We start from the raw sequence: 72,089 nt of genomic DNA on the forward strand, positions 1-72,089 counted from the left end.
AAGAAACTACTACACAGATTCTATACTGAACTCACACTAGTCCCCATCAGTGCTGACTAAACCGGACAGAGGGGCGAGAACGCAGGTGTGTGTGTGTGTGTGTGTGTGTGTGTGTGATGGTGTGTGTGTGTGTGATGGTGTGGGGGGGGGCAGAGGAATCTCCTGCCTGGGGACACAGCGCTCTGGTCGGACCCTCGCTCTCCGGGATTAAGTGGGATCAAACGCTGTCCAAATGTTGTCCCGAGCGGCAAGGCCAAACCAACAGCCGACCTCTGGGCCCGGGTGGAGGACAATGGCCCCCTGCTGCATGTTGCTTTAACGGGACTGAAGGGGCTGTTCTGGGGGCCACTCTGATGCCCAGGGGGCCGAGTCAGAACTCATAAGCAGGGTGAGGAGGCCTGAGGCAGGGTAGGGGGGGAGCCATGACTGGGTGGTGGCAGGGATGGAGGAATGCATGGATGTTACAGTTGACCAAGGTGGAGCAAGGTTCTTGAGGGTCATGTAAGGCCAAATGCATATCTGTATCTGTGTGTGTGTGTGTGTGTGTGTGTGTGTGTGTGTGTGTGTGTGTGTGTGTGTGTGTGTGTGTGTGTGTGTGTGTGAGTGAGTGAGTGTGTGTGTGTGTGTGTGTGTATGTGTGTGTGTGTGTGTGTGTGTGTGTGTGTGTGTGTGTGTGAGTGAGTGAGTGTGTGTGTGTGTGTGTGTGTGTGTGTATATGCGTGTATGGGAGGCACAATGGAATGCGAGGGAGGAGAGTGGACCAAGAGTTATAGCTATCCCATCAAAGCCTGGGTAATCTCCACCAAACACACACACGCACTCACACATACGCACGTACGCACATACACACGCACACACACGCTGAGTGCGGTGGAACAACTCTTCTGCATCACTGAAGCACGGTACGCTTTTACCTAAGACAGACTAGCCCCCCTATAGAGCAGGAAACAACTCTAATTTCAGCACCTGCTCTCTCCAATCTCTCTCATCATTCAGATCCATATCATTAGTCGTTGGTGCGCAGTGACCTCCAGTCTATTAAAGGGCTTCATGAATGCCACCCGAAAGCACTGGCCTTGACATGGGAGAGGAATGTTTTTTTGCTTCTATGTACAGTATGAAGCTCGGCTATGCATGGGAAAGCATGTGCCTTTATTGTAGACACACACATACACACAAACACACACACACACACGCACAAACATACACACCCAGGCTGTTGCCACCTCTAGCCCAGCAGTGGCTTATTAAGATGGGTAGATTTACAGTTGATGTTCAGCTATAATTGGTGGTTATGCTGGGTGTGATCATGTAACAGTGTCAGCCACACATTTCTGTGGTCTGTAATTAAAGTCTCCAGGGTGTGTGTGTGTATGTGTGTGTGTGTGCGTGTGTGCGTGTGTGTGTGTGTGCGTGAGCGAGAATGTACTGTGTGTCACATGTGGGGGATCCGTGAAGTGTATCTGTATCTGACACGTTCACTTGTGCAATGTATGTGTGTGTGCGTGTGTGTGTAGAGTATGTGTTGGATCACTATACTGTATCTACATCTCCGAGTGTGCGTGTGAGTGTAATGACACAGTCTCTGTAATGTCCCCCAGAATGTTTGCACTAGCTCCAGTGCCCCGAGGCCCAGAATGGGAGCAACCCCCCCCCACACTGCCCATGCCCCCAGGCATTGGAAGGAGTGATGTCACCCTCCCCTCACCCCCTAGACTGCTCAGATCAGACACTGGCACGTGTACAGCGGGGGGTAGGAAAAGAGAGCTAGGTAGCTTAGCGGCTACTGCTCAAAACACACCGTGCTTCCTTCACTTTTCTCTAAAGCCCCTGGAGCCGAGCTAGGCCTAGTGAGTGTGGGGCTCTCCTGTCTGAATAGACCATTCATGTCGGGGCTACCGAGAGACATAAAACACTATTAATAAAGCAGCATGTGGCACTGACTGACACCTGACAGGCTGTGCCAATACACACCGTAACCGCCTCCAGCCAACACGTGTTAGAATGGTCACGTTAGAGCACACGCGAGGCGCTATAAATAATCGCACCCCCCCCCCCCAAAAAAAAGAGCGATGAAAAAGAAAACAGAAATAATTGGTGAGCTGTTGGAGGCGGGGGAGTTGGATGTGGTGAGCATGAACAGAACAGAATGGCAGGGCAACAAAGACAACAGCGTTGGCTGCCAGCGCACGCTAGCTAGCCACTGGCTAACTAGAGAGCACGGGGTTGACGGACCGAACGGTGAGTCAAACCAGTGGTCCTGCAGAGCGCGGCGGCGCTCCGGTAGAGCGCCTGTGGAGTAACGGCGTTGAGTATCAGCGCTCTGGCTGGCAGTGGCTGGGGGCAGCCGATGGAAAAAGCAGCTCTTTTGGATCAAGCCCGCTGAGGGACAGAGGAGGTGAAGAGAGGACAGGAAAGAGAGAGAGGAGAGCTGGAGATAGAGAGTGAGAGAGAGAGAATAGAGAGAATAGTGAGAAGTAAAGCATTGTACAAGTAAAAGGGTGAGTGAGTGGGAGGGGGGAATGGGAGGGGCCGAGGGGGTGTGCAGCACCTGTAAGTCCACTTGCCTGTGAGCAGGGCATCTCTCCTAGGGCCCCTGGCCCCTGTGTTTTCCCAGGCTACCCTGTGAAAGGGGAGTCTGTTCTCTGCAGCGCTGGGCCTGGCCTGGCCCTACCTCTGCCAGGATCTCCTGGCTTATCTCTTTGAACTGGGCGGCCATGTCAGCAGCTCCCAGTCCCAGCCCCCAGCACCAGCCCCCCCCCCCCCTCCTCCACCTCTGCCCCATACCTTGATGTGCCCGTGGGGAGCGATAGGCTGGGCGCCGAGAGATCGGACCACCACTACCCTTGTAATAGTCGGCCCAGAAGGAGCATGTATGCCCTACAGCCCCCCCCCCCCCCAAACAGTGACAGACACACACACACACACACAAAGACACACACACACACATAATTTTCTTTCTGTGTTCGTACTGTAGCTCCTCAGCCTCTATGAGTGATTAAATCTGGGTTGGCCAACGCTCCTTGTTGCTGTTTCACATTGATCACCACAGCACAATGAAGGCATTATGATAAATCTAGACCACATTAACTCGCTTTAGGGGTCCAGCGCACCTGCACAAGTCATAATGTTCCTGAAGCTCATCATAGTAACAAAGCAACAAATACAAAATTGCACACAAACACAAGTTGTACTATCCAGAGGGGAGTGTGTGTGTATATCTCAGTCAGATGTGGGAGAAGCAGATGTTCCAACTCAGCTGTGTGTGTGTGTATGTATGTGCGTGCGTGCGCGCATGTGTGTGTGTGAGGAGGAGAGAGAGAGCGAGAGAGAGAGAGAGAGAGAGTGAGAGAGAGAGAGAGAGAGAAACAGATAAACAGATAAACAGACAAACTGTTCTTGGTATCCACAAGTTCAACTCTGTCTGATTAGCGCAGGTCCATCTTGGCAGAAACCTAGCACACACACAAACAAGCGCACACACAACCACACACACACGCACACACTCTGGCTCTGGGGATCCTGGACCTCCATCAGGACTCAGGAGACACACACACACACACATCCTCAGCCAGAGGCTGTGCGCGAACATAAATCAGGCCCAGCGCAGCCCTCCCAATGATCACACATTATTCCCGTCATGTATCTGCATGGGCATGGCACGGCAGGGAGGATGTGGTCTCTCCCTCCCCAGGCCCGGCTCCCAGCTCCCAGACAGGACGGGGGAGAAGGAGGAGGAGGAGGAGGAGGAGGGACACAAACTAGCTCTGCCTGATAAAATGGACACAGCATTCCGAAACTATCCACTATTGATAAGCCTGGAAATACAGCCCCTGAAAGCCTAGTGTGAGTCAGTGTAAGACCACACAACAAAGCAGGGGTAGTGGCAAAGCAGTTGAGGGTTATGGTGGGGTGGGGCGTGAAGATTTCTGCAGTTGTAAAATAGAAGTATTGACACATAATATATGGGCACACGTGCACATACAGTATACACAGGCGTGCGTGCACACACACACCAACCCGGTAGCACAGCTAAATGTGTAATAGACGAGTAGAGGCACTTGTTGAAAAGGCTCAGTTTCACATTTTAGCCATGCTTAAACGTAGAATAGCCTACGCACGTTTTTCAAAATGTGAAATAGCAGTCGAAATCAGAGTTTTTGGTTGGTTGTTCACCTTGGAACACGTGATACAATCAGAGTTTTGTGGTTGGTTGTTCACCTTGGAACACGTGATAGATAAATTTGCGAGTGCTTCTGAGGGTGTTACGGGGGTCAGGAGGTGAACCCAAGAGCAGACACGACGGCAGGATAAGGGGGAGAAGCCAAGATGGCGCGTTTAATAGGTTCAAGGTACAGTCCAGGGTTGGGCAGAGAATAGTCAATAATCCAGGCAGGGTACGGTACACGGGCAGGGTAGTCAGGCAGGCTGGGTTTGTTACACAGGCAGGGTAGTCGGACAGGCTGGGTTTGGTAGACGGGCAGGGTAGTCAGGCAGGCTGGGTTCAGGCAATGGCGGGAGTCCTGGAAGGGTAAACCAAAAACGAGACAGGTAAATAAAAAGCTCAGGGGACAAAAACGGTGGTTCCAGTAGCAAGGTCAAAAACAGGCAAGGTCAAAAACAGGCAAGGTAAAGGGAGCTAGAGCCGTGAGGTTACCACATCGGAATTCAACGATCTGGCGCCGCATGCTGTGTGGAGTGGCTTCTTAACCTCCTGGGCTGATGGGCTGCAGGTGGTGGCTGGCCAGGATGGGGTGCAATCACCGGAATGACCGGCAGCTGCTCACGCCGACGAGCCCGCAGTTCCCTCTGCGCCCTCTGGGAGGTGCCAGGGGTCTCGTTCTCGGAGATAGGGTTAGGGGCAGGCAGAGAGGCAGGGTTAGAGGCATGGGTTGTGACAGAGGGTTGGTGGTGAGACTTTGGTGAGACCACACCGAAGCAACTAGCAAACAACACTACTAACTATCGAACTAGCTCACATTCTTACTGTTAAATTTAGCGTTAGCTACTGTTCTTATAGCTACTGTTCGCATTATTCTAAAGCTTGCTGATGCTAGGATGCTAGCTAGCTAGCCAATCACAGTGTACTGAAGGACCATCCACATCAACACAGGGGATAGACATGGACACAGGCTAATTTACGAAACTGCACCCAGGAGTTGAGCTACTCAGACACTTAGTGGGCGCGCTCCGCATATCGCTAAAATGTGAAACCGAGTCGCTTCAACAAGTGCCTCTACTTGTCTATTACATGTTTAGCTGTGATACCGGGCTACACACACACACACACACACACACACACACACACACACACACACACACACATCACACTTCTCTTTTTGAGATCTGCAAGGCTGTAGACCTCTGAAGTGCCATAAATTCTGCAAATCCAGAGTAATTGCAGGCAAGAGAGAGAGAGAGAGAGAATGTGTGAGAGGGTTGTGTGTGTGTGTGATGGTGTGTGATGATGGCTGACAGAGAGAAGAGCCGTTGGAGGGAGGAGGGATGTTTAATTAGGTTAGAAGAGACCCTGGGGTAAATGTTAGCCAATGGGCCTTCTACGCTGTAGAGACCCTCCCTCCATCTCCTGAGCGCACTTGGCTCTTTTACTTAAGCAGTGTTCAGTACAAGCGAGTCCCTCAGAGTGTTCTGGAAGATTCCGCTGCCTTCCTGTCACTCCAGCTGAGCACACCCAAAGAATCCTCCCTATCTGCTGACTGAGGAGCCCCTCCGCAGGGCTAGTCACAATGAAGTGTGTGAAACCTTTACACGGCGAAGAAGCTGATTTTGAGTACACAGCACCACATAACCGTCCCTGGAAAAGGCAAACACTCAAGAAAAGTTGCAAAGCATCCTCGTTTGGGACAAAAAAACATCATGTTACGACTTCCCCGCAACCCACACAACCCTCCCTGTTCTCAAAACAGCACTGGTGAGAAAAAAAACAACAACCATCTTTTTTTTCTTTTTTTTATTCTTTTTTTTTTTTTTACAACACCCACCTCTGACCTCCAGTCTGCTGTTCTCCTGCCAAGAGAGATGACATCACATCTCTTTGGCACCCTGACAAGCACTCCATCACCAACAGGCCCATGGGGGGAGAGCTGTGGAAAAAAAATCACAATAATGATAATAATTATACCTTCACACATAATGAGCACCGCCCAAGGGCCACTATACATAACAGCTAAACCCCTGCGAGCTGTCACTGGTCCCAGACTAGCTAGCTTGAACTCAGTGCTAACCAAAGACACATGGGAATTATAGCTCACGACACATAGCTCTGTCGTTAGTCACACGGAGGGAGGAGATCTTAAGATCTTGGCAACCAGTTGCGAGAGGCCTTTCAAAACATTGAAACGCTGCATTAAGCCAGACTTGCGAGACGACTTCTTGACAATTAAGGGAATGGCTTGTAAACGTAAAAAGGCTAATTTCGTTAATTGGTATTAAGGCTATTTCCGTTTGACTGCAAAGAAGTGATAATTACATTATTTCTGAGAGGGAAGTTTCCCCACAACCATTTTAAAAACATTTGCTGTTCTTGGAGGACAAAACAAACAAATGTTGAATCCAATTTGAGTTCATACCACATCTATAATCTAATGGTTACCTCAAAAATCAAATGGATCATCACAGCTATAACATCAACCACCATTTGAAGCTAAATGTGGGGTTAACACTGATAAGATTAGTTGCTTATGATCCACATCTCTGAATACATGAACTGATCGTACTATCTCTTTAACACTTACAACATATGATACACCACCCAATGTATAGTGATACAGGACTACACCTGCATCTCAGTGCTGTAGCATTGTAGAGTGCTGTAAGAGTTAAAGGTGGCTGGGTGAGCTCTAAGAGAGGGAGTGATTGATTTCCCCCTGAATGATAGCTAGTTCACTCCTAGGCAGATAGAGAAACAGATAAGAGAACAGGCCTTACCACCACGGTCCCTCCCTTCCTCCCTCCCTCCTTTCTCAACCAACCTTCATGCTCTGTTTATTCTCAAGTCTCTCACTACTTTACATATCTCTCTCTCTCTATCTCTCTCTCTCTCTCTATCTCTCTCTCTCTTACACATACACCTTTTCAGGCTTCCCCTCCTCTGGCTGAAATGGGTCATTGTGAAGTAGTTTACCAGAAGTACTGTATGACTAATCTCTTACATAAGCAGCAAAGCTAATTCATGCTCCATTTACAGATCACAGACAAAGGTGGTTTTAAGAGGAAATATGGGTAGACCTGTGTGTTGTGCAACCAAGCCTACAACTGACCCAACAGCACAAGCTAACATGTACTGTTCCAACAGCATTACAAACAAACACTCAAAGCAGTTCTGTGCTCATGTAACACAAAACATGAGCTACTTTGCACTCAGAAGTCCATAGTTCCATCTGGCGCTTCTAGGACACGAGTGAGAAGTGAAGGAAATACAGGAGGAACAGAAGGAGACGCTGGAGTGTTTGGACTGACAAGCGCGTTGTGGTGATGATGGCGTGTTTGGTGGCCTCCGTCAGGAGCCGTCTATATGCTGATCCGACAAGCTGGCATAATGCGCAATGCTCTCCAGACAGTGCAGACAGGCTAGAGTGACGAGAAACCCACAGTGTGTGTGTGTGTGTGTGGGGGGGGGGTGTGTGTGTGTGTATTTGTTTCTCCTTCTTCCTCTGAGTTTGTATGTGAGACCACACTGACTCCCCATTCATAAAGGCCCCGTATGGACAATGAGTAGGCAATTCACAAGCGCACCACAAGAGCATGGGTTGCACTGGGGTTAGTGCCCTCAACCTGCCAACAGAGAAATCACAGTCACTGTCTCAGTCTCCGAGCACACCACCCAAACCATATGAGACGAACATTTCACTGTACAGTACTTTCTACACATACATGTGGTGAATAAAATCAGAATCTGAAGAAAACAGTCAAGCAGCTCGACTGCCTCACCGTCAACAACACGTCGAAACAATTAAGCGTGATGATGATAGGCATATTGATGAATGTTCCTCGCCAATCCCTCCATAAAAATTCAACTCTTAGAAAGGAAACCATAGAGATGAGTTCAGCTCCAGGGTTTGTATGCGCGTCCTGGGAGCACTGTGTGGGGGAGGTGTCTCTACATTCTGCAGTGCAATAGAGAGAGAGACAGGACCGTTCCCTCCTGTGACCCTGTTTTCCACTGATCTCATGCTAATTGCAGCTGGCCTCAAGTGTTCCTGTGAGGGCTCGGTATGGAGGGAGGTCAAATCCCTCTGCACACACCATGTTTTTTAAATCAGCTGTGTTCCTTCCCTCCTAATAGTCAATTATATGATTCCAAGTCAGTTAATGTGGGATGATGTCGAAACCTGTGTGCGTGCGTGTGTGTGTGTGTGTGTGTGTGTGTGTGTGTGCGCGCACGGTAGGGTGAACAGCTGTCTTCGCTCACTCTGCTCAGTCTCTGTACTGATGTTTTTGTTCCCTTGTTCCACATTTACAGCACAGATGCATCCACACTCACACACTACAGGCTCAGTCACACTCATCCACACTCACACACTACAGGCTCAGTCACACTCATCCACACTCACACACTACAGGCTCAGTCACACTCATCCACACTCACACACTACAGGCTCAGTCACACTCATCCACACTCACACACTACAGGCTCAGTCACACTCATCCACACTCACACACTACAGGCTCAGTCACACACATCCACACTCACACACTACAGGCTCAGTCACACTCATCCACACTCACACACTACAGGCTCAGTCACACTCATCCACACTCACACACTACAGGCTCAGTCACACTCATCCACACTCACACACTACAGGCTCAGTCACACTCATCCACACTCACACACTACAGGCTCAGTCACACTCATCCACACTCACACACTACAGGCTCAGTCACACACACTATCTTCCTTCCGGACTGTATTAGTCTGAGTATTTGCAGACTTGAATTCCTCATCTCAGTTTGTCACTGGTGTTTTTCATTCACACACAAACACACATAAACACACGCACGCGCACACACACACACACACACACACACACACACACACACACACACACACACACACACACACACACACACAATAAATAAACTATTTTCAACACATAGTTATGTATAATGAGAGTTATGCATCAGTCAAAGCATTAGTGCCTAAATTGTGTTTTCATTCAAAAATCAGGGAGAGCCAGTCATATTCAAGCAACCACTGGATAAATTACAGCCCATTCGAATCATGGACCACATCACTCTCTAGTGGTATAATATATATTTTATATATAATAATGATAATGGTGATATACTGCCTCCTGTTGATGTCAATTGTGAAGTACAGGTACTTCATTTGAGCTGAGAAAATAGTTACATAGGCTACAGTAATAACCACACTATAATAATGTGTGATAATATCAAACAAAGTTATATTAAGTATTAATTCCTTTTTCTTTTCTTTTTTTTACATGAATTGCAGTAGCCTATAAGAGAATATTTCAGTCAAACCGCTATGCATCACAAAAGACTAAAACCATAAAAGTGTATTTTATGGTGGGTCTGACTCAATTCTGACAAGATTAAACTGGAAGGAAGAAACGTGTAGCTTTGTTGTTGCTGAAAGGCATTGTTTCGTTTTGTGGAACATAGTGGAAATAACATGAGACGCAGATATCTAATAGTATAACAGTGCCATGATGAGTTGAACTTCAGTAAGCTGCCTAGTGCTGGAAGCAACTACTTTAATGGACCGGCAGGTCTAAACATGATCAATTTACAAGAATCACAAATAGTAATCATGTTCATTGATCATGCTCTGTTATATTTTACTCGCCCTTCATTCAACAAACACCGTTGTTTCTTTTCCACCAGGCTAATAAAAAGACTGCTCCAGGTGAGGCTCGAACTCACAACCTCGGCATTGCTCTGCAATGTACTGACATATAAGTACCGCGCGCTAACCGATTGCGCCACTGGAGCTCCAGTACTCCGGCGTGGCAAATGGGTTTATGAGCATACGTCACCGTGAGTTAAGGTTTCTCCAAATTTGCACCGTAGTTCTCTCACTAAATTTGAATTATTTTGTGAGGAGTTATTACATAGTCTGAGACATACATGTATTATCTTATTTGGCCGCCCTAGCACTTGGTGAAGCATGCTATTAACGTTATGCGATGCGATAGCACTTCCTAGTACAGTAGCTAGGCTAGCTAACGTTAGATCTAGCAATCAGCTGCAGTTAGCCCTAGGAAATTTATTTTCTCAAGCCTCCGTGTTGCACTGTTGTGTTGCACTGTTGTGTTGCTTTATATTTAGTTGGATTTTAATGCGGTCATTGTGTGTGTCAGTGTTAGTGCCCAGCTAGACATTCTAGTTGTTTTAACATTGCTTCATTAAGAGCAATTTAACAAGAACGAAACTTAACCCTATTTTCACATTAATTACATGTCTAGACACTCCCCTGCCTCTGCTAACACCCCCACCACCCCTGGACTAATAACTGATCGAGCAACTGGCTCCTTGTCTATAGACAACAACGGACTCTGCACTACTGTACACTGGAACACTTGAACCAACACTTGAACAATTGAACACTATGTACTGTACATAGGGTACTTGAACATTATGTATTTGCACTGCCCACATCATGACAGCCATCCATGATCGGATGGGATAAGTAGATGATACTGATAGACTGTCTAGAAATGTCTAGCAGAGTAGGGCTGGAGTAAGGAACTGATTAGCACTGATACTGTAAGGACAAGTGATTATAATAATTCCAATGTACCTCTACTCGTACTTGTTATAGGCCTACATGGCAAATAAACTTTCTATTCTATTTTATTCTATTCTATTCTATTATTTGGCAACTGAGCCAATTGTCAATGATTTGTGTTTTCCACCTAGCCTACTCCACCTCTCTAGTGGCCAGTACGTCCCCATAGTTCATGCATGGCTGCTCTCACCACTAGTTTAATTATTGTCCAAATGTAAGCAACCTTTCACCGTCCGTGTTTAACAGGACTCCTCCCCTCCTATTCAATACTCAGTTCTGCATTTTGGACTAAACAATCAACCTGTGAGACAAAGTACAGAGGGCTTAGCCAGTCAACAGCATACAAAAAATAGATATTTTGAAGTGTCAGTTTCACATCAGGTTGGAATAATGAGTGGGAATCCTCTTCTTGTGAACGTAGATCGATGGATAGCAGAGAATGAGAAGTTCTTTCTGCCACCAGTGTGCAACAAACTCATGTGAGTAGTTGTGCAGCCAGTTAGGCCTACTGGCTTTGCCAGTTTCAGTATTAGCCTACTTTGGTGCTGATCTGTTGAAACCATTCATTCCACCATTCTCAAATTGATACCTTCACAGGTATATGACTGCAGTATGCAGTTCAGTTGTGGCAGTCACACAGTCCTATGACGCACTGCATCAGCAAAGTCCTAAACTAAAGTCTGGATGTAAGCACAATGTTTCTCTTTCACTCAGGCACTTTCAACAGCTGAACATCATGTATGTTGGTGGTCCAAATACCAGAAAGGATTACCACATTGAGGAAGGAGAGGAGGTGAGTGGGAAGGGCATTTGCAAATCTGTGAAATATTTAGGCTACTTGACCTCTGGCAAACATTCATAGCCTTGCAGTAGCTGCACTGACAGGATCATCACAGCACCAGCTCATTTCCATGACAGTCCCAATGTCAAAAATGCAGTTATTTATGTCATCCTATACTTACAGGTCACATAGCTTTGAGATATGGTTGCACAGTTTACTGTATAAGGCAATTTAACTCAGTCAGTAGCCTGTCAATCCTGACCCAAGTGTCTGCCCCTCTCACATAAAAGCAAACAGTTATCCTACCACCACAGGGGCAAATTCCACAATAGGGCTTGGGAAAATGTAGTCCCAGACACGACCATCTTGTTTCTACACAGGTGTATCTATTTGTCTGATTGGCTCTACTGCATAGTATCCTATGCAATCAGACAGATAGATACACCTGTGTAGAAACAAGATGGTCGTGTCTGGGACTACATTTTCCCAAGCCCTATACTGTTGCAATCACCTCTTGGCCACCCATATTTACTCGAACTATTTAACCAGTTGCAACCCTAGCTGAGTATAGCCCTCTTCTATGTTTGTCTTTTTATGTGCTTAACTGTATTGAATGAGCTGAGACAGGTAATAATGATCATCTGTCCTTCTTGTTTTTAACTCCTCTTTTCATTTTAACCTTTGACAACTGTATGATAAAGATTGTTTTTTGTCCTTTTTTCACCTGAGGAACAACCATTGAGGCATTAAATTAAGCTGTTGCAGCTGTTGCTGCACCTTTCCTGTATGTTACATAATCTGACCACAGGAGGTCAGCCTTAGCTTGAAGGTACATAACCAGGCCAGGTCCAGCCTGGCTTATGTGCGTGGCTGTCTTATTTCTGTTCAGGACTGGTCGAACCGAAGCTAGTCATGCCACTGAAATAGGAGTGAATTGAAATGACATGGTTTTGGTGTCCTTTTTCCAGTCCCTAGTGTGGGTTAGGGTTAGAATAAGGGTTGGGGTGGGGACAGGATCTGACCTATAAGGCAAGGGGTCAAGGTTGGAGTGAAAGGATGAACATGTGGATGTTTGGGGTATAGTCCCATAAAGTCATCCCCACGGGGCCGTTGAACCCCCGTCTCCCGGGTGGGAGTCCTATGCTTTCACCGCCACTCTACTTGTGCAGTGGAGATCGACAGGTTGATTTTGGTGTCCTTCTTTATTTTGCTGTGTTGGGACTACTGCCTCTTGTGGTGCCCACAGAGAAATCCAGGTCAATATTGACTGGATGGAGGGAGGGAGTGATAACTGGATAAACACTATTCTAGGTGCGCTGGCTTACAGCGATGCACAAAAAACCCCGACGGAGGGACAACCAGACATTTGCTGTCTTTGGTGCGGCGCCACGCACAAAAAGGCACTGAATGCAGTGAATAACTCCCAATAGAAGATTGACTATGCTGAAGTTATTTATATTTTAATGTTAGAGAACATTGCACTTGAGGACCTGTTTTGATCCCCTTGTCTTGTGCAGCTTTTTTACCAGGTGAAAGGGGACATGTGTCTCAAGGTGATTGAGAATGGGAAACACAAGGATGTACATATTCATGAAGGAGAGGTCAGAACACAACTGTATTATTATTATTATTATTATTATTATTATTATTATTATTATTATTATTATTATTATTCCAAACTATAGCGATGAAACTGCATCTACTGAGCCAAATTAGATCAGTATTTACTTAGGGTGTACATGTAAAGTCCATGATTCCCAACTCCATTTAAAAAGCCCATTTAACTTGACAGAGCCTACTAAAAAAATTAATGCAGAATTTGGACATGTGTCTGTATGGTGGTCAGATGTTTCTGCTGCCAGCCAGGATCCCCCACTCACCCCAGAGACAGGCCAACACCGTGGGGCTGGTGGTGGAGAGGAGAAGACTCCCCTCAGAGACAGACTGCTTACGGTACCTCCTTCCTTCATGCCCTAATTTACATCTACTGCAGACTTCTTTTCTCATCACTTCTCACAATTTTCAGTTTTTTCAACCTCCAACTGATGGTGTAGGGACAGAGAGAAGGGGGTGTGATTGTATATGAGAGAGAGAAAGAAAGAGAGAGAGAGAGAGAGAGAGAGAGAGAGAGAGAGAGAGAATCGGAGAGGAGAGAATGAACAAGTGGCAGAGAGAGCATGAGTGTGCCAGGGCGAGAGATGCACTCAACATGATAAAACCTGACTCCATAATATGGTTGTGCTTCCAGGTACTATGTGGAAAACTCGACAGACATCTTGTTTGAGAGGTGGTTCTACTGTGAAAATCTGGGTACCCAGCTGGTGCCTGTTATTAAAGAGTGAGACATGCCCTCTGCCTAAAAAAAAATTACTGAAATAAATGACATGCTTTTCCCTGCTCTTAAAGGTGCAGTATGCGGTTTGGCTCAGAAGCACTTTTAGCTATTTTTTTGCAATTATAATTACATCCTGACAGCAATCAATAAATAGAGTGCTCTGACACCAAAATGAAATAAATCTGTGATCTGTGGAAGTCGCAGGACTGTAATAAGTGTGGCCGATAATTTTCAGATTTTACCTTCCTCTCAGCCTAGCGAGGGTCATGTTTCCCCCGGTTTGGAGGAGTGGCTTTGGAGGGAGGCCTGAAGGGAGGGGTGGGGATTTTGTCGGTTGCATTTTTCAAAATCTTTCAACATTTTTCTTAAGTCTTACAGGAAATCACAAACCGCATACTGCACCTTTAAGGTTGCATGCATAAGCGTTCACACAATGGTGTGTGTGTGTGTGTGTGTGTGTGTGTGTGTGTGTGTGTGTGTGTGTGTGTGTGTGTGTGTGTGTGTGTGTGTGTGTGGGTGTGTGTGTGTGAAGTGAAGTGTCAGTATTTTTGGAGCTAAACATAATGTGCTTGCTTCTCAGGTTCATGGCCTCTGAGCAGTACAGAACTGGAAAGCCAAATCCAGGTGAATCATAGTCATCATAATGAGCAGGGATACATTATGTCTGCTTTGCACTTAGCATAAGTACATTTGTCTACAGTAAGTGAACTGACTACAGTACCTCCCAGTCATCATCAGTACTGGCATATCACAGATCCTTCCACTGTAACATTACTTATGTGGTGATTGCTTTAGCAACACTTTGAGTCACATATGCATGTATTGCTTGACTGTGTACAGTACAGTGTATTGTGTATTGTGCCAGTGTACAGTATTCACAAAGTCTGTGCTGTGCTCATGTGATACTATATGTAATGCTGAGAGAGGCTTCCCGCACACTGTCCGTGTTTGCTTTATTTAAGAATGTTTTGGTTGGCATTTGACCTTCATCAGGTAACAATGATGAAGGTCTATTGTGACCAAAACATTCCTAATAAAGTATTTTTTCCAAGCAAGGACAGTATGTGGGAAGCCTATCTCAACTACCTAGAACTTTTTATCCCTGTGCACCTGCCAAAAAAAGAAACATTGGAAGGTGTGCAGTAGCCTTCCAGTCTACACTTTAATGTTATCAATGTTGGCGCAACCTGCCTGCTGGCTAGGGATAAAAATATATGAATAAATAAACCTGCTGACTAGTAAAAAAGAAAAAAAATCAATTTTCATCATAGCTGTGTGTTATTGCCTTACTTATTTATTGGACTTTATAACGGAAACATAAACCCTTGATTTCCTTCCAACAAGAGGACACCAGGAGTGACCATTTCATGGCCATTTCTGAAAAAATGATATCCCGGTGGGGAGGTTGAGGGGGAGTCATGCCCCCTTAGACCCGTTCCTGTTTTGGGTGCCCTAAACCCAGTTCTGGATTTTTTATTTATTTTATTTAACCTTTATTTATCCAGATAAGTCAGAGAGAGTCACAGAGAGAACCAATTCTCATTTGCAATGACGACCTGGCCAAGAGGCAGAACAGAAAGCAAGTCTATACATAAAACATAAGTTATGTTGTATATACACAAGTAAAATACATCACGCCTGTCTGTCTGTGTTTCTATAGATGAGGTCTTCAGACAGCCCCCATTCCATATGAACACCATGCACGTAATGACCCCCTTCTGCTTCAAAGACGGGGTGGACAAGCAGCGCCCCTACCTCTCCGGAGGCTGCCCCGTCAACATGTTCGGAGCCCAGTTCGAGACAGAGGTGACACTGGGGGGGGGGGGGCTCGTCTACCGATCAAGAGTCAGATAAACTCTGATGCATTTGGAGCCAGGAAGCCAGGCTACCAATCAGATGACCCCTGAGAAAAGAACCTAATCGATCAATGACATGTTGAGACTGTGAAGCTCTGTGGACTCAGATGTTGAGAGTCTGTATGAAAGTGATGTTGAGAGTCTGTATGAAACTCATTATTGTGTGTCTATAGGAGGTGGAGAGAGACAGCTTATCTGCCAAGGGCTTGATTATGATAGTGATTTATTATTTGTATTATTATAATTATGAGTATTATTATGATTATGATTATGATTATGATTATTATAGTTACTGATTTCACTGTGTGCATGATGATAATGATGATGATGATGATGATGATGATGATGATGATGATCAACCCCTCTGTGATAGACAATGCTCTATGGGCCAGGCCAAACTGAGACGAGCCAACAAGAGAGTGATGTGTGGATATGGCAACTGGTATGTGTCATCTTAACCCCCCACCATCACCGTTACCATGCACTTACTATGCATTTACTGACTCATAACTATTTCTAACTGCCCATATGTCTGCCTCTCTCCCTCTTCCCATTTACACACATCTATATCCCTTGCTTTCTCTCCCCTTCCTGTCTGGGTCTCTCTCTCTCTTTCCTTCTTCCCTCGGTTTCTGTCTCTTTCCTTCCTTCCTCCCTCTGTCTCTCTCCTTCTTCTCATTGTCTCTCTCTACTTTAACTCCCTCTGTCTCTCTCTCTTGCTCTCTTTCCTTCTTCCCTCTGTCTGTCTGTCTGTCTGTCTGTCTGTCTGTCTGTCTGTCTCTCTCTCTCTCTCAGGAAGGATCCTCTCATGTAACTATGGATGGACAAGAGTTTCCTCTCTCTGCTGGGGACAGTCTTCTCATCCCAGCACAGAGCCAGTGAGTGGGAACAGAGTGATAAGACAGATATGAGACAGGGAAAGGAAGTCCAGAGAGGCGCTAGTTAGGCCATGCCATTCCTCAGAGTACAACCATACCAGGTCTTCCTTCCGGCTTTCGTTCAGAGCAGACGCTTTTGTTGCTTGCTCCTGCTCTTGTATTTTTCTATCTCCCCTTACACTTTGTAGTTCTTCTTTTTTCTGTGGATTTTCGAATCTAAACATGGAATTGATAAGCTGGTCTCTCAACGGATTCTCTCAAATAAAATATGATAGGGAACAAGTTCAAGAAAAAGACTCAAACCAAACTAAAAACAAGCCAGATATAAACAGTGACCATCTTGTCCCCCACCGATGATGCATGTTCCTTTGTGGTAATGAAAGAGTGGAAACATTATATTTTCTTAATGAATATGAATATATGAAATGTTTTAAAGTGTTATTAATTTTACATGCATAGTATTTAACTAATCCCCTCTTTAATTATCAGGCCAAGACACAATATGTGCACCAGTCAGTTTTTTGCTGGCGTCATGGCAACGTAAAGCAGATGCAGTGTTATACTGTTCCTGCATTTGTGAAATGTGCGACCATCTGCAGGTTAATCAAAGGACTTATTGTAGTATGACACATAGTACTGTAGCTTCTGTCCATTAGGGACGCACCGAGAAGTCATCATCTGTATCTGTTCAACCAGCAAAATTATATGTATCTGTATTCGGATAGAACCCAGAAGTGGGTGTGGTTTATACCGGAGGTTGTGATAAATCATATTTTCTAACCTAATATTAATTGGCAATGCAATTTTTGAGCCTTCAAAGCATCAAATTGATTTAATATTGGCATATAATTAGTTCTTAAATATATTTCCACATCCTCATAATTTACTTTTCATCTTGCAATCAGTTTAACTAAACTTAAACAATGCTGATTTCTCAGCCATGAGCATTACTATTACCTCCTGAATCAAGTCACGTAACGTTCTCTTCTTCTTAGATTTCTTAAAGGAACAGCTGTCTTTAACAGAAACAATTACATCTACCTTGAAATTATGAAAACCTAAACGACAGTGACAGAACACTAACCCATGAGAATCCTATAATACATTTACAACAAGCATCATCAGAGCTATTAAACACCTCAAGCTCTGAACTCTGTTGATTTAGAATTAGACATGCCCCTGAGTAGAATATACTATACTGAGTAGAATAGACTGTCACTGTGAAACCAAGAATAGTTTATTTTTTTTTTTTTTTTTATGTACAAAGCAAAATGTACTTGACAATTACCTGGTGGTGGGCTCTGGTACATGTGTGTGATGAACGAGCGACCAAACAAACGTACACAGGTTGATCTAAAGGCCCTTGAATGAAGATCAGAAATCCTCCTGTTTGAATGTTGGGGTGTTGTCTCTCCTGCAGGTACCGGTGGCAGCGGGCCGAGGAGGCGGTGGCTCTGTATGTCGCTCAGAACCCTGAGAGAAAGAGACCCATGACCACCGACCACCTTCAGGACTCAGCATTCTCACACCCATAGTAATGAAGGGCTACTGGTCTCCCATGCGCTACGAGGAGAAGAACCCCGAAACACGTCTCCAACTGACGGACAACATGCACGCTTACACTGAACACTAAGACCAGTCATTGGATCCTGGGAAAGTGAAATAAAAGGGGAATGTTTTTGCCCGTATCCTGGTAGAACATTCACAACGGTCGCTGGAAACTATAGATTGAGGGAAAAGGCCATGTATTTAGCACGGAGCTGAACATTTAATTTAAATTACATTGAATTATATAAACATAATAAAATATGAAAAAACGTGGAATGTACAGTAGTTACTGTATCTGCAGCAACAGCTCTTTCTACTAATGGCAAATAAACTTGAAATGAGCTGAACATAACTAAAATGAAGAAGTTGTGTATTACAGCTCCTACTTCCTTTTCTCTCTTTCCTGTTGAACACTACGCATACATGTACCAACAGTTAAAATAACGGTATCTAGTATACATCTACAGTACCAACAGTTAAAGTAACAGGGTATCTTGCGGCTTTATGACATAAACCACCAGTAGGCTGCCTTCTGGGAAATAGTACTGTTAGGTTACATTTCCAGTATGGATGGATGAGACAACCCATCATGTTCAAGCTTGCTTTAGTTGAGGAATGGCAGTGCTCATATTACCTGCTGTCATGACAACAGAAAGACTATCACCCCGGGTCCAGCTTTCAAAATCATGGGTTGCCCAAGACCAAAGTTGAGAAATGTTGTTCCAGTAGAACAAACAGTAGGGTTTCAAGATTTCAAGATTGCATCAAAACACTTACACACCAGAGAGAGTACACTGTGTTTATACTTGCCGGCTCAGTTGATAAATTAGAGATGTAGGTTTCTTTCAAGGTTGGTAGATAGCCCGGTTAAAGTGCCTGACTAGTGTCTGAAAGGTTGCTGGTTCAAGACTGGGCTGGGCCAATTGCCTACTGTTGTGCCCTTGAACAAGGTAGCCTACTGTACTCAGTACTAGCTCAAGACATTCTAAGTCGCTTTGCATAAGAGTGCCTGCTAAATTGTATAGATTTGAACACGTTCATTTTTTCTTTCTACAAGATTCAAGATTTCTTTATTTGTCCCATGTAATGTACAGTGTACAAACACATTCTGTTGATGTAAAAGAGTGAAAGAAACAAGGGATCTTGTGAAATATCATAGTGAGGTACTGTACATGGTGATCAACACTGCAGGTATGAGGGCATGCTATGACACATGGGATGTTCAAAGTGATGCAGACTGTATCACTGGAAGTGCTCTACTGTATATGAGCTGGGCTCTCTGCACATACTCAGTCCTCCAGACGTATCCTCAGCGTGTTTCTGATCACGTGTTGCTCTGCTATGAGCGACGCCAGGGCCCAGGGCAGGGCGTACTCCAGGGTCACCACGCTCGCCACGTTGTACCTGAACCCTGAGTAGTCCCAGGGACACGCCCCCAGGAGACCCAGCCCCACCCCCCAGCTGAACTCCCACAGGTAGATGAACAGGGTGTAGGCGGCCAGCCGTAACGGCAGGGGGCGACGTCCGGCCAGCAGCCCATCGCGCAGGCGCTCCATGAAGAAGATGGCCAAGGCGTACATGGGCAGCGCCCACAGGCTGGTGTGTCCCGCCAGCCTCCTGTCCCGGGTGCTGCACCAGTCCCAGAGGGCGGTGAAGGCCACCTCACACAGACAGCCGTGCAGGGCGTAGACGTAGAGGCGCGCCAGAGGCGACAGTAGGGAACCCTGGCATGGGGGGGGCACGCTGCCCACAGGCTCTGACGGGACCACCTCGTCATCACCAGCGTCTGGAACAAGAGGACAGCATACACACACTTCTGTCACCGTCACCCCTAGACTACTGTACGTACATTAGATTACAGTAGAGTCCTTAGACTAGCACAAGCGGATGTGAGAGGAACACAGAGCCATCTGGAACTAGACGAGATGGCCGTATCTCAAATTTCCCTACATTTCAGTGAAATTTTGAGGAAGGAAACCACAGCTGAAATCGCAGGAAGGGAAAGTTGTATCCAATGTTACTTACAGTACAATGAGTCAATTTCTCAAGAGCACTGTATGTGAATTTACTGGATATCCCAGTCATCATCAGTAAAGCCTTCAATGAGAACAAGTGACACCAGTGGTCACCATTTTGTTTTAATACCTAAACATGGATGTTAGCGTTTGGAAGGGACGGTTGGCCCAGTGGTTTTTACTAACCCGGTCTAGTATATTTCAGGAAGTTAAAGTTATGGTGGGTAATCAACATAAATATCCTGCTGGTACTGTTTCAGATTCATTTCAGATTATTAAACAATATATAATTCCATTATAATGTGGTATTTCTTTCCCAAGTTATTTTCCATAGTAAATGAGTGATTTACAGTGTGTTATCTGTGATTACATAAGCAAGTTTGCGAGGGTGAGATTGCCTGTAAAGAAAAGCAGATGTGGTTTGAAGCACACGCTATGGTGTTAACCCCATTAGATTAATCTGTTTAGTCTGCTAACAGCCTAATCTTAGCCAAGCAAATGCTCAGCAAATCCTTGCCAGATTCTTACACTCCTCCACATTTCAAATTGTACTCATTCACCTTTGTTGAAGCAAATTGATTAACTGAAAAGTTACTTTAACAATCTACCTTGATTAAGATACAATATGGCAAACTGATCGCCCCAACGTGAAAATGATTAGTCCCTAAGTATCATTAATCCAATCCAACAGGTGCCACATTCAGCAGTGACCATAGTGTCACGGTGGTATGATAGCCTGCAGATGTCGGATACTGTTACGACGATGGAGGGTCTAACCGAACACCACACACCATTAAACATGTGCCATACTCACCCAGAGTTTGAGTGCCCACCACCCTTCTTACATGTACTGTTCTCACCTCCATCCAAGAGCCAGACACACACACATATCCCGTGTGACTTTGCATTTAATCCCGCTTCCCTGTGTGTGTGTGTGTGTGTGTGTGTGTGTGTGTGTGTGTGTGTGTGTGTGTGTGTGTGTGTGTGTGTGTGTGTGTGTGTGTGTGTGTGTGTGTGTGTGTGCATGTGTGTTTAGATCCTGGGCTAAACATTAAACCAGTCCATGTTATCGGAGCTAGAGGGAGATGTCTCTGCTGTACGCCGAGGCCATGGTGTGGATGAGGAGGAAACCCAGGAAGCTCACCTGCACCATCACTGGCAGTGTGTGTATGTGTGTGTGTGTGACCAACATAAACCAAACTTTTAAAGGGCACACTGTCAAGGTCCTCCCTCCCATTGCTGTCATTTGAATAGGTCTGAGTGGAGACTGGATCTTATCAGGGGAGTCTGTCTTCTTTACCAGGCGTAGAGAGCGAAGTCACACGGCCCTATGGTGGACTGATAAGAAAGGGGCAAACTCCGCTATGCCTTCAGTATACAGTATGAGTCCCATAGACTTCACTGTCTGCAGCGATTAGCACACAGGAAAGAGGTTTTGCACATGGGCACAAATGACACATAAGACAGCTCTAAGACTTTATCATAACGATTTCAGAGTCATTTCCTGTGACCTCCAGGTTGGTAATTTTGCTTGCTATAATAATCTGATTTTACATGCTTTGATGTTTCCCCGTGAAGGATTGTATCATGACAGCAAGCAATACCATCAACCTGGAAATCATAGGAAATTGAGCAATTGCCTATCAACTGCAATGTCTTACTAAACATGTTGCAATAGTTTTGAGGAGCCCTGTGCTGAGAAAAGAGATTCACAGGTACATATTTGCATGTGTACACACAAATAGCATACAGCGCACCACGCAATAAAGTCTCCCTTTATTGATAAGCAGATGTCCACCATGTGACCACTGTTAAATCTTCTCTTGTTTGTTTTGTGCGTATTGTAATATAGAAGTGAAATGAATGGGAGAACTCTGGGGATCAGAGTCCACTACTGACACAAACACATGCGCGCGCACACACACACACACACACACACACACACAGATATGCACATGGCCTTACATGACCCAGCAGTGGTAAACACAGTGGGAGAGCTGAGTACACCATGTTGAGGTTAAAGACAGACAAAATGTTTTACTTCCAGCATCAAGCCCCTAAAAATACACACATACACACACACACACACACACACACACAAACACACATTTTTATTTGCGTGAGTGCGTGCTGTTTTAGTGAATATGACCATGAAAATCGTTGAGTTTTCAGTGTCTGGAAAACTTTCTAAGAGCTGTGGAATACTGATTACACGAATATGGATATGGAATATGGAAATCTACCCTTTAACAGAATACAGGAAGTCTTGACATCCCTGACAGAATATTACACCTTTAGAGTGGAGGCTTACTGAAATGACTGAAACAGTCTATGATACCTTGTATTTTTCCATTTACCTTCCTACAGTACGTAGATTAGGATTAGATGAGGAAGTAGATTAGGAACACTCTTGATGAGAACATTAAGATACTAACGTACGGTAAAAAGATACTCATCTATGTACACTGTGTACTTTGTCTGATACCGCACAAGTGATCTTGAGAAAGTTTTAGTTTAATAGGACAATGTGCACATACATCAAATGTTTGCAAGAAACAGAAAGATGGGCGCACCAGATTTAGCTAAAAGCTACATTCCATCTGTAGTCTGAAGTCATGAGTCCCTCAGGTCAGCTTTGCTGTTGCAGCCCCTAGACTGTGGAATAGCATCCCCCTCTCTAACAGATATGACCCCTCCATTGATTCCTTGAAGTCCAGGCTCTTCAAAATATTTTTTTCTTTCGAATTTGGATTCTCCTGATGTGGTTTTATGTGTGTCTATGTGTTGTCCTTTTATACCTACAGCATGTGTTGTGTATTGATGCTTATGTGGGTGTTTTGGTTTTTAGTCTTTTTAGGGGGCCAAGCACCGAAGGTTTGGTAAGTTTTCTTCTTCTTCTTCTCTTCTTCTTCTTCTTCTTCTTCTTCTTCTTCTTCTTCTTCTTCTCCTCCTCCTTCTTCTTCTTCTTCTTTTTCTTCTTCCTTCTTCTTCTTCTTCTGAAACCATAACTTCCAATTATGTAGATTTTCCGCCATTTTTATTTTTGGGAAAAACATTAAAAAACTTCCTAGGAAGTTTCTCCAATTTGCATGAAACTCAGTAGACTCAATCTAGGGACCAATATATAAAGTTCAATCTTGGCAAAAATTTGAAAAGTAAAAAGACAGAGCCATATGAGCCAATGAAGATTGTGGTCTCGTCCGGGTTTCCACTGTAGTTGTAATATGGTGATATTCTGGTCCAGGTCTGACTAGTCATGATATGACTTCAGTTGGCCCCAATTAGGCTTGTCTGGATTCGTCCGGGTCCGTCCGTGCTTGCTGGGTTCCTCTGCCTATCCCTCGGATTTAGACAGCTGTCTTGCAGATGAATTGATTCACTTCAGATCCTTCATTAGACCTGACGGGCCTCCTCCATCAAAACTCCTGAAAACAATACTCGAATGTGGACTACAGTCAACTTTTCCAAACGTGTACATTGCATTAAGACTGTATCTGACGCTTCCCGTCAGCAACTGTGAGGGAAAACGTTCCTTTTCCCAAATGTCGAGGATACAAAATGAACTCAGGACAAGGATGACGCAGAGACGCCTAAACAGCCTGTCTCTCATGGCCATTGAATCATAACTCGTCCGGGAGTTGGACTTTGACGACTTGATAAACGACTTCTATTCAAGGAAGACCAGAAAAAAAACAATTTAGGTGAGTACTGTAGCTATTTTTTTCACTGCGGTTGTATTAGGTGTGTAATACATGCTGTGTGGTTGTTGGTTGCCCTGGCCTGTGCTATTGTATGACCAAACTGTGCTTGGGGAGGGTACACGCAGTGCGTGTGTAGGCTACTATTTGCGTGTGAGGTGCCGCTATAGGCTATAGGCTCAGGCAGAGGGTGACTGGCCTCTTCCTGTAGAATTAACATTATAGCAATGGAAGCAATTGATTCGAAGCAAACTGGTTTGTAGATGGAGAGCACTAAGCAGTTTTGTCTCATCACAAGGTAAATCAATTACAGACAAGTGTCCATGCCAACCATCTGTGTTAGGACCTCCAAAGCTCTTTCTCTGAGCATATAGACATGGCGGTGTCATCTAGCGGCTCTAACTGATGGAAGAAGAAATGTCAATGGTTTATTTAATCCAAGCAACCACAGATTACATGCCAGTGTAGGCTATATGGGACTGGGCTGTGTAAATTAATGCATTTTACTACTTACTCCCACAATAACTGTTCTGTTACAGTATATTTGTTTTATTTGCAGCCCAGTATTTTAACATCGGCTCATTGAAATACCTACCCTGTACAAACTGTTGGGAGTTGCAACTGCCACCAGGGTTGGAGGAGACCCCCCGTGCACCCCGTCCATCAAGGGGTGACCCTCGTTGCTGGAGAGGGCCAGCTCCTCAGCAGGGGTGTAGTTTTTTGGAGCAGGGCCCCCTCCAGTCTTCCTTGCATCATTTTTCTTCCTGTTCGCTACAAGCAATTTCAAAGCCATTTCATTGTTATATAGGCCTTTGTATACTACATACATCGACCTAAAACAGTGACGGCTTAAAGCACCACAACAGCCATGTAGGCTGCTTATTGAAGATTTACAAGTAGGCATACGTTTTGTTTTGGATTATGTTTTATATTTGTTCCTGACTCCCTAGAACATTTCCCATTGCCAGGGTTGGCGCTGAAGGAATACATACCATAAGAATAGGCCTACATCTATGCAACTCATTAATTTCAAGGAATACACACGTAGTAACATTTAGGCTATGGTGCATTCTTTGTCTTCTCCTCTTGTCTCTCCTCCCCGTCTTCATGTCAGTCATGCCTTTCTCAAGTCATTGAACACCAACCTTTTCGGAACAGGCCGATTAATTGCAGCTTTCCAACTATTCATCCAAACAATGTCATACTTGACACTGCATTCCCTGGGTGCTGAGTAACACACCTGCCGAATGTTAACTTCATAAAGTGTCTGGTTGTCATGATAGATTATTGTCACTAGGGCTGATGGCGACCATTTTGAATTACTGTACCTTGATTTCAAGATTTTCCCTTCGGATTACTCTTTTTGTATGTTAAATAGGATACCTTTAAGGGTATGAGACAAGTAAAATAATTCAATTTGTGTGAGTTCAAGTTACATTCTTACTGGATTAATAGGTGATTATGTTATTTGGGTAGGGGGCAGTCAGACACACCAGAACAATTGCAAACCTCTAGAATTGGCTCACTTTGGTGGTGTCACAATCATCTTCCTGCCTCTGGCCAAGCCCACACAGGAAGGCAGGCTTTAAGCAGACAGTACAAAGACACTGCTCAGATGTCACCAGAGGAGTGGGAAGAGACACATCAGCAGATAACATTTGCCAAAGATATCTGGAGGTCACGGTCTCTCTCGTGAACTCTGTGAAAAAAGCAATTTTTCATAACACTGGCCTGCATAGACGTGCCACTCAAATGGTGAGTATTAGATTTATCTTTTCTGAGAGGGTTAACTGTTTTGGTAGTACTGAATGTGATGCATTATGAGATATGTAATGTGGCAAGAATACTACTGCTCCTGTTTGTTTTTATCATCTTAATTTCATTAAACAAACAAGCTAAGACATCAGTCTCAAGAGCAACAAACAATGGGTCTGTTTATACCATACTGTTGTTAAACAGATAATGTAACAGTCTTCTCAAAGAGAGGGCGTGGAATGTGTGGATCAAAAACTGTGAAAATAATTTCATTTTCAATCAGTGCTCTAGATATGCAAATGAAATTTCTCACATTTCAAATCACCTCTATAAATAAAAAGACCCTGTACAAACACCTCTACAAACAAACAGGATGTGATGCAGAAAACCCTGATCTTAAAGGGTGGTTTTCCACTCTTCAACTATTGCTTCACTATTACATAATACTGGGTGTGTAATCTTTAATTCAATCATGGGTTCTCTCTTGCTGATAGAGGAATCTCTGAGAAATTCATTTTGACTAAATAAGTACATAGCTTCTGAACAGGAAGTTGTTATAAAGCCAGAATTTTGTCTGCCTGAAAATATGTTCAATCCATGATTTCTGGAACGCATGAACACAATTGACATGTCTCCTTCTTTGCCTTTCACAGATATACTACATTCAATACACTGAAAAGAGGAAGAGGCAGACTTTGTGAACTACACCCAACATACAAGTTTCCTTACAGCTAAGCAGTACACGTCCTAAAAATGGTTGCAGTGCCTACTGCATTTCAGAACTCTACAGCAGTACCGGACCACCACTGTCAGGCCACCCAGGACATGGTGGCAGACATCCTGCCTCCAGTCCTGATCATAGAGATGCTAGTGGGCTTGCCTGGCAATGCGGTGGCTCTGTGGATCTTCTGCTGCCGCCTGAAGGTCTGGAGACCCAGCACCCTGTTCCTCTTCAACCTTGTCGTGGCCGACTTCCTGCTCATCATCAGCGTGCCTTTCCGCATTGACAACCTCCTCCGCGGGGAGTACTGGGTCCACGGCGACGCCATGTGCCGCATCAATCTCTTCATGCTAGCCGTCAACCGCTCAGCCAGCATAGCGTTCATGACCGCCGTGGCGGTGGACCGCTACTTCAAGGTGGTCCACCCGCACCACCGCATAAACCGCATGGCATCCAGCCAAGCACGCTGGGTGGCGGCGGGGATCTGGGGGGTGGTGATCTCCCTTCGATTCCCCCTTCTGACCATCGATCTGCTCACCCAAGAAGGTAACAGGTCCCTTTGCCGGAGCTTCAACTCCTACAAGGATCCTCCTTTCGCAATAAAGCTGCACTACATGGTGTTCATTGCTGAGTTTTTCCTGCCCTTGCTGCTGCTGCTCTTCTGCTCGGTAAGGATTGGCTGCATCCTCCGCCAACGGCAGATGGACAAGGAGCAGAAGGTGCGGCGGGCCATTCGCTCAGTGGGCGTGATCGTTGCGGTGTTCATCATCTGCTTCCTGCCGGGGATCGCCACAGGGCTGACCTCCCAGTTCATCCAGAAGTTCTCTCCCAAGGATTGTGTGTCCTACAGAATGGCCGTCCAGCTGTTCAGCCTGTCCATCGGGTTCACCTACCTGAACAATGCCCTAGACCCCATCATCTACTGCTTCTCCAGCTCCATGTTCCGCAATGCCCTCAAGAGCTCCATTAACCACCTGGGCTTAGTGGAGCTGAGGCTGAGTCGCCGGGGAAGCATGACCAGCGATGGGTGATTGGAAGCTGGGGAGGAGATATAGTGTGAGACCCTGCCCTCCAACGGAGAGAACCCATCACACAGGAAGACTAACAGGGACAACAGACTCATTAGTTTCATACGAAATTGGAATGTGTTATGGCATTGGGATTGTCAAACAGTGGAATTTCCTCTTACTTATTTTTGAAAGGCTGTACAGTATGGTAATTATGCTCAGTGCTCCGAAGCTATGTTGGATATGCGCTTGAAATGACAGAAAATCCAGTCAAAATTAATATTTAAATTCCACATTCCTTTTAGTAACCGCATATCGTCCCATATTATTCTTTTTTAATATTTTAAATTGATTTTTTTTTAAATAAATTAAGACGTTTCTGTGATAGTTGAAGTGCTATGAGTGATGGTTTGCACAATAATACAGTTAGAATTAGTATATTATAATAATGAAGTGTTTTTCTACTGTGACTGGAATGTAAATAACATTATTTTGTTTTATTTTTGTAATTTTTTGAGAATTTAAATAAAAATTGTTGATCACATTTTAAGATCAATCTTTTACAATGTGTCCTTTCACCAAAACTGCTTGGAAATTTTATACAGTAAATCTGATATAACACTATATGATACTTCCAGGACCATACATTTTGCATCCTATATTATTGCTAGTACAATCATCACCAATGATAGTTTGAGCACACATTATTGACTTCAAGGGGTAATGTGCTATTTTGGACATTTAGTCCTATTTGTCTGTCTACCATGAACCTGAAACATACAGGCAGCACAGGTTGTAATCTTACTCGTCTCAGTATGCTCTCCTGTGAAATGTATCGCAATACGAATATTGTAAGGTGTTTGGCATGACTTGCACATAGTCCTCCATGGGAGCAGTGAAAATAAGCGCCAGGGAATGCTTACGTCCAAGTCATGCCAAACATGTAAAGATATTTGGATTGCGATAGTTGCTAGTTTGTTCCAACAACTTCAGAGTCATCTCGAGATTACCTATGAGAGACACAGAGCACAGGGATGGATCCGTCAGTTCATGCAAGATACATGAGCTTAGCAGAAGAAACAGACAAGGGCCTTGAAACAGAGAGTCTGACTAATAAGAATACTGTGATTAGATGGCTGAACAGATCCAGACAATATGCCATACAATGTGTGTGTGTGTGTGTGTGTGTTTGTGTGTGTGTGTGTGTGTGTGTGTGTGTGTGTGTGCGTGTGTGTGTGTGTGTGTGTGTGTGTGTATGAGTGTGTGTGTATAAGTGTGTGTGTGCATGTCTCTGATTATTTGGTGTCTGTGTCTGATTATGTGTGTGTGTGTGTGTGGGGGGGGGGGGGGTCTAATTTGTGGAAGCACTAGGGAATTAGTAATCCATCTATTATATACTCTAAGTGATAGTGTTGTACTCCAGCGATTACCAAAACATATACCCATGCTCAGATATGCTGTGGGGCCAGCAGAATCCCCACTGTAAGATAACAGGAGGGAACAACCAAGGTTTATGGCACAAGGCATTTTATGTTATACTGTACTGTAGGTGTGAGTGAACCGTGTGAGTGAACTCGAAGATAACGAGTGAGGGAACCATGGAGAGGGAGTTTGGCCGGAGAATCGGAGCAGCTGGTGCGGTTCTGCAGTCGCTATACCGCACTGTTGTGACGAAAAGAGAGCTGAGCCAAAAGGCAAAGCTCTCGATCTACCGGTCTATCTTCGTCCCCACCCTCACCTATGGTCATGAAGGATGGGTCATGACCGAAAGAACGAGATCACGGATACAAGCGGCCGAAATGAGTTTTCTCCGGAGGGTGGCTGGGGTCTCCCTGAGAGATCGGGTGAGAAGTTCAGTCATCCGGGAGAGACTCGGAGTAGAGCCGCTGCTCCTTTGCGTCGAAAGGAGCCAGTTGAGGTGGTTCGGGCATCTAGTGAGGATGCCTCCTGGGCGCCTCCCTAGGGAGGTGTTCCAGGCGTGTCCAGCTGGGAGGAGGCCGCGGGGTAGACCCAGGACTAGGTGGCGGGACTACATCTCCGCACTGGCCTGTGAGCGGCTAAAGATTCCCCAGGCAGAGCTGGTTGATGCTGCTAGGGAAAGGGATGTCTGGGGCCCCCTGCTGGAGCTGCTGCCTCCGCGACCCGACCCTGGATAAGCGGATGAAGATGATGATGATGATGATGATGATGATGTACTGTAGGTAATTGTAAACAACCCCTAAGGCTGAAGGCAGGCTGCTTACTTTTTGTGTTGGAGACAGGATACCCTGAAATTAACTTGGGATAATTCATGTTGAACTGGGCCAGAGCAGCTCATTCATCTCATTAGGAGTGGGTAAAATGACCCAGAGCTCCCTTTTGGGTTTGTTTCCTCCGGGATAGTGCATCTCAAGGTTTGTGATCTGTGGCCAAGAGTTCTACTGAGTCACACTACATTTCCTTCTATAGTAATGTCAGGCTGTCACGCCTGTCAGGGTGATCAAATTGCTTCCTACACGATCAATTTTCAGATAGAGATATGCAACAGCAACCAGGCGTGGGATTAGGACTGAAATTAATTTAACTCAGGAACACACAGACAAGCATGCACACGTGCACACACACACACACACACACCCCCACACACACAAACCTCGACTTTCACGATCTCAACAACTGACAACCAACACAAACAGGGCCATGTTTAAATTACAGCAACACAACATACAATCTTACACAGTGTAATATGTTGGTTTGCTAGCTCTGTTGCATCCTGATTGGCTCCTCTGAGCCAAGCTTTTTAACAAGGTAATTTGGGCTGTCTCTGACCTACAAGGGATTCTGAGGCAGGCAAGCAGTAATGAGGAGCTCTGCCTAAAACTCCACACCTGAGAATATCAGTTCTGAGGTGAGTGAGTGAGTGAGTGAGTGAGTGAGTGAGTGAGTGAGTGAGTGAGTGAGTGAGTGAGTGAGTGAGTGAGTGAGTGAGTGAGTGAGTGAGTGAGTGAGTGAGTGAGTGAGTGAGCGAGCGAGCCAACAATGCTCAACAAAGTTGTACTGTAGCTTTAAACTGTCACAGACCTACAGGTATTCCGCAGGGGTTGAAGAGTGGACAATTTTAATCCCCCCTTTAAAAGGCCAGCATTAGCAGTTTAATGAGCCTCTTGTAATAGTCTACAGTCTATAGTCTGAGGTTTGATAATAATTGGTGACATTCTATCAGACTGGGTCCCTGCGGTGTATTTAGCATGGCAACGGGCCACAGGGGAGCGGGCAAAAGATTTCCAGATACACTCAGACAGAACCAACCAGGCTCAAACATGGACGGCAATAATGAGAGTCAAAACTTTGGATGCAAACCAGCAGAACCGTCACCATGGCATTGGTAAGAATTTTGATAGGGATGAATGGCATTGGATGTTTTTGTCAGCACACTATGAGATTGTGTGTGTGTGTGTGTGCGTGTGTGTGTCTGAGTGAACATGAGCTGCTCCCCAATTAACTGCTCAGTACAGGTGTGAATTGATAATTGGGGAGCAGTGCGTGTATCTATGTGTGTGTGTGTGTGTGTGCTGTAATGGGTGTGTATGAACGCACTTGTATGTGTGTGACCGGACTGTGGCCCCTGTAGGGCGTTGCTCTCTCAACACTCGGGACCCAGAGGATTAATCAGACACAGTGCAACCAATTATCCTTTCTCACCGCCACACGGCCCAGGGTGTAAAAATAACCCCTGGCAGCTTCTTGTCAGCACACCCACCAGCCAGTGATGTATGAACTGAGCCCCATCACCTGCCCACGCGGCTGGCCAGACGTCTATGCTGCGTCCATCAGACAAGACCTAGCCGAACCAATATGTTGTGCTTCTGTGCCAAACTCGGCCTGAAAAGAAAGGCGCCAGTGAGAAAGGTTGAACTAGAAGGCGCCGTTGCTTCAGCCATATTTGAGGTAGCCTGTCATTGTTGTAGAACTAACTGTTAAACTTTTTGTCCATTCTTAGCTAATTCTGTCATAACTGATCAATAAGGCCATTCCCAATCAATGTTTGTCTCCACTCTCCATTGATCAGTCATCCAACATGAGTCCATTTTATACCACCCATCCATCCATCCATCCATCCATCCATCCATCCATCCATCCATCCATCCATCCATCCATCCAACTGCAGCTTACAAACTTTTTTTTTCTCAATATGAACTTTGTCCATCTTTTGCTTCTATTTAGATTTAGCCTATTCTAATTTACCTTTGCCCTCACCCCTTTCAGATGAGTAGATGGAACAGTTTACCCCACTTTAAATACAAGCCTTTTTGCTCCACCTTCTAAAGACAGGTCCAACATATGGCAGAAAGATTATGAAGGGGTACCTTTCTTCAAAAGGTGTAAATGCTGCAGAGTGCCGCGTGGGAAAGGTGTTGAGGGATATCCATGCACCATACAATGAAGCATGCCGTCTAGTAAGTATTACAGTAAATACGTAGATTCACCAATTATAAGTAGATTATTAGTAATATTTTGCTTGTTCTACAGGGTGCCCGTAATTTTAATCCTCAGCTGTATCATGCGGAATACACTGGCCATAAACTGCACCTAGACCAGAATGAAAAGTTGGTGATGTTTGGTGTGACACATGTTTTGGCAGTGGATGGCTATAGCTCCAAGATTGTTGGCCATGCAACTATACCTGTCAAAAACAATCTCATAATTTATTAAGATGTTTACAGGTAAACACCTACATTTCTTTATAGTACTAAAATGCATTTTATTTGAGGCAAAAACGAAAAATGCAAAAATGAATTTTAAACTATATTAAAACAGAGATACAGTATAGTGCTGTGTGTGTGTTTGTGTGTGTGTGTGTTTGGTGTTATGTAATCCTTTATACATGCAACTATAGTGATTCATGGTCTTTTACCGGCAGGCTGTCGTCACTGAGGGAATGTGGGAGGCACTGTGAGAGAAGACCATGGCAAAGAGTTCTACTTAACCTTGTATATGCAAGAAAAGCTATCACAACACTGAAAGGCCACCATACCGCCAAACCCAGTCCACAAAAGTATGTTTATTTTCATGTTCATCGGCACATACCTTTTACATACTTTGTTTCCGATTTCTGTTGTCTTTGATGTTTCATCAACAAGTATACCATCAATAAGTATACCGTAATCCATAATCCTTGTTTGGATTATGAAGAGCGTCATGAAAAACTTTTTAGGTCAAACATGTGGCGTGCACAAGGTAGTTGCATCGGTCTGAGGTCGCGCGCTTTCACACCATAACTGGTGTGTACAAGAATTTGGTTGAAGCCGCTCCAAAACCATCCCTTCTGGAGGATCTCGATGCGGCTGTTTTGGTGCGCACCTGAGTGCGATGGCTGTGTTAATTCACACAGGCCTAAACGAAGCGCTCTCGGGCCCAAAGCTTGTTTGGTGCGCACTAAATAGTGTCTGTACACCCTTAGGCATTGTACTGTTTGGATTTCAGACACATGATTCTTAAGATTTTTAAATTTAAGATGTTTTAAAGAGGCCCTCATATATGTGTCATTTGTCTCCTTCCTCTTCCTCCTCAAAACACCCCGTCCCGATCAATTGCTGTGGAGCAGCTGTAATTCAGTTTGTTTGTCTCCCCAGACCTAGTGTTAGCTATGGATGCTTAGCTTAGTCTCCACTTGCCTTCTTTATGCTGCTGTAATGCTGGAATACTACCCCCCCCCCCCTACTACCGCCCCCCCCCACACACACACACAGATTATGAAAGTCTTATGTTATCTTATAACATGCGTCTAAACATATATACAGTCACAGCTGCCTTGAACAAGAGCCAGCCAATCTGCTGTACAGAATTTAATGATAAGACTAATTACCAGCCTCCCACACCAGCATCTAAGCTGTCACTTCGATAGAGACCAAGTGAAGAATACTGAATTAGGAGAGGCTGTCTGCTAAGTCTCTTGCCTGCTAAGGCATGGCAAAATGACGGTCCACTGCTTTTGAGTGGGGACTTCAAGGTGACCGAGCTGTACTTCAAATGCCTGCCACTGGCCTCATTAGAATCCCAAATGAGGACAGAGAGGTGGAAGACAGGGAGGCTATCTGGAGGATCCAGATAGCCTCCCTGTCTGTTCATCGGAGAAAGTAGGACTCACACAGACACCTTGGTCCTATTAATGCACCAGATTCACCGAGCATGCCTTCACACAGGCAGGCCAATGATGAGTGAAATAAGTTACACTAAACAGTCCCTTAATAGTTCTCTAAAGGAGCAGCAGTCTGCTGGAAAGATCTATAAAGACTAGACAATTGCATTTCCTGCAGAAAATACGTGTGAATGCTGAGCAGCTGAAAGAAATTGTAAAAGCATTGCTGAAAATACATAAATGTGAAAAATCTAAAATGCATCACATTGCACAGCTGTAAACTGAATTACATAAAGAAGCTAAGAACTTAAATATATTGCGACAAAAGCTGGAAGATAATCTGTAATACTGTCAAAGATGAAAGATGGAATAAACAATGTAATGTATAACTAAAAAGCTTGGAAGCTGAAAAACCTGGGAGCTTAGCTGAAATGTGAAACTGGCAGAATTGGAAGCTGAATTGAATTACCTGATGAAGCTTTTAAACTTTTCAACCTGAGTAGTTTAAGCTTTGAGCCTGTAACTTGAAAGATGAACAAGTTGTTTAAATTCTGCTTACTGACCCTTAGTATGGAGGACCAAACCTGTCAAAAATAAAAACATAAATAAATAAATGACTCAACAAATGACCAATAAATAAATGAATGAATAAATATGCACAAAAATAAATAAATGAATGAATAAAAGAGAGACAAAACATGTACGGAAGAAGTAAAAAGAAGAAAAAACTATAAAGAACCGGAGAACAATAGTGTGAATGCTGACAGCATTCATCCTAATAAAGGATAAGAAATACTGTCAGGATGAGGTGTCCATGAGGAGGGTCCAAGGTTGCATGCAAAGAATAACGCGAGAGAGACAGACACGTGTAAAAGCTGTCTTGGTATTTATTTGAAGCAAAGTACAGTTCAATGCAACAGTTATTTCAAGTGCTCCAGCAGAGAGCACAATAAGTATTTTAAAATAAGCCTGAGAGTCTGAGTTGAGATCTTGTCTCCAAGGCAAGGAAAGAGAGGCTGGTTTGTGTCAATCAAGTCATAGCATGTGGATGGGTCAGCGAAGCTAAGTGAGATGAGGGGATCAGACTGACAGGCCATGTGTCATTTCCTCCATCTTGGTAAAAGACTGCAGCAATTTCACACTTGACCGCCTTTTGCCGAGCACTAACGCATTGGGTTTCGCTAAAGTGGCTTGTGGGCACCCAGGTATCAAAAGGCATCATTAAAATTTTAAGGGGCACATCCGCCTCTCCTGCCAACCACCACACTCCTCTTTGTACATAATCTCCCAGTTATTCTTTTTCAGACATCAAACATTGAGCAAAGTATTGTGTTTCATGTCAAAATTCAGCCTCTGTAGCTCCAATCTGTCCCCAGGAGAAAGACCTTTCAAAGAGACTGGGATATGAGAGTGAAATGCAGTGAAGAAACATGGTTGCAATCAACTACTATACAGTATGGCTGCCAGCACATATCTTAGTCACACGTTGTTAGTGATGGGTTAATCTATGATTATGAGGTAATCATAATTGTGACACAAAATAATTTATTAATTAGCTTGTTAACTAAATTAACAAGCGGCACAGTGGTGCAGTACTTACTGTAGCATTGTTGCTTCACAGCAAGAAGGTCCTGGGTTCGATTCCCGCTTGGGATGATGTTGGCACTGGGGATGTTCTCCCGAGGGTTGTCAGGTAATCAGGTGGGGTGTCTCCCAGGCCTTTTTGTGCAGAGTTTGCATGTTCTCCCCATTTTCGCAAGGGTTTCCTCCCAAGAACCCAAAATGAAAAAAATGCAGAGAACACTCTTCAGTCCTGTCCATGACCAGGACTTGGACTGAGCACTTGGACTTGGTCCCGGGGCACCACTGACAAGGCTTCCCACTGCTCCTGGAGGAGAAGAACTTGGATAGGAAAATGCAGAGGACAAATTCCACCGGTGACCCTTAAAGTTGCATGTGTGTGTGTGTGTTGTGTGCTGTATCACCGCTCATGTGTGTACTTGTATGTGTCACTTGCTGTGTGGCTGATTGAAGACCCTTTGTGGTCCTGTAATTATATTAAAACTCCAACCAACTCTGAAAGAAAGGCAGGAATCAATGAGGAAAGCATGAACAGAAATCAATAATATCAAAGGAATCAATTGTGCTGTTTCCTCGAGGGGATCTACAGGATGTGTGGTTGATACTGTATGGCTTTGCAGCCAAGCCTCTTGAGCTCTTTCTCAGACAATCTACTCTCCTCCCCTCCCCTCCTCTCCCACTCACCTCTCTCTCTCTCTCTCTCTCTCTCTCTCTTTCTGCCTCTCTCTCTAATCTCTCTGCTGCACAGTGCACACCCATCCATCCTTCACTTCTCTTTCCGCTTCTCTCCCTCGTTCGTCATTTATCCTCTTAACGACCCTTTAAAACTGCCCAAGCTCTGCAATAATGCCCAGTCCAGTGCATTTAATGATAGTCCTATACACATATGTCAAGCCACATCAGAGCAGCTGGTGAGGGTGTGTGTGTGTGTGTGGGGGGGGGGGGGGGGGGGGCGGCTCTGTAGCTCTGGGGTACTCAGTGAAATGAAGACCCACCAGGGAGGCAGGCAGAGAAACAGTCAGACATCTTTGAGAAGTGAAGAGCAAGACCAAGAGAAGCTTTCAGAGAGACAGAGTCAGACATCGGTAGGGTGCTTGAATGGAAGCCCCACTCATGACAGAATAACAAGCAAAGTTTTATGTGTGTGCATGTGTGTGTGTGTGTGTGTGTGTGTGTGTGTGTATTTTGGGGGAAGCGGCAGTAGGGTAGCCATTGATTCCAGCTCCTCCCGGCAACATGTCGAGAATGGGGCAAGACACCAAATCACAGTGCGTTGTATGCACGTGTGTGTGTGCGTGTATTTTTGGGGAAGCGGAAGTACAGTAGCTATCGATTCCAGCTCCTCTGGGGCTAGGGGCAAGACACTGAACCACTTGCATGGCAGCTGCCGCCATTGGTGTGTGAATATGTGTATGAATTGGTGAATTAGAGAGGTCATTGTAAAGCGCTTTGGACAAAAGCGCTATATAAGTGCACTCCATTTACTGTACCATTTGTGGGGGGATATAATCATACAGAATTTGAGTGGGGGAGAGGGGTTGTATGTATTGGGTGAGTGAATGGAATGGGATGTTTTTATAGTCTGGAATAAGTCGAACATACCAAAGCATTCTCCGCCCTTCATTCAAAAGGGGAGGCTGAACTCTTTGTCTTGTCACTTGGGGTCAAGTTCCCCGTCTCACACAATCACATAAATGTTGGGGAGTGGACCTTGACTAAAGCACCCCACCAGCGGGACCCCTCACCCTGAATCCTCACCCCATCCCCTCTATGAAAGTAATTATATACTCGGTTTAAGGTAGATTTCAAAGAACACGCGATGTGGTCGATTCAAGCTGGTTTCAAACAAAAGACAATAGTTGTATTCTGTTAGGATTTGCAAAGCGGACTCTAGAACAGGAAGTGTATCCAAGTCAAGAGTACTGGGACTCAGTCGTGCAGTCTCTTTTATAACTTCGTATAGAGGGAGGTGACGTGCACTCAGACAAAGGGTAAAGGGGAGTGATGTCACAAACCAAATGTTCTATCTAAACAGAGGGATTCTCTGGGAACGGATGGAAAGGCAGTTTCACAGAGGTTAAAACAATAAACTGAGAGAAACTCAGAAAACATCAATCAATTAGGAAAACAGAAAAAACAAATTGGGTGTAACATATTGGTGAAACATGAATTTCATTAACACCTCATACTCCCCTACAGCCAGGTTGTCAGATCTGCCCTCATAACAACCCCCCTGGTGAGGTGCAAAGAGCTGGAGGTGAGAGGTAGCTCATTATTGTCAGATGGAGCGGAGGGTATGCCGGCAGGGCAGAGACAGAGTAATTAGAGTCATGACGCGGCTTTCCGTTATGAGACTAATTAGCGTTTGCCATTTTTCTGCCGTCGCCGGGCTCTTGGCCAATCAAAGGTCACTGTGTCACATCTCTTAGACACCAGACACAAAGAGAGCTCCGCTTTAAAATATGCATGTTAACCATGGCAACAACACACAGCAAACACACTAATCCCTCTAAACACACACAGAACAAACATACAATAATAGGCCCTACACAACGAGCATGAGGAAAAGAAGCACAGGCATCTGTGGATGCCTTTAAACAAGGCCTTAAAACGTACCTTTTTTATTATAGTTGATCAATTCCATTAAGATGGAGAAAATTGCCTCCTTGGTCATTGTTAATAATGTTTGTTGAAAGTGAAGGGACAAATCGATGCCATATTAGTCCTCAACTGTGGTCAAAATCTTCAATACAAATAAAACAACTTGTGCCTTAGAGAATGTCATCAGTATCCTTTGTCTGTAAATCTTATTGTAAGATTTATGTTTGCAACAATGAAAAGTCTCATCAACTGTTCGACTGTGTGTAATGATGTTTGCAAAGCACTCCGTTGAAGGCTGAATTGTCACACATACATTTTTCGTAGTTTCAAAACAACCCTTTTACAACCCAAGTACTTTAACAAAATCAATTATTCATGTTCCGAGACATTCTACTGGGACATTCAAATCTTAAATAATATTGGGTTGATGAAAGGGGAATGGAACATTTGCAGTAGTCATTTTGGGCTGTTTCTAATCTGAAAACTAATCCCAACATGCATTTCTTTTATCCAAGAAAAAGATGTGCACGACAATGCATGAGATCAGGAAACCCCAGAAGCTGTGCCATGTACACAGTCATAATATATAGTACAGCCATTATATAACATTATCAAGACATCCCATTAACATCTTCTCTCCCTTTATCCACCTCTCTGTAAATGAGGTTGCACTCTCGAGAGAAGCGGCTGACAAGTGTGACAAAAGTCATTTCTCAGAGAGAACAAGTCATAACGTACCCCTGAGGCCTTGACCTATTTAATTTCTCAACCATCCTAAGTTAGAAGTCCATGTAACGTACAAGCAGGATCACCTCTATGGTGTGTGAATGGCTTGCCTTGGCTGCACTGGGGTTGCTGAACAAGAATGTTTAAATGTTCATATTCAAAGTGTACCAAGTATGCCAGTGTTCAAGGAATCCAATCACAGAAAGCTGTAGTAGCACAGTATACTGTGCGCGCGCACCAGGCCCCCAGGATTCAAAATCTAAAGTGAAGCCCTATTGAACCACGCCATCTTTGAAAAAAACGCGTCACTGATACCTTTGACATGCGCAGTCAAATGACGCGTTCTTGTAGTCCACGAACAGATTGCGCTCATGTGAAATGCAAACGCGCGTTCATGGCTCTCCCTGAGTTAGCAATGAAAAGCGGCTTGCTTATTAATTTACTTTCGTCAAATATATCCGTTGGAAAACTTTTTTTTTATCCAGGCATCTTAGTTTTAACAGTATAATTGTGACTGAACATGTTTTGTTTGCTAATAGGTGATATTCATTCTGTTTCGAGCTCGGCGGGTTAGCCGCAAACTTCATGCCGCAACGAGAGATCCCGTCTCTGGGTGGACGGCTGTTCAACTCGCCTCAACATCGCGTTGTTGTGAACAGAATTAATACCACCTACTAGCAACCAAAACATGTTCAGTCACAATTATACTGTTAAAACTAAGATGCCTGGATTAAAAAAAAAAGTTTTCCAACGGATATATTTGACGAAAGTAGATTAATAAGCAAGCCGCTTTTCATTGCTAACTCAGAGCGGGGAGAGCCATGAACGCAATCTGTTCGTGGACTACAAGAACGCGTCATTGATAACTTTGACTGCACATGTCAAAGGTATCAGTGACACGTTTTTTTCAAAGATGGCGCGGTCCTATAGGGCTTCACTTTTTCAAGCAGTGAGTGATTGGAGTGACCCTACCCAGTTCTATATAACATCCATGGCACACATACACACACACACACATCTTTCACATTTTAATAAAGGCAAGTGATCACAGTGATATACAGTACATGTTCACCACATTTTGGGATGTATTGGACTCAGATTAATTTCATTCGAACTGATATTGAGCTGTCTAATATTCCTCTTGGCCGCGTGGTGTCTGTTCACACTATGAGTCCTTAATAATTTCTTAATTACTGTAGGGCAGCCCTAATAGTGCTTTATTAAGCAGTACTAATTAGGATGTAATTAAGGATCTGCTGCATAAGCCGTAATGCACAGTGCAGGTTGGTGGAGTCTGATCAATGGCAGTGCAGGTCAGGAGAGCCATCTGTTACTCAGCTGCTCAGTGCGTCCTCCGTGGCTGCAGCAGACCCAGCTGTCTGCGTGTTTCCTCCTCCTCTGTCCTGTCTGAGTCTGGGTCAGCGAGGTCCAGATGTGTCCCGCGTGGCCATGGGTCCTACTGGAGAGAGAAGAAAATAGATTATATGACTGGGCTAATGACTGGGCTATTGGGGGACGAACGAACAAGATCAGCATAGGGGTTAAAAGAAACACAATCAGGATATGATTTACCTATTGGGGGTGAGAAGAAACATGATCAATGATCAATGATCAATTGGCCTATTGGGAGAAGAAGGAACAAGATCAGTGTATGATTGGCCTATTGGGGGAAGAAGGATCGAAATAAGATTGGCCTATAATGGCAGGTATCAAGGTTATTGGTTTCACCCAGAATTCCATATGCCGTTGGGCTGTACATTAAGACCAGTAGCGCCCTCTAGCTGTAATTTTTATGAATAAAAAAAAAATCTATAGCAGATGGGCTCAGCGCTGTGAGTGAGAAGGAAGTCCTACAGTCAGAGCGTTTCTCTGCAGACATGTGGGTTACCAATTCTGGTGGATTTAAAAAATGGCGAATAGCCTCGGACAGTTGTCCATGGTAGAAACATAATTTAGGCTACTTTAGGATTAATTTAACAGCAGCAAGGCTGTGGTCTTTGATGACTATAATGTGTGTATGAGGATGTTGGTGAACAAACTGACTTAATGTTATTGATCTACACTCAAAACATGAACGCAGTTTAATCTAACAAGTTTAGAGTTACAAATTAGCCTAATGATAATTAAAGTTAATTCATATGGGAGAGAGAGAGAGAGAGAGAGAGAGAGAGAGAGAGAGAGAGAGAGAGAGAGAGAAAGAGAACAGGCTACTGTGAGACAGATGTCACTGTCTAAAGCAAGAACGAATAGACTGAGAAACTACCATCTCTTGCTGCGTAAGTTAAAAAATCTGTAGTTGATTGAGGATTCATTCTGTATTAATTGTGCATAATCATGTAGCCTACATTATGTATGTGTTCGATCATTGTATTGCAAGTCAAAATGATTAAACTCAAGCTCAGAGAGAGAAAGAAAGAGAGAGAGAGAGAGAGAGGGAGAGAGAGAGAGAGAGAGAGAGAGAGAGAGAGAAAGAGAGAGAGAGAGAGAGAGAGAGAGAGAGAGAGAGAGAGAGAGAGAGAGAGAATGCGTGCACCATTGCATGGGATTCGCTCGGGGAAGACTGACTTGGAAAGCCTCTGCGCTCAGGGTCGCGCACACAGGGAGCGCGCTTTGTCAAAAGACTTTAATAAGACATTTCAGTCGTCCAGAAGTATCAGATAGGGTACAATGACAGAACAGCAACTATCAGCGACCAGACACATAGGGGACATATCGATACCCGGGGGACTTGAAGAGGAAAGCACAATGGTTATAAACTCTTCCCGAGGACCGGGAGCTGTCTATTTTAGCTTTGCCTGAGGGTCGCCTTTCTCGGTACTATAACACCTAACAGCTGGAAGATGAAGTTTGGAAAGAGCGTTTGTATCCTCAATGTGGGTGGCACAAAATACGCGTTCTCTAGGGACGTGATCAAGGATTTCCCTCTCAGCAGAGTGAGTCGTCTGCACAAATGTGTGTCGGAAAAAGAAGTCTTGGAAGTGTGCGACGACTATGACCGGGAGAGAAACGAGTTTTTCTTTGACAGGCACTCCGAAGCTTTCGGTTTCATCATGTTGTACGTGAAGTACGGAAAGCTCAGATTCGTGCCCCAGATGTGCGAGCTGTCGTTCTACAACGAAATGATTTACTGGGGCCTGGAGAGCTCTCATCTGGAGTTCTGCTGCCAGCGGAGGTTAGACGACAGGATGTCTGACACGTATACGCATTTCTCCGAGGAAGACACCGTGAAACACGAGGAAGAGTCGAGGGGGGAGAATGTGGAGAGCAGCGTGGGCGCAGAGAGTGGACAGTCTCGGTGGGTTGAAAGAATGCGAAGGACTTTCGAAGAGCCAACCTCCTCGGTGGCAGCACAGATTTTGGCCTCGGTGTCAGTAATATTTGTCATAGTGTCCATGGTGATGCTTTGTGCGAGTACTTTACCTGACTGGAAAACAGCTGAGAGTAACATCGTGGAGGAGCACAGGTACACACAGGACTCTTTAGAGCATCTATCCGGGTATCTATGTCCTACATTACTATTTTCTTATTTTCTTACTTGATTAGCTTATACCTTTTCATCAATGCATGTCGAGGCTATATAGGCTACTGTACATGTGATGATGTGATGCTGGACCGGTAAAGAACCACAGGCATGCACTCTTGAATCAGCCCAATATAAGTCAGAAGTCACGTCAACTTAAATTTGCCTTCTCAATTAATCTGTTATAATCACCATGTAGGCATGTATTTATCTATATTTATTCATGTCCACATGGATACCTAAAATATCAACGCGGGCAGGAACGCACGTGAATTTCATGAAACTAAATCCAACCAATTATTAATTTCCCTTATGGCTCATTTCGTACTCAAAACAGTCAAACGGGCTTTAAACTTTCTGGTCTACATTCGTCCTATGCGTTGCCATGGGAATCATTGTCTGTTGTGTCGTATTTTGTCTCCAATTGTTTTTTTGTTTGTTTTATCTTTCAGCACTAAAGCTTCTATATGCTATTACACGCCGAGGGACTGCAAACGTAGGGCAGACTTGTTGTGTGTTGCAAACTATGTTATGAAATTGACCCGTATCTTGTTCTTGAAATCAAAATTAATGTATTTATTCTAACTTTAAACAAAGCCACAGAGATTGGTTGCTTACCAAAAGAGGCAAATTCCCATAGTGCCAAACAACATAGGGTCGCTCTCCAAGGTGCTGAAATAGGGGTGCAATCACAATTGTCAGAGGTGTCAATGTTAGATATCATTATGTGTTCCACGTTTGAATTATTAAAATGTGCTTGTTGACATACTCTATTCCATTCGAAATGACCATTTTATAAATGTGATGTATGGGGACGGGAACCTTATCAACCCAAATCAACTACTGTATGTATCAGCTGATAGGCCTTCTTATGTCCATTTGTCTACAAAGGTCTTCCCATCCCTCTTGTCTGCTCTCACTCTGCTCTTTAACCTGTGTGTCTGTCTGTCTTGTATCCATGACTGCCACGCGGACCCCTCTCAAGGTATTGGTACTGTACCTGAAGGGGACCTAACAGCATTGTGTGTGTTTGTGTGTCTGTGTGAGTGAGAGGTAGAGAGATGGGGGATTGGTACAGTGTGTGTGTGTTCAGGTAGGTATACGTATACAGTACTGCAAAGGTGTTTCAGGTAGGTATAGCTATTGCTGGTGTGAGGTTATTACTGATTGACTTTCCCTCTCTAATGGAAAAAAGGTGTCTCAATATGTCACAAATGCCAGTGTCTGACTGTATACTGTATTTTATCGACTACTTTTCACAAGGATGTACTGCCACTTTACTTGAGACTTGCACATTGTTATCACTTCATTTACAATAATCTGTTATGTCAAAATTTAGCCCATTAGACATTAAAGATATCTTTCTTATGAATAAACTTCACATTACAGTCAGAACTGTCATTTATAATGACAACTCACCTCTCCACACTAATGTATCATATCATTAGTCAACCCACAACATCAGTGTATACTGCGACAGGCAACACAATCCTGTCTTGTTCTGTATCGTCTATATTATCTTATTTATAGTCTTTTTTTTCTTTTCAAATTATGCCTGTAGAGGTGGGAATTATTTTTCTTTGCAATCACCTGGAGTATTTATCTTTAGTACAGTACCTGGTATTTGAATGGCTTACTACAATCTTTTTCACTCCAGCTCAGCTCTGACCCTTTCTGTCAGTCTGACCTCCCCACTCAAATAAACATCAGACATGCTCTTGACTACGCCTCAATCAAGTCTTTACCACCAGTGTCCTTGAACAGTACAGAACTTTATCTTCCTCTTAGATTCTGACACTGCAAAGTTGCTAGCTCTTCAGACCCAGAAGGCAGAGGAGTGCACACTGCACCACAGGCTAATCACAATTCATATGGCGGTACATACATTTATAATTGGCCTTTGCCATTTATCAATTTTGGCAAAACAAACAAGCTAAAGCATTGTGTCATAGGAGGGTGGATGTCTCTGTACATTAAAGAGTTACATCATTGCCTGGAGGAAAGGTACCCATAACCATAAACTTTTAAATTACAACCTGACCTCATATGACAAAGTTAGTAATAATAACATAGTCAGATCTGGAAATTGCAAAAGGAACATAGTGTCCTAAAAAACAAGAACATTATTATTTGCATTCAAATACAAATGCTTTCTACAAATTATTTTCCTCCAATACCAAAAGCTTAGCGGAAGTTTGAGAGTGAAGCTCTGTGGGTGATAATGTATTATAATAAAGCCTGTTCTGGATAAACTAATCAAAACCATCTTAAGAGCTCTCATTAATCGACTTGAACAGGGTAATTGACAGCTTCCTGCTCGACAGAACTTCACTCTTCCACTGCTTCCAACAGCTATTAGTCCATGTGTTCTAGATGTGTGATGCTGTTGTGGAAGCCCCCTGTCGCTCTCGTTGTCTGGTGGTAACACTGCTCGGTCTCTTCCTCCCACAGGATCATCGAGGCCGTGTGCATCGGCTGGTTCACCGCAGAGTGCATAGTCCGCTTCATCGTGTCACGGGACAAGTGCGAGTTTGTGCGGCGGCCGCTGAACATCATCGACCTGCTGGCCATCACGCCCTACTACATCTCTGTCACCATGACCGTGCTGACGGGCGAGAACTCGCAGCTGCAGCGCGCCGGCGTCACGCTGCGCGTCCTGCGCATGATGCGCATCTTCTGGGTCATCAAGCTGGCTCGCCACTTCCTGGGCCTGCAGACGCTGGGCCTGACGCTGCGGCGCTGCTACCGGGAGATGGTGATGCTGCTGGTGTTCATTGCAGTGGCCATGGCCATCTTCAGCGCGCTGGCGCAGCTGCTGGAGCACGGCCTGGACCTGGAGTCGGGCAACGAGGCCTACGCCAGCATCCCGGCCGCCTGTTGGTGGGTTATTATCTCCATGACTACCGTGGGCTATGGAGACATGTACCCCATCACTGTGCCCGGGCGTGTGCTGGGTGGCCTGTGCGTGGTGAGCGGCATCGTCCTCCTGGCGCTGCCCATCACCTTCATCTACCACAGCTTTGTGCAGTGTTATAACGAGCTCAAGTTCCGCTCCGCCCGCTGCACCAGGAGCCTCTCCACCGAGTTCCTCACCTGAGGTTTTGGGACCGTCGACTACATGTCTGCAAGAGGAGGTGGGATCTCTGGGCTCTCCCTTTTTTGACATCCCCTGGCAAACATGGGATCCCATCTGAAATGTGGCCTCTTTCACTGTTTCATCTAGTTTATTTGTTCTCGATATGTACAGTAATTTAGAGTAAGATTCTGTATAAGGTATTCTAGATTTCGAGGTTCGCACAGTACAGCCTCCCCTCCCTCGGTCCCTCCTCCTCGGCACTTGAGTCAAAGCAACGAACTTGGATGGCTTCCATGGCTGCCATAGAGACAGAGATGTAGAGGGCAGATGTCCCTGACAGGGTTTGGACTGTGGTATTCCTGTGGGAGGTTCAACTGGGTGGGGTCAGACAGAGGCCTTCAATTACTGTGGATTATACTCAACCAGTGCCAAACTCATCGCCTTGTATCTCCCACTCTTTTCAAATGGCAGTGTGCCATGGAAAAGAATTTGGTTGTTTATTATAATTTTCATCCCACTCTTCTGGCAGCCTCATAACGTGTAAACAGTAGCCTATCGTCTTTGCTGTATCTTAGATTTTGGCTCTGTCCTTGCTACCTTCTTTCTAACGTGCTCATCAGCTGGTTAGGGAATGACAATTTATTACGATGAACCAAAGCATAGCAGTAGAGCCTGCACTGTGTACCCTTTAATCTCACCATTATGCTCTCAAATTCACCTGAGTAAACTTTGAAGTCCCGTCAAAAGCGCCAATGTTTCATGAATTTCAATGAGACTATTTACAGCTCAAACCTTCAAAAGTCAAAATACTAATACTCATTTCACCTGAACATCCAACGCAGTGTGCCTTTCAAAGGTGTTCTATCCGCGAGGGAGTGTGGGGGAGAGAGAAGAGTGAGTAAAGAAGAGTGAGCAAGCGAGAGAGAGAGAGAGAAAGTGAGAGGCGTGTGGGTCCGTCAGCTGTGTAGGCAGGTCTGCAATGTGGAACACTGCGCCACAGAGCGAGAGTGTTTCGTGGAGAGATGGGTGGTTGGGCTGACTCTACGCAGCGCTGATGGAGGCCTCTCCTCGCGAGCGCTACGGGTCTTCTGACTGGGAGGAGTGGAATCACATGTGGCTCGTGCTGCATCCTTATGTAACCCCACTTGCCTGTCATAGAAGGAGCACTTGGGGCCGACAGACACAGTCTGTCCAAGTACAGCCACAGCCACGGTAAGGCACTCCTCTCAATGTTGTCGTCCGGGCCACCCGCTTCTCCTCGATGCGCTGTCGACACCATGTTTGGGTGGCTGGTGTGACACATTCAGCCTGCTCGCCTCTCCTCTCACTGCCAGCAGGAATTTAGGCGCATCTGAAAAAGCTTTCAAGCCCACTCTCGTCTCCTCACGTTGGACCGCTCTCTCTTATCTCCAACAAGCCAGTGCTTCTCACTCTCTCAGATTGTTGCATGGCTGTGTGTCAGACTTTCAGCTCACACAGTGTGCGTTAGCGGAGGTAAAGCTATCTAGAAAAAGGTTCAGCCTGTTGTTGACCTCACATCCCAAATCTATTTTGGACCTTTGTTTCGGTTTTGAAGTACAGTACGCTTAACTAAGAGAGCAGAATGTGAAAGTCCATGTATTGTGGCAAAGTGTAAGAGTATTTTAAGGATATTTTACATTGATAGCCGCAGCTGATTCAGATTATGTGTCTTCAATTCAGAATATTTGATCTGTTCCACCAGGAACAAGTATTGACATAAAGATCCTGGTACTGATGGTGGTACCAGGCTGCATACAGTCCCATCTGCTGGCTCAGATCTCCTCCAGTCTCCAAAGCCGGCTTTAGCTCTGCTGAATATTGATGAGATTGCTGGAACTCATTACTTTGTAATGGTTCATTTTGGGTGGCTCTTGGGTGAGAAAAAACTACAGGATGTAAATCAGGTTTTGTAAAATGTATACATCCACCCGGTTACATATTATGCAGGGAAAGGAACACATTAGATGGAGGAATTAATTTGGTTTGTTTGTTTTTCTAACAAAGGAAGCAGATGGAGATCTTGTCATCTAGACATTCCTCCCACACTTCACTGTTAGTTCCCAGAGCGATACTTTCCAGTTAATAAATACAAATGTCAACAGCTTTGAAGGGAGAATGTCTACAGCTCCATCATTTCATATCGGAAAGTAAACAAGAATGTAACTCAATTATGTGCAGACTACACTGAGAATAAGGTGCAATTTCTCTATAAATATGTTGTTTGATGTTTGATAACAAATACTTCACTTTGAGTGCAAACATGCAAGTTCTGAACCTGGAGGGAAATAGCAGTAACACATGCTCTTTGTGTATTCATCTGTGGGGGAGTATTTCCTCACGCCTTTTCTTCCCAGTGTTCACACAAATAAATCTATTCAGTTCTACACTCACTGATGCTTTTATAATGGGAGATTACATTATCACATTAATAAATAACTCACAAGTGCATTTCCTTTCTAAACAAGTGACTAAGAGCACACACACATACACATACGATCAAAAGCACAAAGGTATTGAGGTGTAGATATTGTGCACATCCCTAATAAAACAAATAGAGCTGCACTCAATACCATAGGTAAACAGTGGAGAGAGAATATTTCAAATTGCCATCATCAAAAACTGCACAGATGTCATGAAGAGACTTAGAACAAAAGGTCACAATATATGACTATAAGACTCTGGGAAAATCCACTCACACACATCTACAGCAAAATGGCTCACACACGGGATAGCATAAGGCAAAGAATGATATTACATTTCACACAGAGGACAAACAGTATGTCTAGTGACTGGTCACTTATATGGTGATGAGATGTCACCTGCTATTTCTCTCATCGAGGGTTCTAAAATATTCAATTCATTTTTCAGTTTTTGTCTAGCTAGGACAGTTATATATGCACCAAAAGCCTATCCCTGTGGTTAATTCCATACCTACTTTAATAATGAGAGTGAAAATTAATGTAAAGTATGATAAGTGTAATCTATGGAGGACTTCAGTGGACATGGTTGTTTGTTAACTAAATGATCAATATGTAAAAGTGAAATATGGATTTATCATATAGATTTGTCAGAATTCTGACGTTCAACATTCTGACAGCCACACATACATTTAGTGAGATAAAATACAAAGGATTGCCTGACTTGACAAATTATGCTTTTATCAAACAATGTTAAACTGAATTCCTGCTTCTTCTTGAGTTCACAAACCAATACTGCATACTGCCGTTTCAATATATCTTTTGAAAGAATGATGGAGAAATTTGATTCTCCCAAATGTTAAGTTTTGTTGTTGATTTATTTTCTTTTTTTATGAAACCAGCTATTTTGTATAGAGCTTATGTTTTCAGATAGAAGATAGTATGGTTGTATATGAATAAACCTAAAACGTCAGTCTCATGTCTTTGATTTTTATTCTGTCTTGTTCCTACATGAGTAGCCTACACCATCAGAATATGGACATAGCCCATGTTAACACCTGCAACCACCACTGTGGTAACATGAAAAGAGAAGGAAATCCATTACTAATATCATCACTATGTAGACCTACTCAACCAGGGAAGGTAATAACATGACCAAGTCAATGATCAACAGAAGTCACTGAGTGTTACAAGGAGACAGATGTCTGTTGAGGTTTGCTAGGGATAAAAGTGGCTGTGACAGTGTGAGCAATAGAATCGGTTTGCAGGTTTAATTAGATTGTAGGTAAGCTTGAAGCACAGACAGACAGATAGATGCATACTCTAATAATCCCTGTGGGGGAAATTTGGGTGTTTCAGCAGTGGAAAATCACCAGCATCTGGTAAACATGTGAAACTTCAATTTCACCACCACCCTGTTGAAAAGGTGGAGGTCCAAAATTGGTCTCACGCCTCCCATTTTCTTTGGCACAAGGATGTACAGTAGCCCTCATTCCTCTACTCCAACAGGTTCACAGTCACCGTTCCCTTTGATAAAAGCTCCGTAATCTCTGCTGACAGAATTGTGGCTTGGTCGGGACGCTGCATCACAGTCTCCACAATGCCCAGGAAAAGCGGTGGAGAACAGTGAAACTGAATGGAATAGCCTTCCATCAGAACACGCTGGAGCCAACTGTCCAGGAGGCACATCTCCTGCCAGAGTGAGAAGCGGTACAAGAGAGGTTGCACCAGAGACCGAGGCACATGATCAAGGAACAGGCCATTAATAATTTTGGCCCGGACCGCCACTGGACAACGGATGAACTCCAGTGTCCAGCCGAAGGTGGGCCACCCTTGAAAGGAACATGAGGAATCACCATAGGATTCCTTATACTGTGCCTCTGTGCCAGGGGGAATGGCATTCCGGATGGGAATCACTTCATTCATAAAAAGAGGAGTCGGCCACGTACGCATCACAGGCAACCTTTCACAATTTTGTCCATTCAGACAAAACAGCGGTGTACTGAGACAGATGCTGATCCCTGACGTCACACAACTCAGAAGCAGGGAATCTTGTCACCTCATTTGCATAATTGGAAAGCTCGTTCCAGTCCTACCCATAAAGATGTCATCATGGACAGGAAAGGGCGCTGCTGCTCTACACGGGTTCATGACCACCGCCGGTCGGGAAAGCACTAAACTAGGTCTCGCCAGCAGCCAACCGAGGGTTCTGAAAAGTTCAAACGGGGCAGACTCCATTGAACATAGACCTTTTCCTGCCTCAAGAGTGAAGCCTGCGGTTGTCATGTCTGCTGAGATAGCAGGGGAAGACACCGCAGCTCGAACCAAAGTTTCAGATGGGGCAGGAGCGAACAGCTGGACCCCATCGTACTCACAAGCATACCCTCCCTTTTTTTTATCTGTGCAAAGGAGCTACAACCCGGCTCTGCCGTTTGCTACCTAAACTGGGCACAACATGAGATGCAGACTGAACATTGCCATAGACAGGCACAGGACACCCAAAATAACAATAATATGTTTTTTTTATTGTTGCCTTTGTTGGAAACATCCCCACCACTGCTCTTAAAAGAGCGTGGGGGGCAAGGGAAAGGACAGTCACGCACCTCGGCGCACCGTCAGTAGTTTCCCCAAACCTGCAGGTGGGCAACCAACGCACCAGTCGGGGCCGGGTCTGGCTGGGCACTCTGAACCGGCTGGGCAGGGAGAGGTGGAGCTGGGAGGGGCGGAAGGGCTGCGGGTAGGTGAGACACTGTAGCAGGTTGTTTGGGCTTGTTTTGAGACCAGCGCCTGCTCACAGTAGTGGCAGCAATGGCCGAGGCATGAGACCCGTCAGTGAAAGCCTCAAATGGGCATTGTTGGACAACAGAGGTGGCCATAACCACACCGAGACAGGCAGCGACTTCCCAGAGACTCTCAGAAGCTGGGCAACAACCCCGTCGGCTTCAGCCATCTCGGCTCCGATGATGCGGAGCACGGACCCTTGGCTAGCTTGCCGATGTATGGCTTGGGACACCGTCCAACTCCCCGTGGAAACGGCTTTGCTGGACAGTGTAGTAGCAGGTGCAATCCATGGATGTATTAATAGAACTGGATACAGTCACTCCATTTACTGACCGCTATCAACAATGAAGCCCTATTGAACCGCGCCATCTTGGCAAATTTGTAGTCATTTGACTATTACCGGTGACTTTTGTACTTGCGCAGTTGTGCTTTTCTGGTCTTCCGGTGACTTTTGTACTTGCGCAGTTGAGCTTTTCTGTCCGACGCGCGTCCACGAAAAAGTTCACTTTTATGTGAAATGTAGACGCACGTTCCCGGCTCTCTCGGCTCTCCCCGCTTTGATTTAGCAATGAAAACCGGCTTGCATATTAACCTGTTTTTGTCAAATATATCCATTGGAGAAATTATTTTTTCATCCAGGCATCTTAGTTTTAACAGGTTAAATATAACTGAACATGTTTTGTTTGCTAGTAGATGGTATTCATTCCGTTCGCGATAACGTTATTGCAGCCAGGCTAAATTCCTCCAGGGAGCCAGTGACTGGCGAGTTGAAGAGCTTCACTCCCCGCCAGCAGGAGCTTTGGCCGCTGCTACCGCATCTCGGATAACCCGCTGAGTTCGTGGCTGCTATTTCACATTCGCCCTTGATCAATCCCAATACCGATCCATGGTAATAATGAATCAATCGTTCAGATCAGATCGGCAGTGCTGCATGCATGTTACAACATCATTGTTAGCTTTATTAACATAACCATAGCCTACATTTATCTCTCTAACGTTAGGCTATCCATCTTACACCAGTCGGCCATTCGATAGCTAGAAGCGGTCAACGCCAACGTCGTTAACGTTAGTCGTAAACTTCACTTTAGATTTCGAATCCTGGGGGCTTGGTAAAAGGGCGACTAAATATACGCCCTTTTTGGTTGATAGATCGCGTTGTTGGGGCGGAAGAGTGCGTACGCCAGAAATCTCGGAAAAGACCGTGTAAAAAAAGGGGTACCTCAATGATAAATGAGGCCCCTGATTGGTCAAGTCACGCCTCAGGAGACACGTCACCGTGGAAACCAATGCAGCTGCTTAAGCTGTGCTTCATAGCCATGGATGTATTAATAGAACACACGCACAATTAATGCTGATGATCATTCAATGATGATTCCACAGCTTTCATCTATGACATCATAGAACAATCATAGCCATATAAAAGACAGCAAATAAGTAAAGATCCATCACACATTCCGACTCCTCCTGGAGTGCATTCACCATTAATTTCCTGTGAACATTTCAGACTTTCCTGATGGCTTTTCGGCGTTTAAAGCTTCTCATTGGAGTTGCTCTCTTGGTGGCTGTGGCCAAGATCGATCCTTCGGACATCAAGGCCTTCAGAGAGACCCTGATGTCTCTCACTGTGCCTGACCAGTGGGCTGCCTCTCCGCCCACTAGAACGGACCGCGTCTTCATCACCCACGACTGCCACTTACTGGACCATGACGACGGCCGCTTGGCTGGTCTTCAAATGGGGGCAGAGACGCCCGACACCCAGCAGATGGAGACCAGCATGTTCTGGGTCTGGGACCTGTTAGCTAAGACCTTTGCGACAAAGAACACCAACGCCCAGCAGAAGACGAGAGTAGCCCTGGTCATCCCCATAATCGAAACACCGACAAGGGTCAGCGCTTTGGACAGCGGCGCACAGAAGAAGACCGGCGGGTTCTGGGACTTCTCAGCTAAGACCTCGGCTAAAATAATCCTTGCTGTGGGAGTTACGTTCCTAGGAGCAGCAATGTTCTGCCTTCTGCGAGGAATTCATTAGGGCCAGTCCTCCAGGTAAACTGGGGCAGCATGGAGGGGACTGAGGAGGTGCAGACTGGCCAATAGGAGGAGACTGACAGAAACCTCTGATATTTTCTTTTTTGTTTGTTGTAATAGTTTAATAAAAGTGTCAAAATGTATAGGGTATCTGTTTTTGAGGCTTTGTTGTACACTAGGCTTACTAAATGGGCTCTGGTAGCCTAGGGAGAAAGAGAGAGGGAGAGAGAGACCTGTGGTATTTGGATTTGTGGTACTTGAACTTGTGTCTGCGTTGCTGGCTTGCCATCATGGATGTATTAATAGCTTATAGCTTGCCATACTCACCAACCTTGGGACCTCAGAAATAGGGAGCATTTCCAAACCAAATTGCGGGGGGGGGGGGCATTAAAAGCATTACAAATTAGACATTAAAAGCATTAAAACTAAATGTGAAACATTATATATATATATATATATATATATATATATATATATATATATATATATATATATATATGTGTGTATGTGTGTGTGTATGGAGCAATTGTTTTTAATGTCCTACTTTTGTCTGTCCTGTTCAGTAAATGTGCATCTGTCCTAATTTATTGTAGCCTATCTACAACCTAGTTCAAATGTATGAATCTCCCGTGGAAGTCAGGAGGGTTGGCAAGTAGGCTATGGTCACTGCTCCCCAGTAAAATTGAATAATTGAGGGGTTACTTACAGTACAAAAAAAGTACAGCATTTGTAGAACTCGGATGATACTACATAAATTGCCATGCAAAGCCAGAGACTGTTGCTTGTAGACGACAAGACTGCTGTAACCATTCAAGTGTGGAGGCTACACTGCATTGAAGGTGGGTTGGCTTACTTGACAGTGCACACAGAAAACAGACACCACAAAAAAAGGGCTTAAAGCAGGTCCAAAACAGCAGCAGGTCTGGTTGAGGTGTGAACTGGTCTCCTAAAAATGGCTTGAGCTGTGAGGATAAGAGGAGGCACACTGTAATTTGCACCGACAGCTTCAGTGGTAGTTTTAAAGTATTTATTTATAATAATAAAACATGATAATAAAAATATAATAAAAAAAAATAATAATAATAATGTGGGACGCATGGCCATGGAGCACATGTGTGTCATACACTGGGACAGCTACATCCACAATATGTAAAATGAGAGCACAGAACAGACCCACTGAGTGGTTTGGCTGGGGAGGATGAGAAGAGGGAGAGGAGGAGGGGGTGGGAAAGGGATGAGGAAGAACAGTGAAATTAATGAACAATGTGATGGCAACAAATATGTCTTGGTACAAAAATGTACTTAGCCTATGTATACTAAACTAACAAAAAAAAGAGCAACAGCAGTATGTTCATCATCACATAAAAATAACACACTGATTTATTTGAGCTGTTCTTATTAAAAAATAATGGGGAGTGAAGCTCTTCAACTCGCCGGTCGCTGGCTCCCTGGAGGAATTTAGCCTGGCTGCAATAACGTTATCGCGAACGGAATAAATACCATCTACTAGCAAACAAATCATGTTCAGTTATATTTAACCTGTTAAAACTAAGATGCCTGGATGAAAAAATAATTTCTCCAATGGATATATTTGACAAAAACAGGTTAATATGCAAGCCGGTTTTCATTGCTAAATCAAAGCGGGGAGAGCCGAGAGAGCCGGGAACGTGCGTCTACATTTCACATAAAAGTGAACTTTTTCGTGGACGCGCGTCGGACAGAAAAGCACAACTGCGCAAGTACAAAAGTCACCGGAAATAGTCAAATGACTATAAATTTGCCAAGATGGCGCGGTTCAATAGGGCTTCATTGTTGATAGCGGTCAGTGAATGGAGTGACTGTATCCAGTTCTATTAATACATCCATGGGTAGTCCTAACTATGAACGACCAGCCACCCTCCCCATAAGAGTGCACAGTCGCGCAGCAAGATACTGTCCTCAATGTGGCGTCTGCCTTGGCTCATCTAGCTCTCCCCCATCAATCAGTCCCTTCTGAGTTCATTGTGTTAATTGGGTAAATCTCTGCTCAGTGTGTAATTGTTGATTACCGCAGCTCATTCACATCACAGTATTTCATTGACAATCAATGGCCACATAGCTCAAATGTGGCTATACGTGTTTCGCTTGTTGCACTTTGCCCCATTATTGCTGCTTGCAGCTATATTGTATCTTGTATTTGCACTGTATTTTGTAGTTGCATTTGCACTGTCATGTCTTTGAACGTCCTGTCCTGCACCCTGTCATATTGTCGTCTCGTCTCCATCAGTGTATGCCATTACCCTAGTCAAATCCCTAGTATATGTAAATAAACGGATCTTGAGTCTTGATCTTGGATAATGTTAGGCTTGCCGTTACTCATTATTCTAGTCAGGCAGATAGCAGCCAGCTATGTGTAACGACTGCTGGGTCCTTTAATACAGCCACATTTTGACGTGACGTTGGACTGGCTGGCGAGCAGAAAGAGCAGCAGGCACTTTCCTATAAACGTGTTTGATGTTTTGTTCATCCCAGGAAAATGTACTACAAGTTAAACGGAGTAACTCAGAGACTAGCCGGGGCGTCACCTGCAGCTTACGCCCCTCAGGTACGAAACCAGACTGAGGGGTCAACAACAGATTCAGTTAAATACACGAGTGACCTTCACCCGTGCTGTAAGAGCAGAGCCAGCTGTTAGCACTAGCTAGCTAAGCAGTACTAGGGAGGCGGCTAACGTGAGTTAGGCCTAGGCTGGGCTGCTAGCCTTAGCACGAAATAGAATAGTGTGCTAGTTAAATTATATGTGTGTGTTGGCGTGTCAGTACAGCTATTTGGGTGTATTTGTGGTGTTGCCCAAAGAAAGCTAGCTGCTAGCTACCAGTAATTGCATGTATAATCTTTCCAGGGGCTGAAGCCAACGGTGCCCTCGGAGGTCCCCCCAATGATATTCTTCACCCCCACCAAAGTGGTGTCCGAGGCAGGCAGCACAGTGGAGTACATGGGAGCCAACAAAGTCCCTGATTTGCAGAAACTCTTCCAGGTAAGAAGAAGTGTATATCAGCTGGTTGTAGACATGTTGTTTTTTACTATTCAGCATGCTGCTGGATAGCATTTAGAAACAGACGCCAATCAGATCCCAAACCTGAGTTATGTTTCTTTGATCAGCACAGCATCCCATCACTTCATCCTTCTCACGTGTCAACTTTTAACCTTGTAGAAGTCTGATGGCATCCCTGTCCACCTGAAGAGGGGCCTGATGGACAAGATGCTCTACAGAACCACCATGAGCCTGACGATTGGGGGGGCCCTGTACTGCCTGATGGCCCTCTACATCGCCGCACAGCCCGCCAACAAGTGAACCCACCATCAGCCTCTGCCCCCTACCGCAGGATCAACAGAGGTCAGCGTGGTTCTACTCAGGAGCAGTGACTTGGACAATGATGATTACGCTCACAAAGACGGTTGAGAAATGGAATCGCCCCTCTTGTCCTGTCTTATTTATTGTCTAGGTGGTTGTTAGGTTTCTCCCGTTATTTACCTGCATTGCAGATTCAAGTAACCTCTTGGTTTGCAAAATGTCAAGAGACGTCCAAACCTATATTCCTACTTTATCTCACGTCCACTGGCCCCATCCTACTAGCTTCCTGTGAGATTGCTCGTTGTTTGCACAAGTGGATCTTTACTGATACTTCAGTCATGATTCCAGCAACTTGCATCATTTCTGGCCCAAATTGTTCATTAATGAAAGCAGGACTGTTTTTAAAGTGGTAGAATGTTGATGAATTTGGTTTCCCCTTTGTTTGGACCAGGGAGACTGGATAGAGCATCTTTTGAATGATACTAAAGGTTGTGAATGGTAGGTAATTGGTCATCACCCTGTAAGGTGCTGTGCATTACAATGACACATCAGTTGAACCAATAAGAAAACATTGCACAGTGTGTATACGACAGGTCATTATGATTGTCCGGCTAAATAAACTATTTTGTTTTAAAAAGGAAATGTTGCATTCATTTTTATATATAAGGTCTCAATTTATATAAGGTCTTAATTTATTTAACCTTTTATTTTAACACATTACCGTTGAAGGCCCTTGTAACGTTTCAAGTGATGACCACTTACGCTGGTCACCACATCTCCCGTCCAGATCAAGGTCTATCAAGGACAAATCCTCACGCCACATGAACAGTTTCTACACCGAGAATTTGGGGCTCACACGCAAGTGAACTACTGGGCACTCACTAATGCTGCCTGCGCTCAATGTTCACTTTACTCCAGGTGTTTGACTACAGATGAGATAAGAAACTTTACATTGAATTGTAGTGGAAATTTAGCTTTGGCACTCTGGCAACAGTATAAAAATAGACAAAAAACAAAAATGCATAAAAGACTACTGTAATACATTACATTTGATGATGATTGATGAGTGAAGGGAGGAGGCAGGAAAGGAACTACACCTTAATCATCAATGGGACCCATGTAGACAGAGTGGACCGTTTTCAAATAGACACTGTTTCAAATACTTTGGTGTCCAGAGATCACCAAGGACCTTTCGTGGTCAACACAGACCCTGTGGCGAGGAAAGCAGGCACACTGTATGTACCTTAGGGGGTTCACTCCCATCACCTCGAGAACATCTACACCAGAAGATGCAAGACCAACAGCATCCTGAAGGACCCCAGCCCCCCAGGCAACAGACTGTTCTCTGATTTGGTCAGGGAAAAGGAACCACACACACACACACACACACACACACGGCCTTCAGAGAGCTGCACCTGCAGGGCCACTATCTAGTGGATCAGAATATCTACTGTATATACATACATGCAAATTACATCTCACTCCCAGAATTATTTATTAGAGCTATAGCATAACACACCCATGCCTCAATGAATGAAGGGGATTGGTGGGGTCATTATTAGAACTGGGTTGCTTTTTTTGTTATGGACTGATTATACAGGTCCATATGTATATTTTCCATTCTTATTTATATCACAGTAGCCTTTGAATTCATGTATAGTCCATGAATTATGTAAAACCATGTAGTACAGCCTCATAATAGCCTTACTTCACTTGAGTTGTGTATAATTTTTATCGTGTTTGACTTGTTTTATTGTGCTTATTTTTTATGCAAGTAGTCCTCTGCACCATCCACCGAGTCAAATTGTATTTGAAAAAATGTACAAAGCCAAATTCAGATTGCGATTTGCAGTTGCCATCTCAGAAGCAAGGAATAAGAACATCTGTGACTTTGCATCCACACACTACATCACGCATGTCATACATAATGCATTTCTATTAAGTACACAAGTGGGGTTTTGTGGCTCATATGCATACATATGGAGCTATTATATTGGCACATGTGGGGTCCATACACAACCATGGTCAGATAAATAGAGCCCTCAATCAGTGTGTAAGGTCAACATAGCAGGCCACATGGGTGGTGATCAGTTGTCAGTTAGTGGTTTAAAACTGGGGGTTGAACTTACATGAACAGTCTGCCATTGTATTACCCTGCCCCTCTCACCACACGCTTCATTCATGCCAGCTCTTAGTAATCTGCCAGTGACAGAGTGAAAATAGACTGTATTTATTAACTATCTTTGTGGGATTCTGGAGGGAGCGGTCATGAATATCAGTAGATTGGAGGGGAGGGGGAGATGAAAAAGTAGCATTGCCACCTCTGTCAGTGTGAGGGATAGAAAACTGCTGGTAATCTAACAACTAAAGCCGCTGTGATCCTCCATTCTGTGGGGCTGTTTATAACAGCGGGAGAGATGGAGGGACGAGAGTCTGTATGGCTGAAGGCCCCTGTGGATGACAGAGTGCTACACACCTCAGACACGACCAACAGCAGTCTTATTCTAGCTAATCTATGTTCAGGGATATCTTGTTCTAATGGTTATCTATGCTCAGGCATAATTTATTATATTATTATAGAGCCATCCACCCATAAAATTAAATTTCATATTGCCACCCATAAAATCTAATTTCATATTGATGAATGGTTGTCCCCAGGGATCTGTCCTGGCCCCCTTCCTTTAAAACATCTACATCTACGACCTGCCGACCACAGTCTCCAGGAAGTATGCCTATGCAGACGACCTTGCGCTGGTGTACTCAGCTGGAGACTGGCAGGCCTTAGAGGAGACACTGAGCCAGGACATGCCAGGACATAATAGCTTACTCTCCTCCTTTGCAACTCTACTATCACGGAAACAAGGCCTATGGGATTTGGAATCTTTCGGGAGGAAAGAGAATGATGAATCTTGAGAGAACTGTTCTGTAACATCTACAGAGTGTTTTATTCATATCTAATCCGCTGTGTGCTTGGTCTTGCATAAGAACACTGTGTAGCCGAATAGTGATAGGGACAGCTGCTTGCTTGCGTGTGCTGAACCATCGGGGCAGTAGGTGTCAAGAGGCCACAGGAGGGGGGTCGTCTCCAAGGGCCCAGGTTCTAGGAAAATTCCCCCCTAGGTGTAGTACCACCATGGGTCACAACAAGTGGTCTGGCCAGTGGGAAGATGAAGATGTCAGCGTCATGGGTGACAGGCCGTATCTCATGTGTCAGAAGGTCACATCTAGCATCTAGCGACTCTTAATCTCAGCCTCTGTATGTCTATTTGAGCTGGTATGCAGAGGGAGGGGGGGGGGCTAGACGGCACTATTTAAACCGAAACCTTGAAACTTTGATTCGGATTCCGGCAGCCATGCAGGCAAGACAGAGATGAAGGGAGAGAGAGAGAGACTAGGGCAACATCCAAGTGTTCCATGAGATTGTATCTCTATGAAATAAATCTATCATCTGTCGCCGCTTCCAATCCCGTTTGGGTGATTTCATCAACAACTCTCACATCAAGAAAGGCTATTAACACCGTGGTTATATTTAGGTGGTGCTGCACCTCTTTATCAAGGCTTACAAAAAATACACAACGCAGAACAACAAAAAAACAGAAGACACCCAAAGCCAGCAAGAATGTTGGCTAGTTGGTAGGCTATTGATTGAGTGTGTGGTTCACTAACGTTAAACTTCAGTAAATCTATAGAAAACATGCCATGATATCTATTTCTTCAATGAGACTTATACAGTATAAGTCTCAAGAAGAAGTATATTGGATATGTGTGTCTACACATGATTTGCTATTTTTCTCAAACAAATCAAAGAAATACAGTAGAGATATCTGTCAATAATGAATCCAAAATATAGGCTTTTATTGCAACCCAACTAATCTCTTAAAGTAATTAAACTGTGCATTTGGTTCATATGCACACATTCAAGTCGAACAGTAACCCCCTCCCCCCTCCAGTTTTCCCGAGAAATGCAAAAGGAAGAAGTTGCCACCACCAGTATTTCAAAAAGACCTTGGTGAGCGGTGAAAAGATACCTGGACGTTAGTTGGTGTATTCAGAAAGGAAAGATAGCCTGTTTTGTTTCTGCTGCAAACTCTTCTCAAAGAAGGACATCCATTTAACAAAGTCAGGACTGACAGACTGGAAACATGCAAGTGCTTTGCTGACTTATATGACACCAGTCAAGAACACCTTCTTAGCTGGTAGACAAACATACTCCTGGAGCTTGCTCGATCGCCTTGTTGAGAGGGGTCAGGGAAGAATTTTTACAGCTCACTTATCTGGTCCCCGAGGATTACAGTTTTTTTTGCTTCCCTCTGGAATATGAGAGTGGGTCGTATGCCCACCTCCCTTGTTCTCTGTAAAGCGCATTGTGTTGCCTCTTGGTATGAAATGCGCTATACAAATAAAGCTTTGATTGATTGATTGATTGATTGAACACCTAAACTGCATGAAAACATGGAAAGAACTGTATACTGCAGTGAGGATGAAAAAAGAGGAGACAATTGATAAGAAAGAGATGGCACTTATGGAGGCTGAGAGGATAAGATGGTACTGAGGTGTTCATTTTATTTTATAATTTATTAATTATTGTATTTATTATTTGTGTGTGTCATGTGTGGATACGTTTATATGATGTGTATATTTGCAATTGTTTTGCAATAGAATGTCATTGTGAAAAACAAGGCGACTCCTCTTCTGGATCGCAGCTTCAATGTCTCATTGTCTGAATGTTCAATGTTGGTTCCAGTGTGTGCATGTGTGTGTGTAGTGTATTTTGTGAGGTCATGGCTGTTGAGCTTGTCCACGTTGTCATAACAACGACCATGAGAAAGAGGTGACCGGCACTCATCCGATGACTCATCAGAGGAAAAGACAGTGTGGTGGCCCATTGCTTTTGGCCCTTGAGACCGTTGGTGCGGTTGCATCTTCTTCAGCATCCTGGTGGTTACGATCCCTCGTGGATCGTCTTCTGCTCCTTGGTCTGGGACACCCCGGCAATGGTTCCCATGAACCCTCAAAGTCCTCTCAGCTACTTTGACAGCCGTCTGCGTGGTGAGTAGAACCTGGTACGGCCCTGTGCTCTGGTCCGTGTGCTAATTTGAAAATATAATGAAAGCATGAACGAGGCAGTATAGGTTATGTTGATCATGAAATGAGCACTCTTTCTTCCAGTTCCTTTTTTCAGGAGGTGAAGCAGGTGCCTGCAAGTCAGAAATATCTGTTAGAGAGAAATGGAGGAGGTCCTGTCCGGGTCTGTGGATGAAACAGAGAGCAGACAACACAGGAGGAAGTAGAGACAGCCGCAGCTTCTCCACAAGAAGACGACCAATTTCAACTGTACATGATGACGGCATGCATCATGGGAGGGGGACGACAGGTTCACTGTGAACTTGTTTCTAACTGCAGCATGCTGAATGTTTCAGCTCTCTGAACGCACTGATCCCAGCTAAGCAGGACGCGCACAAGTATCCGCCACCTGTTCACTCACTGCACTTCATGCACAATTCTACTGATTCTACTGTAGCTCTTCACATTTGGATTGTGGTGTTTTTGTCCAAAAAGCTGATGTGTACATGTGACAAAGGTGTGTGTGTGTGTGTGTGTGTGTGTGTGCGTTAAAGGTTATTGGCCAAGTATGGTGTGTGTTTGTGAGTGTGTGTTTTATCTATTCCTGAAGATGTGTCACCGGAGGTGATTATGGGGAGAGGCATTAAGCACCTAATGAGAACCATTCCTAAACCAGACTTTTATCCTAACCTCATTAATTCCAGCATTTTTCTTGGTTGGAGACAAGCAAGTTAATTTGCCTAGAATAAAACAACAGATGTTGTGACTGTCCTGCCCATCAAACGCTAATAAATAATCCAAATGCCACCTGAGGAATGGTGGTGGATGTGATGTGAGAGGCGGAGGGTGAAGGAAGGGAAAGAGAGAAGTGGGGGAGAGATGTACCAGACGAGAGGTTGCATTGATGAATAGGAAAATAGTTGCTGGGCTTGAGATGTAGGCAGAAGGGCTTGTAAGACTTTGAATTGACCTCAATTTCTCACAGAAAAAGACATAGGCTAACTGTTTAGCTATAGGCTAGGGGTGAGTTTCCCAGAGGCATCGATGCCTCTGGAAAACTCAGTCCAGATCTATTTGAAGCTACATGCCGTGTCTAAACTTGAATTGGCTAATATAGCTAGACTACGAAGAAAAACCTTGAAGTTGATTGCTAAAAGCTCAAACTCGTAAATCACCTGTTTGTTGTTAGGCTAACGTTATGTGAAGACAGCATTACGCTGGCCAGCTATCTTTCAGATGGACATTAGGATAGCTGTGTGAATGGTTTATCACAACAAAATGTCAGAATGAATTTGCCTTTTCTAGTCAATGTGAGTTTGCTGCAGTATGGGCTATTGTAGATAGCCCAGCTTATTCTGGATTCAGCAGTTCTCTGTGTCCATAGACATCCATGGCTGCGACAGCCTGCAGGGTCGGGGACTCCCCCATGCTACGTCATCGCTGAAATATAAATAATAATAAAAAAGACCGTTTTTGGAGCGTGGTTTAGAAAGCCACCTTTTTCATCATCATATGTTTGGCCTTGGTGCCTGTAAAGATTGATTTTTTTCCGATTTTATTTTTTAAGTTGGCCTAATCGTCAGATCAAAAATGTAAATTCATAAAAAAATTCAACTTGCAATATGCTCTTTAAGAAAATAGCTTAGTCAGTGCTCTTATTTACCTCCATCCATCATAAGTGAAAATAATATTTAAGTCGTATACCAATGCTCCGGGTCCTCAGAGACCAGGAGAGAGAGAGGAAGTAGAGAGAGAGGGTTATGAATGCTAATGAAACACAAACACACACACACACACACACACACACAGGGGCACAGAGTTCCAAAATGGAATGCCTGGTGTCTGGGCGAGAGTTCAGCCAGTTCCAGTACTGTGGGCGAGTGTCAATATGAATAGCTACTAAAGCCCCCAGTGGAGCTAGGAGGTGGCAAAGGTGTTGGCAATGCCTGTCACAGTTCTAGGAGAATGATGGCGCCGACAGCATCTCCTTCTCTCTATCTCTCATCCCCTCTCATCTCCCTCCTTCAAGTAGTAAGTAAGTAAGTAAGCTTTATTTATATAGCGCTCTTCACAGCACGGATGCACAGAGTGCTTTACAGTAATAAATTAAAATGGCAATACAACACGAGACAAGATTAAAACGACACAGAACAGATAAAACAACAACATTGCGAGCAGCAAGGCGTTATAGATGGCCGAAGGCCTGCCAAGCTCTTCAAGCTCTCAAAGTTTGAACTTGTGTGGACGCCACATCACATATACTCTTGTTCTTACACACACCAGCTGCCTCGTCACACCCTTTTCAATCAGGTCCCCCTATTGGCTCATTGCGTGACATGCTCTGGCAGCCCTCAGTAATCAAAGCCCTCATCACAAATGTAGCGATCCTCTGGCACCCCTCATTAGGAATTCATTACAAATCCATTCAGACTGATGAACTCAGACCGACACACCTACTGCTTGTTGCTATAATGACTTAAATGTTCTCTTTGATAAATCCATACGGAGTGCAGATCCCATGTTCTCTATAGCTACCTCTATTTAACAAATAGTTTTATGATTCAGTCTGAGCCAACATCCAATATTAGTCTTGCGATACCAAACATTTGAGATTTCCGCCTCTGAAAGTCTGGAGACATCTCCATTGAAAATCGTCACTAGAACAGTGCCAAAAACCTACGCTACCCACCAGAACCAATGTCAACATCTCCAATAGGGTGAAATTATGTCCTTGAGTGGAGAATCAAAACATAACATTCACCGCCCCATTAGGAAGGACCGCCCTAAAGACGTTGGATTGGTTCTACAATGCAGGTTTTTTTCAATCTCTCAAATTGTTTCCACCCACTTTTAGCAATACAATTTCTTCAGTCTCTAGCGTAGCGTTTAGAGATTGACTCTAATACTTCAATGGCATTAACACATATTTAAAGTAGTATTTAGTGGGCAATATGATCGATTATAAGTTATCAATGTATCCAACGTGCCTAGCAATCAAACTGAATTGCGACAATAGCCTCAAGTGGCTCTTGAATGGCGTGGCCTAGTCCATCGAGGGACTAACTTGGTTGCGGCAATAGCGTGGCGCGGGAGTGGCGTGGCTTTGCGGGGAGATGTGGTTCAGTACATTTAATAGGCAGAAAATTGACATGTGATTGAGATTCATATTGTTTTACGTTTGTGGTATACTCTCTATTCATGCATAATATGGTGTGCATCCTGTCTGCTTATGCATATATCGTATGTCTGTGTGTGTGTGTGTGTGTGTGTGTGTCTGTGTGTGTTTGCATGTGTATGCGTTTTTTCTGCATTGCCTTTAAGCCCAACTAATCAATTCATCATAGTTGGATCCAAGTCAATAAGACAGAGCCTCTGATAGCTTTCATTACCGAGAAGCTGGGAGTCCCCAGTATTCTCCCTGGAGTATTCTGCCTGTCTGCTCTCTCAGTTTAATTACAAACACACAGACTGCTCTCATATCATATTGGCTATCACCAATCCTTCTCAAAGCTGGTGCACCAACCCCACTGCTCTCTCTTTTGCCCTCTCTCTCTCTCTCTTTCTCCATCTTCTCTATCACTTTCTCCATCTCTGTCTCTCTCTCCACCCCTCCACCCTCACCTGCCCCCCTTTCTCTATGGATGGTTGTATCCTGGAGGTATGAAGAAGTGAGGCAGAGGGAGGTTCAGATGGAAACCTAATAAAAGCAGGCCACTGGTGAAGTGGCTTGTATTCCCCATTGGAACTATCTCCAATTCCCATTTGCACCTAGCAGGAAGTCTGTCCATGGGCACATAGTCCGTATGTCCGTCTGTGCTCTGGGTGTCAGGCAGCCAAGGGACTATAGAGCTCCTCAGAACAGCCTTAAATCTCAGTCAAAGCCTGTCAGTCACTCACAGCCATGGGCTTGTTCCCATTCTGCCATGCAAACTCCTAGCCTCTGATTGGCTTGAATGAGTGCCTTCAGTACAATCATTTTGTTTGGCATTTGATGATTTTTGTTTGGTTCAAAGTCATCTCATCGAAGGCTTTTAATACTGTAGGCAATACCATCCGTTAGTCGTTTGCAGTCTAGACATTCTTTACAGCTGCAATCAGTCACTTAAGCTCAGCCAGGAATCCTTTTAGCACCGTTGTTTATTTGCCAAACCAATATGACAGCTCCCATAATGTTTCTACTTTAACCTGGATCTAACATGGGATAAGCTTGCATTTGCTAATCCTTCAGAACGTTGGACAGAGAGTGGGAGTGTGTCCCCAGTATTAACATATTAATTTATTCGAGCTTGATTGCCAGGGAGAAGGCAAAAATAACGCTTTGCCAGTGTGTGATCTGAGAGACCCTCCTGTTTATTCAATCAAAAGCAGCAGACTGCTCTCATCTAATCCTCTCGAAGGTTGACCCAAGTCTGCAGCTGTCTACCGGACCAGCTCATCTTGATTTGCATCTTGGAAATTCTCTCATCTCTCCTCCTTCTCCTCGCCCTCTCCACTCCACTATCAAGTTCTGTCACAATAATGTTTTCCTGCCATTTTCTCCTCTCCTCCCCTGCTGTTTTTCATGTGGTTGTCTCTCCGTTATGAATTCCACATGAGACCTCCCACTGAGCCCTCTCAACCTTCATCATATGAAAACAGGATTAGTGAGTGAATCCTTATTTAATTTGCTTCAATCAAGACATTAATAAAGGTTTGAGATGTCATATTCTCCCCAGAGTGCTGAAGATTAGTAGTCTATGTAGAATGCAAATCAAATCGAGCTCCATTTGTGTAGCATACTGTATATTTCAAACACGGATGCTATGTGATGCGCTTCAGAGCAAAAGATATAAAAACAATAAAAGACCACTATATAAAATATGTAAAATATACATACTGTACATACAGAATAATAAAAGGAATAACAGACCGAGTGACTAAATACTTTAAAGCACTAAGAGCATAAAGCACTAAGAGCATCCTATGGAAAAGTTAAACTAAGAAGGTGGGTTTTAAAATCTCTTTTGAAACTGTCAATCAATCAATCAAAGCTTTATTTGTATAGCACATTTCATACCCAGAGGCAACACAATGCGCTTTACAGAGAACAACTGAACACTAAAAAAAAACACTTGATTACTGGCTCACCATTCTAAACTTGTACTGAACAGTGTTCTTGAATTTGAGAAAGGTGCTTTTTAAATCCAATCGATTTAAGAGTGTTCTGGCCAAGTCTGTGCACCAAGTCTGATTGGTGTGACGGTACGTTTCCCATACCTGCTGCATGTCTGCAGCCTCCTTGCGTCTCTGGGCCATGTCTTCTGAATCGGTCAGCAGGTCATTGAGGAGGCCAAACTTGGAGAGCTGACCAACCAGCTCACTCTGGAGGCAGTCCTTCACATGTTTCACTGGTAAGTGCATCACTGCCTTTAGCACACTGAGGGAAATAAGGAAAAAGGTGGAGGGAGATGCAAGAGAGCAAGACATATGGATGATTCGATGGAGGGATGAAGGGAGTGGGGAAGGATAACAGAAAAGAGATCTCGAAGGTCTGAGTCTGGAAAACTAAATTAGATCACCAAGTACCACAGCAGGAAGTGGAGGATGGACGGACAGGAAGTAGTCATCTGTCCTAGATATTCTTGCGGACGATGAGGCACTAGGACTTTATGAGGTGCTCGATGACCTTGCAGTCCCGCTGCTTCAGTATCTTCTTAACTATACCAGTCACAGTGGCAAGTGCTGAAAGATTATCGACACTCAAAATCATGAAAAAATTTCTGAGAAGCACCATGGCCCAAGACAGACTCTCCGGACTAGCCCTCAGCGTCGAAAGACAGACAGCCAGATGGACTTAACAAGCATTGTTAAGGACTTCGCACAGACGAATGTAAGGAGGAGAGAACGTTTGGTCACTGTTAAGGTAAGAATATATTATTTGTTAATATAACTATCGTCTGCCATGGAGCTGCCAATCATAGTGGGCCAGAGAGAAGGAAAATGGGAACGGAAAGTGAGAACCGCACTATTCATGGGTGCTGAACAGCCCGTCTAAAGAAGGAGCCATCTGGACACTTCTCCACCAAACCAGAAACACACACACCCTCCAGGAAATCCATGGAACCCTGCCATCATGACATCCAGGCATCAGCACATCTCCATTACCGTGACACACACACACACACACATTCTGTGAAGTGACTTTTCTGGGACACTGAATCCCATGGCATCAGCCCGCCCTCAGGAACATCCTCCATATTTGAGATTCACACATCGGGAACTCTAGACCCTCTTTCAAGTACTGTAATTTTGACAGTCCTACAAAATTGTATGTCTGCTTGACAACAAAAACAAACATAATAAATAAGGACACAGTCTAATAAGCCCCTTAAACTCCAGACTGTAATTTAGAGATTAATCTCAGCAGTTGATGCAGTTTAGTAATGGAGGATCTTAATTGCGGTGGCCCTGATTTGATAGTACCTCATTCAAGCTTCAATGCGGCGTCTGAGATTTTAATGACCATGCCGATTTTAATCACCATCTCGGGCCTGTTATGATAATCAAGGTTAGGATAATGAGAGAGAGGGAGAGAGAGAGAGAGAGAGAGAGAGATGGTTCAAGAAAGTTTGTATATGCTTTGTGTGTGTGTCTGTGTGTGTGTGTGTGTGTGTGTGTGTGTGTGTGTGTGTGTGTGTGTGTGTGTGTGTGTGTGTGTGTGTGTGTGTGTGTGTGTGTGTGAGAGAGAGAGAGAGAGTGTTACACGCTCCTCCCTCCTCCAGGTGGCAGCTGTGGGGGGAGAGTGGGTGTCGTGGCCGGTGCCTAACCTGTGTCTCTTCCCCTTCCTGTCTAGGTAGCTGATGTTGATGAGTAATGAGTGACACCTGGGGACAGTTGATAAGAGGTGGCTGTTCCCAGTGTGTCTCTCTCACTACCACCTGCCTGCACCAGCCCTTTTAAATAATAGGATTAAAAAAAGAGATGCATAATTTGCCTTATTCACCTCAGCTGCCATATTGGTCAGTCTGACGTAATGAGGGGTGCGGATGCGGAAGGGCCCCGTTGCCTTCAATGTTAAAAGTTTGCTGTAAAAACATCACTTCAAGAACCAAAATAGTCAAAATAACAGGCTGAATACACTATCGGTTACAAACTCATCATTACTAGACTCCGATTGTTTTTCACTGCCGTTGTTTTCGCGTTTGGAAATACATCGGAGTGAATGCAGCTGACGGCTAACTATAGCTCATTCACCCCATGTATTTCTAAACGCGAAAACAACGGCAGTGAAAAACAATCAGAGTCTGGTAATGATGAGTTTGTAACCGCGATAGTGTATTCAGCCTGTTATTTTGACTATTTCGGTTCTTGAAGTGGTGTTTTTACAGCGAACCTTTAACATTGAAGTCAACGGGCACTTCCGCATCCGCACCCCAGTGTGACCAATATGGCTGCCAGGTGAATAAGGCGAATAAAAGAGAGAAGAGATTTAGAGATAAAGGGGAGACAATGAATGAATGAGGCTGAGACGTGCAGGTGACCCTCTCTGACCCTACGGGTGTGTCTTACCTCGGTGGCTGCCACTCATGACGTAAACTATATCTGCTTGACATTTACCCACCAATAATGCTATCGCGGGTAACAACTGTGGGTGTATCACCCAGCTGACCAATTGGGCCAATGGGGCCATCTCCTCATTGTCCTGTTAAATGTCACCGCTCCAGTCTGCAGGCAAACAGGGGCGCCGAGCTATATTTACAGGGGCGCATTGGATTGGCGCCAAGCTCAGAACTCGCCAGGGAAATGTCAAACCTACCTCGAGCTACCTCGCCAAGACTGCGTTATTAACACACGCTTAATCACAACAAGGTGTGTTGGTTGGTAGGAGGCACAGGTGCGATGTGTTGACATTTATGTCTGCTCATAACATAGGATGCGATATGAGTGGCCGGGAACTGTCAATCAAATATCAAGTAGGCAAACTTTCACAATCAATTTTGATGTTGAGATGTTGAGTTTAGTATGCCGCATTCATACTGTACTCATGCAAGGAAGCACCCATATTTTGTGCGCACACACACACACACACACACACACACACACACACACAGTGGTGTAGTGGGGGGTATACGGAGTGCATGGACCCACAGTATACCCACTTCTTTTAACACCACTAATGTAAAAACATTTCTGCTACAGTATACCCACTTCTTTAGTCTGAGTATACCCACGTCTTTACTTTACTCCACTACACCCCTGCACACACACAGACTCATATCCCCACCTCTCATATCCCCACCTCTCAGTGTCAACATTATTCACCAAACAAACGAGAACAAACTGAGAGTGAGAAAATGGAGATGAGTGGATTTTTGAGAAGGTGATGAAAAAAGACAGATGGATACCGTAGAGCATACCTGTCATTCAGAGTACATCTCACCATTTCTCCATCACCACCTCCTCTGTACATCAAGGTGCATTAGGTTGATATTGGTGGATGCACCAAAGGGAACCAAAAGCATGCACTGTTCTCTCTCCTTCCATCCAAAAAACGTTACCGGAGCAACAAGTCGCGTACCACCCGTCTCAGTAACAGTTTTTTTCCACAGGCAGGCTGATGAATCACTGATGCTCCTACTTTTGCTCTATGCACTTTAATGTCTCTTTGTAATGTCTTAATGTCTTATTGTCGCATTTCATAGTGTCTATAGTGTCTTAATGTCTTATTTTGTAAACGTCTCCTGTCATATTGTTGTAATGTCTTACTGTCTTAAGTCATGTCTTGATGTCTGAGAGTGCGGGACACAGTGCATTTCATTGTATTTTATAATACACATGACAATAAAAGTATGAACTGAACTTTGTGCTTACAGTAGCATCGCTTCCCTCCTGTTGCTGTCATTCCACCCATCCAAGCAGCACCACTGCTCTCCTCACCCAGAGGTCTTGGAAACATCACAGGCAGTGGGTGGAGAGACGGAGAGGCTAAGAGAAGGCCAGGGCCCTAGCTAAGCAATCAAATGACTCGAGTTCCACACAAATATTAAAGCTAGGTCTTGACTACCATTCTCCTAGACAGGCCAATAGACCCGGCAGATCAAAAGAGATTATCAGCCCATGTACGGGAGTGTCTTTCTTTCCTATTTTTCAAGGCTGAGGGAGAAGAACATGGCTTTTAATGCGAGCACATTTTCAACCCCCCCGCCCCCCTCCCAACCTATTAATGGTCTTCAATAACAACTTCTTTTTTTATTATCTCTATTTTGTGTGGCTTTAGAATCCATCAAGGACACAGGAAGGACAAGGACTTAGACGGAGGGGAATCAGAAAAAAAAGAGTATGCAATTATATCCCGCACCGACCCTGCTTACATGAAAATGCACCATTGTGACAAACACCAATAGACCAAGGTAATTTCCATTTGTGTGACATCCCATGACCTTGTTTCTGTAAGGCATTCAGCATTTCCACTATAGCAGTGCAGATCTACGATGCCGCTACACTTTTCATTTCATCCTCCCCCATTAATAACACGATTATTCATTACTAATATGGAAGCTAGGCTGCTGTAGAAAAGTCTCCCTGGAGCCTTTTCATGCCACGGAGAAATACATCAGGTGTAAATTATTGAGAGGTAATAAGACAGAAGGATATTGACAGAGATCTAGTCCATACAGGGACTGTCATCTCCACAGATAAACGGGACAGGATTTCACCACTCCTTAAGTGAAGGGAAGGGTGATTCACAGTTTAAACTTTTCTTATTTCATACTCTTTATCTTCTGTCTCACTCTCTTTTCTGCCCCCGCCTCTCTCACTTACTCCAATGATCATCAGTCACAAGTTACAAGCGCAGGCTAATTGAATGAACCAGAGGCTAGGTTTAAATTACCACTTACCACTAAACCACCAGTTAAACTTCAGAACCTCTCTAGGTTGACATAAAAGTGACGAGGGGATAGTGCTCCCTGGTATGCCCTTTGGCTCTTAAACTCTTATACCTGGAGAATGAATTAGAAGTCAATTAAAAACAAATGCATAATGGATGCAGTAGAGTAACAAACATTTGTTACTGCATAGAGTTGACCTATGTTACCTAGGGATGAGATAGGTTTGATAGGTTTGTCTGGTATATAATACTCTAAGGAAACAAAACAAGCAGAAACCCCTTCTCTAGCTTTCTCTCTCTCTTTCTCGAACCCCCAGAGAAAATACCACGACCTCTCTCCCTGCAGTCAATGTATGCTGAAATACTGGATGAAGAAGATGGGAAACAGCGTGTCGGCCGGAAGCAGTCCAGCGGTGTCACAGATTAATCTGTATCTGTCAGAGCCACCTGTCCCACGCAATGCAGAGCCGCTTGAGTTCTGGAAGGAAAATAGAAAACGCTTTCCGGCTCTCGCAGAAGCATCACAAGCCTACCTCTGTGCTCAAGTGTAGCCAGCATAGATTATTCTGGATGAGAAGTGCAACAGGCTGCAGACATGCTCATCTTCATCAAGAAGAAATTTGGAGACTTACTTTGTTACAGTAGCATACTAAAAGGTAATTTGTTGCTTTGTAGGACCATGGGTCCAGAATCTTATTATATAGACAGACAAACATAGGTTATTTAGGGGTTACATGTGTACATGTGTTGGCAGAGAGTCCCTTTGAAACAGATCTTTTTCAAGGGAGCCCTGCTTATAAAATAGATACAATACATAATAATCATCGATCACAGTTTGCGCACACACACACACACACACACACACACACACACACACACACACACACACACACACACACACACACACACACACACACACAAACTGTTGCATATGTGTCCTTTCTAAGGCTGTCCATTCATTCAGCTTACTTACTGAACTGCAGACTCCCTACGTATGAGAGTACAAGCTCATGTTCCCTTTATTGATTGTGACGTTACCCTCCATTCAGCCCATATCAAAGAGCCCTCAAATCCATTTACACGCAGGCACACCATACATACAGAGTTGTAATCCCATTGAAAGCTTCTTCATTGAGTTTCAGTACTTGAGGTAAGAACAACAAGTGCACATGGCATAAATAAGGGACTGCTCATACTGAAGTTGAGGACATAAGGGACTGGTTTAATGGTGTTTTGTTGTGTTACTTCTGCTTCTCAGACAGCCCTGCACTGAGGGCAAGTCTTCTTGAAGGCAGATGTTTTATAGCAATCGTGACATGAAAGGCTGATGAAACCTAATCAACTTTTTTATTCTATAGATTTTTACTTCCTTTGAGGTTGATGTTTTGAGAAGCTAACAGCTGTACAAAATTCAAGTACATCAAATGTACTTTCCTTTTGGGTTGTTCTCTTGATGAGCACCCAGTAATGTGATTAGGAGAATGGCAGCCATTATGGAGTAGACACAGAGGAAGCCATGTAATCATGTTATTAATGTGTAGCCAGACAGCAAGGCACAGGGCAGCTGTGTCATCGCCATGGTGACAGAC

General features: G+C 44.4%; 5 protein-coding genes across 5 annotated transcripts; 4 read left to right on the top strand and 1 right to left on the bottom strand.

Moving 5' to 3' along the window:
• The first annotated feature begins 11,061 nt into the window (after positions 1-11,061).
• Positions 11,062-19,527, top strand: haao (3-hydroxyanthranilate 3,4-dioxygenase). Its single transcript, XM_084458637.1, has 10 exons — positions 11,062-11,253; positions 11,489-11,567; positions 13,073-13,156; positions 13,402-13,508; positions 13,804-13,893; positions 14,471-14,514; positions 15,551-15,696; positions 16,120-16,188; positions 16,542-16,624; positions 18,045-19,527. The coding sequence occupies exons 1-10, from the start codon at positions 11,165-11,167 to the stop codon at positions 18,157-18,159; spliced, it is 906 nt and encodes a 301-aa protein (XP_084314763.1). The 5' UTR covers positions 11,062-11,164; the 3' UTR covers positions 18,160-19,527.
• LOC311325846 (transmembrane protein 229B-like) lies at positions 19,462-21,149 on the bottom strand (the record flags this gene model as incomplete). The annotated part of the gene is made up of 2 exons (XM_084458638.1): positions 21,002-21,149; positions 19,462-19,958 (listed from the first exon to the last, which is right to left on the bottom strand). The coding sequence occupies exons 1-2, from the start codon at positions 21,093-21,095 to the stop codon at positions 19,462-19,464; spliced, it is 591 nt and encodes a 196-aa protein (XP_084314764.1). The 5' UTR covers positions 21,096-21,149.
• Positions 21,150-26,393: 5,244 nt separating this feature from the next.
• hcar1-3 (hydroxycarboxylic acid receptor 1-3) lies at positions 26,394-27,392 on the top strand (the record flags this gene model as incomplete). Its single annotated transcript, XM_084458786.1, has 1 exon — positions 26,394-27,392. The coding sequence occupies one exon, from the start codon at positions 26,394-26,396 to the stop codon at positions 27,390-27,392; it is 999 nt and encodes a 332-aa protein (XP_084314912.1).
• A 13,842-nt stretch (positions 27,393-41,234) lies between these two features.
• On the top strand, positions 41,235-45,011 carry LOC311325970 (voltage-gated potassium channel regulatory subunit KCNG3-like; the record flags this gene model as incomplete). The annotated part of the gene is made up of 2 exons (XM_084458787.1): positions 41,235-41,857; positions 44,366-45,011. The coding sequence occupies 2 exons, from the start codon at positions 41,235-41,237 to the stop codon at positions 45,009-45,011; spliced, it is 1,269 nt and encodes a 422-aa protein (XP_084314913.1).
• Positions 45,012-54,677: 9,666 nt separating this feature from the next.
• On the top strand, positions 54,678-56,174 carry LOC311326009 (cytochrome c oxidase subunit 7A2-like, mitochondrial). The gene is made up of 3 exons (XM_084458840.1): positions 54,678-54,818; positions 55,116-55,250; positions 55,428-56,174. Exons 1-3 carry the CDS (start codon positions 54,750-54,752, stop codon positions 55,566-55,568), a joined length of 345 nt encoding a protein of 114 aa, XP_084314966.1. The 5' UTR covers positions 54,678-54,749; the 3' UTR covers positions 55,569-56,174.
• Positions 56,175-72,089: the final 15,915 nt, after the last annotated feature.

This window comes from Borostomias antarcticus (genome assembly GCF_949987555.1).
Source record: "Borostomias antarcticus genome assembly, chromosome: 25".
Classification (NCBI taxonomy): Eukaryota; Metazoa; Chordata; class Actinopteri; order Stomiiformes; family Stomiidae; genus Borostomias; species Borostomias antarcticus.

Bases quoted from the DNA above. Each gene is read 5' to 3' on its own strand.
- haao (XM_084458637.1), top strand. From the start codon at position 11,165: ATGAGTGGGAATCCTCTTCTTGTGAACGTAGATCGATGGATAGCAGAG. The intron at 11,254-11,488 runs GTGAGTAGTTGT...TCTTTCACTCAG, and splicing joins CCAGTGTGCAACAAACTCAT to GCACTTTCAACAGCTGAACA. The intron at 16,189-16,541 runs GTATGTGTCATC...TCTCTCTCTCAG, and splicing joins ATGTGTGGATATGGCAACTG to GAAGGATCCTCTCATGTAAC.
- LOC311326009 (XM_084458840.1), top strand. From the start codon at position 54,750: ATGTACTACAAGTTAAACGGAGTAACTCAGAGACTAGCCGGGGCGTCA. The intron at 54,819-55,115 runs GTACGAAACCAG...TAATCTTTCCAG, and splicing joins CTGCAGCTTACGCCCCTCAG to GGGCTGAAGCCAACGGTGCC. The intron at 55,251-55,427 runs GTAAGAAGAAGT...TTAACCTTGTAG, and splicing joins ATTTGCAGAAACTCTTCCAG to AAGTCTGATGGCATCCCTGT.